Consider the following 72,089-nt stretch of genomic DNA (forward strand, 5'->3'; position numbering starts at 1 on the left):
AAATGCCTACAAGACTGAATTTTGAATAAATGCTTTCACATTATGTCCCCAAAGTTTCAGCACTATTTTACTATTATTGCTATCGAGTCCTGGGGATTATGAATACCCAAAAACTTAGCCGTTTACCTAGTTTCAGTGTCTTTAGAATAGTTTCAGACATATTATGAGCAATATCAGTTTAGTCAGTTATCATGATCAGTTAAACTTAAAATGGTTTAGTGTTTCGAGTCAGTTCAGTTGGGAGTAGAATTAAACACCGAGCGAGTGCCGAGATGACGACTTCCCTATTATTTTGGCAGAGTCGTTAGTAGCAGTCCCTATACTCCAGAACTATATAGCCAGTGTAGGATTTGAAGAGTCACCCAATAGTTTAGGCTTGACTACCTCCTAGGGGTCACCGTCAGTTTAGGCTTGATACCCTTAGTCCTTTGAGATAATATTTCAGTGGATCCATACAGTCAGTGTTATTACTCGTGGCACGGTACTGACACTCTTCCAACTAGGTTCATAGGTTGAACCCCAAATTTCTCATTGGGGCATGCGAGTTAGATGATAGCTCCCGCAGTCTCAGTTCAGTATTCATTATACTTCAGTTCAGGCTTGTATTGACCATAGCATACAAATATCAGTTATTCAATTATCAGATTTTAGTATTTCAGTTTACAGATTATATTCAAAACATATTTTATGCTTGGTCATGCATTCTCAGTACTTATAGATTTCATGCATTCCATTCAGTACTTCATGCTATTCATTCAGTCAGTTATTACTCCTATATATGAAATAATCCATATCAACCTACCTCATTTAGCATACCAATACATTCAAAGTACTGATCTCATACTCGTTTCTTACGTTATGATACATCATGTCATAGGTTCGGGCGCTCAATTCTCGGATCGTGCACAGACCCTTTAGATTTCTAGGCGTAGCAATGGTGAGTCCTCATAATTCGAGGACATGGTCTATTTATCTCAGTTTTTTCATTAACTCAGAATTTTCCATTCAGACAGAGTTAGTTGGGGGTTTGTCCCATCAACTCCCCAGTCAGTCAGTAGAGGCTTTTCATACTAGTACAAATAGTCAGTCAGTTTTGTTATTATTTTATTACTTTCAGACAGTTATTTCTAGTAGTTATTTTCCAGATTAATGATCCATTATTGATTTCAGTTGCTAAAACCTTATGGCTTGTCATTTGTTCTTCCTCATATGTTATTATCTTATTCAGTGCTCATAGTAGGTACCAGCTCATGGATTAGCTTGTCGTCTATCGATACTGTAAGCACCGTATGATGCCCAGGGTGTACTCTCGAGGTGTTACACCATTTTATCCCAGTATGTTTCCATCGTCGACAAATCAGTACGAATCTTTTAGTCTAAAAAACCACTTAATTCAAGGTAAGTAGGCAAAATTTTGGCCAATATTTGTATATCAGACGATGGCCCAGAACGTTTCTTTGATGACATCGAGTCATAAACTTAGATGCGCCTCTCTTTTAGAACAACAACACCCAATGGAATTCACCATCACAATTGATTGAGATTTACACTTCGTCCACTAAATGTCAAGGTAAGCCAAATGGAATACTAAAACCTTTGATGATGTTAAATAAATATTCCTCATTTCGGGATCTTTCACCTATTGTTGACAATACCTATCCTAGGCCTTATTGATGTAAACTTTGAACAAATAGTTGTTTGTCGTGTATTTGTATTATTTTTGTGTTTGCAACTTGGCCTTCTTTTGGAGGTAGTAAAAAATGCCATCGATGTGCTCCACATATTATCAAACATTCAGATTACGTAATAATAAAATTAATAAGTAGATAAAATTAAATAACCCGATTAAACCTCATTATTCCAGCAAGTTTAGGGCTGTGACATCAAATAGAATCAATTCTTTATTTTGGGTTGTGCAACAACAAAGTCAAACATATCAACAACAAGACTCGATTGGTTCACTTTGTAGTGCTTGTCGTTCTATTTTTTTGCATGATTTATATGTGTTAATGTCATATTTTTATAAGAAGAATTATATAATCAATATTTTTAAAAATGATTAATGTACCTGTTGGCATGAAACTTTAATAGCCCATCGACAACCTATTTTGAATAGGTGTTGATCAACTTTGTTAGTTTTGTTGGAGCCTCATCTAAGATATTAAACCCTTCAAACAGATAATTCTTCTGTTGTTTTGGAATTATCAATGTTAATCATAGAGATACAAAAAATAAAAAATATAACTCATCTATTGGAGGAAATCAAATAGGTTTTCCTATTATTTTAATTTGTCCCAACAGAAGACCTATCTTTTGCAACAGATAGGTCATCTGTTGGGACAAATTAAAATAAGAGGAAAACTTGTATGATAATTTCCAATAGATGGCCTATCTATTGTAATAGATGACTCATCTATTGGAATAAACTAAAACATTAGGAAGTCTTGATGTAATTTGTCCCAACAGATGACCCATCTGTTGCAACAGAACGGTCATCTGTTGGGACAAATTAAAATAGTAGGAATAATTATTTGATTTTCTCCAACAGATGAGACATATATTGCAACAGATAATGCATCTGATGCAATATGTTAGTCATCTATTGCAATAGATGTTTATATCTGTTTGATAATTTTCAGTAGATGTGTCATATGTTGAAACAAATATGTAGTATGTTTGTTTATTGGAACAGATGATAAATATTTACCTTATTCAACTTATGATGCTCTGTTGTGTCCCTTGTGCATTTCTCAAAAGTGCAAGACAAAGACAAAAGAGTTGCAATTTTTCTTTTTTGGATGCTTGATAATGCCTTGAAAATTTCTTTCCTTCTCCTCTTAGATTTAATTTCTAATGGAGTGTATTGATATGAAATCCTCTTTGGTGGAATGACACCCCTCTTAGATGTCAATTCCTTTATAGAAGAAGTTAATACATTAATAACATTAATCACCCCATCATGTTTCACCTTGCATTTTGACATTTGCATGCACAACATTCTCTAGGAAGGGCAAAATCTATAAGACCAGTATGATCATAATCATACTGGTTTGTTGTTTAAAAAATTATAAGAAGAGCATCATTAGTCCTAAGAACAACAACATCACTACTACCACCACCAACAGCTCCATCACCACTAACACCATCAACAACAACAAGCCCACCCTCCCAAAGTGTTTTTCTTATGATGATTATTGCTCCAAACAATTTCTTTTTTATTTTATTAATGATCATAAGGTTCGATAAAATTTGTACAGACCATAAAGAATAAAAAAATGACATCTTTAACTCTTCATTGGTCGAAACAAGCTACAGATGCACAATCTAAAATAAATCAGTACATATATTGAAACAGTGATTAAATCATTTTTAAAATATCATTAATTAAAATAAAAACTAAATTAGAATGAGACTTACTGCTTCTGCCGGGGGGGGGGGGGTGAAGAGATCAAGAAACTTTTCTTTTTTATCTATGTTGGTCGACAACCAACTCAAAATTCTTGGACATGAAACTTCTTCCTGATAGTTCACTTGTTGTTTGAAATAAGGAATAACTTCAAATTCCCGAACCTATAAAATTACACCAATATATAAAAAGCATTATTCAATAAAAATTAAATGAATCATAATAAAAGAAATATTTACCATGAAAACCCACGGAAAGCCATATAAGTTGATTGTCTTTGATGTTAACGGAGTCAACAAATATTTGACAGTTATTTTGAAGCTTTTATAACCCCAAGGATAGCTGTTAAATGCCTTAAGATCCTTAGAGAGCTTTATTAAACTAAGTGGTATGTTGTTGCTAATGTCTCTCGCCAAATAAAGTTATGTACAAACCAAACCAAGCACGATGATTGTTTGTGCTTCGTTGAAAGTCTTTTACCTTTCTACTCTTCTATAAAATTTGTGTTTTTGGAGCTTGGAACTATAATGGACAACAGTCATCACCATCACTTAACTTGTCTTTGGCTTTTGGTGCGCGGGGTGCTTTTGTTTGAATTAGAATAGGTATAGGATGAGAAGAAGGATCATATGTTAGTCCAGTAAATATGGCAAACTCCTTCCAAGAAAGACAAACAGACATGCCACAGTAATTTATCCACACTTCATCCATCTTATCTTTATTTTCATACATCAACCTACGCTTGAGAAGATCATACACTATGGTCATTGAACATGAGCATTATTGTCCTCCAACGAATTAAGATATTATCCAAAGCAACTGTCCCTGAAATACGCATCCAATTTTTGGTCTCGAAGTATTTTTTTCAAGGTATCAAAAGTTTTTCCCATGACTGACTTTACCACAAAATCACCAGTTAAATTTGTGGCACCATCGCACTGCATTCTTATAGGATAACTATCAATGCTGAGGGTTTTGACCAATCTTCAGTGGAAGGGCTATTAGCATTTGGATCTTTTCTTTTGAAACTTTCCTCTTTCTTATTTTCGTTTTCTTCTAATTCAGATTGATATATCACTTGTACAGCAAGCTCATAGAGTGGTGAATGTAGCTTAGTTGCTTTACTTATTCCTTTACTTGGACTTGATTCACTTTCTTTTCTTTTGGGAGCCATATTATCTAAAAATAAAAGAAAATAAAAAATATTATAATTGATTAATGCATTGCTAAAAAAGGTTAGCAGTAAATCTAACAAGTATAACACTGTAAAATTAATAGTTTTAACAGATTACTCATCTATTGCAATAGTTGAGTAATATGTTGGAAACAAGAAAATAGTTTCAAAAACTGTTGTGATTTCTTCCAACAGATCACTTATCTGTTGAAACAAATGACTAATATGTGTAATAAATCATTCATCTATTTCAACTGATGAGTGATATGCTGGAACTGTTATCAAATTGTTTAGATTTTTTCTAACAGATGGATCATCTGTTGTGACAGATGAATGATATGTTGGAAGAAATCAATGTCTTAGACATGTCATATATTGGAATAGCTGTTAGGATTTCATCTAACAGATGGTTCATCTATTGCAAAAGATGGTTCATCTGATGCAACAGATGGTTCATCTGATGCAACAAATAGTTCACCTGATGCAACAGATGATTCACATGTTACAACAGATAGTTCACTTGTTGCAATAGATGGTTTATCTGTTGCAAAAAAAATTGTAGAAAGATTTTGTTTAGTAGAACAACAACAATATCACCATTAAATATCAATACACTATTTTTACCAAGAACAAAAACAACCCACAAACAAAACATATCAACCCAGCAACACAACACACACAACACGCAACAAGAACATCAACATTGACCAACAACATCTACATTGTTGTTTTGTTTGAACAAACACCAAGAAGTTAGTCCAAACTTTAAAAAACACAACAAACACCAATAAATTGAATCAATAGTTCAACACCAACAACAACTATAATAACAACAAAAAATCATATTTCACTCTGAAAATAGAAAAGAAGAAATACCATAGATTAGGGTTTTCTTTAGTCCCCATTTCAAATTTAAGTAACAAATATTTAAATTGTTAACCAATACTAGAAGAGAAGTTCCTCTTTTTCTTAATAACTAAAAAGCCTTAATTTTTTACCAGTGAAAGTCGAAAAGGAATGATGAAGAACTCAAAGCTATTGTCGTTGAAAAATGTTATCACGTTAATTGATAGTTAAAAGATAAAAAGGAACTCAAAATTATTCGTCATCGAAGAAATTTGCAAAACTGTTGATTAAGAAAAGTTTGAGAGAAACTATCAGAGAAGTGACTTGAGATAATTGATTTGGAGAGGAGAGAGATATAGATGATTTTATATTTTTAAAAATATTAATTAAATCTATAATTAACTTAATTAAGTGTTAATACTGTTTCACCCTTTAATTTGGTGAATGTTATCAATACCTCATTCAAACTTAAAAACACCTTTTCTTAAATTTTCTCAACTGACCATCAAGAACTCAGCAAGATTGGAGTTATGTCTAGGTTATTTGAGCTGTTAGAAGTAGATCGAAGTCCCAAACAACTAACCATCAACCTTAAACTTCAATTCTTGGGAGTTAGCCATTATCCGCGACCTCAAGCTCTCACATAGGTGCTATGACATAACTGGCCCCATCACGGATTATCTCCATATTTGAGTTAAGGTTGACAATATAGCTAGCAAGGTAACTCCTTTCCAAACTTCAAACATGAATGCTCTAATTAGATCTTATTACATCATCATTTGAGCCTTCCGCCAAACCCTTCTTGCTGATTGATCCTCTAAGAAAACTAGTACGATCCATCAAAAAGGGTAAAATGGATGAAAGCTTCAAAGACCATGCCTTCAAAGGAATTTTTTAAAGGTAAGAAATTAGACCCTTCCATGCTTCATTACTCTGGTGCTTTCTCTCTGCTTGGTATCACTCAAGCGTTTGGTATATGTTGTTGCTCTAATGTTATGAGATTTTGTTTTTCATTTGGTGTTTGATGAATATTTGTAAAATTTATAGTTCCTGAAAAATTAAACCCTAGTTAGTAATAAAATCTATAAGTTTGTTCCCTTATCGCGTGAAATGAGTGATTTTGTGAATCTCCTTTGCTCTCCATGTATTGATTCTCCTTATTTCTATGCTCATACTCCTAGGTGTCTCCGATTTCTCTTCTAACACGTTTTCAATGCCAAAGAATCAGTCTCCATGTTAACAGGAGTGTTTTCGTATACAATATTCAAGTCCATCCCCAAATGCTACAGCTTCTGCAATCCAGTTAGAGTTCTCCTTAATTCTACTCAAACTAGCATAGATAAATTGACTGATGTCATCTCTAACACAAATCCAACTGCACTAGGACCAAAATTGGCCTTTTATGCACCATTTGAATTACATTTAAACTATCCATTTGGTGAAAACTCCTACCTCACCACTTAAAAGATGATTTGAGGTCTGTAACTCTCAAAATATTCCACCATTTGACCCCACTTCTTAGGAATATCATGTTGCCAGGAGTACCTAATTTTAGCTAACTTGTAGAAATTTTAATCAATTTCTTGGATAAATTTTTGTCTAGTCTTTCTACCCCCATACCCCAAATTGTTTATCCTCTTCCAAAGTTTCCAGAAAATAATCGAAAGTGTTGCTTGAATAATGGTTTAATCTTAGCTCCACAATCCGCATTCTACCATTCTGCTAATGCTTGATTTACTTTCATAAAAGGACCTAGTATACGAGCTGTTTTAGTACACCAACCCCATAACTTATTAGCAAACTGACTTATCAAAAACAAATGTGTAGTTATTCTTGTTGAGGTTGATCACGACATCTACACCTTGACACCACTGTTGTACCCCATGTAGCCATCGCATCATCTACTAGTAACTTCAACTTCCCCAATCTCTATAAGAAGAAGGAGATTTTAAATAGAAGAACTTTCGTCCATAACTTCCTCCAATACCAGAAAGATTCTTTCTTTGGCCTCAGTTCCTCCCAAGCACCCACCCTTTAGTTAATTTTCCAGTGCTTGTTGACATCCTTCATGATTTGTCGACCCCTTCTATCCCTTCATGTAATTTGATGTTGTCACTCACAAGAGTGGTGATATTTATGGAAAGATGTTGTTGCACGAGTGTCTGGTTCCACTCCCTTTGACATATGAAAAAGGCCAAATCTCTTATTGATTGGTCATAGACAAAGTCTGAGGATAAAATCTGCATTAAAAGACCCAACTTTGTTTAGATATTAGACCATACATCAACACTGCCACTCCTAGGTTCCCACTATATTAATTGTCAATCTTGTCTCTTGCTTCCAACATGAATTTCCATAATTGAGATCCTCTCCTCCATTGCACTACCCCAAAATTGTATTTCTTACAATATTTTATCCATATAAAGTTAGACCAAAGAGTGTTGGAAGTCCTAAACTTCTACCAAAGTTTTACAACTAAAGCTTTGGGGATGTCAAAAAGAGATCTGAAATAAAGTCTACCTTCTTTCTTAGGATAGCACATTTTCTCCCAAGATACCCAATGCTTGCTTCTTCCTTCCTCATTATTACTCAAAAAGAATCTTGCAAAGATCTTATGGATCTCATTAAGGGTGTATCTAGTAGGGGCCAAAGTAGAAAGGAGATATATTGGCATGCTTTGAAGGACATTCCTGATTAAAACAACCTTACCTCCATACAATAATTTTTCTTTCTAATTTTGTAGTACATTTTTGATCTTCTTGATGAGGTCATTGTAATAACTCTTCTTATTTCTAAAATGAAAGATAAGGCATCCCAGATACAAAAAAGGAAAGTACCTCTCTCCATGCTAGTATGTTTCCCTACTTCTTGAACTAATGCACCAGATGCCTTATGATACATATAAAAAGCACTCTTATTCAAGTTTACCATTTGACTTGATATTTCCTCATACTTCTTCAAAGTTTTCATGGCCAAGCTAATGGAATTGTTATTAGCAAAAGTAAATATAATTGTGTTATCTGCATAAGCCAGATGACTCAAATTTCTGCATTATCTTGACAAACCATATCCTCTGTATAAAGCATTATCATATATATCATTCAAAGCTCTTGATAGTACCTCAGCAACTAATACAAATAGTTTAGGGAAAGTGGTCCCCCTAGCTTCATTTTTTTTGTGAATGGAAAAAGCCAAAGGTTTGTCCATTAAACAGGATGGAGTACCAGTTATTAGTAAGCAATCTCCACACTTGATCAATGAACACCTCATTAAATCATCTTTCTTAAGACATTAGTGTGGTATTACTAAGACACTCCATCATAAGTCTTGGTCATATCTAATTGGATCACCATATTCTTAGGCTTTCCCGATTTTCTTATGTCAGTTGCCATCTTTTGTGTCAGCAATATATTTTTAATGATGCTTCTTATTTTTACAAAACCAGCTTGGTTTGGAGATATTAGTTTAGGTAGGATACCTTCAAATCTTCCATGAACAACCCTAGAAATGATTTTGTTCAAAAATTACTTAGACTGATAGGTCTAAGATTTGAAAAAGTCTGAACTATTTCCTTTTGGGTTACAACACCAAGTTTGTGTGAGTAATGGACTTTGGTAAAGTATCACCTTCAAATAAGGATTTCACCACATTAACCACATCAGTCCTAATCACACTCCAACAAACTTAAAAAGACATCACTGTTAGTCCATTTGGATCACTTGCGCTTGTACCATTAATTTTAAACACTATATGTTTCACCTCCTCATAAGCAGGGACAATTGTCAGTTTCTGAATATCTTCACTAGACACCATATTTTGAATATAATTTAACATAGCAAAATCAGAGCCTTCTCTACCTTGGGTGAATTGATTTTGATAGAAACTTCCAACCCCTCTTGCCATCTGCTCCTCACTTTCTAGCCAAACCCCTTCACTATTTTGAATCCTTTATATCTGCAACTTCTTCCCGCCCCAACCCCCCCCCCCCCCCCCCCCCCCCCCCACACACACAAGAGTATGGAAAAACCTTATATTTTTGTCACCTTCAGTAAACAGTGTGATGCCAGCCTTTTTCTCTAAACTTCTTCTTCAATATGAACATATTTTTTTCATTTCTACTTGTGCTTGCTATAAAATAATCCTATTGATTGCATTAGGTTGTTCTACAAAAAGTTGTTTTTGATTTTCACCAACTCTTCTCTTATCATCAGTTATTTGAATATATCTCCAAATGTGTCCTTTCTCAAGCTAGGTTAAGCCAACTTCACCTTCTTTACCTTTTGCTTGAAGATGATAAAAGGGTGTTCTTCACAGTCTGCCACCCAGTTTTGTTTCATAATACTTAGAAAATCAGCATGTTGTATCCAAAAGTTTAGGAACTTAAATGGTCTTTTAACAAATTGATTACTTTTTTTCCATAAAAATCAACATTGAAGCATGGTATGACCTTATTCTTTCTTAATGATCCTCCTCCAAGAAACTATAAGCAGTTTGTAGATGTCAATTAACCAACACCCTACCAAGCCTTTCAAAAATTCACTCTTTATCAATTCTAACATTTCACCGTGGAAAAGAATTTCCTTTAAAACCCCAAACAGCTCAACTGAGTTAATACACCATGCAAAGTCCTTGCAATCTTGAGATAAAACAGGTAATCCCTTAATTTTTTCCTTCTTATTAAGAACCATATTAATTTTTTCCTTCTTATTAAGAACCATATTAAAATACCCAAACCAATCAAGGAAGTGTTATTATTGATGATAACTGGCAAATGTTATCCCACAATTGCATCCTTGCTCCAACACTATATTTTGCATAAATTAAAGTAGCAAAAATATTCTCTCTAGTTCCTTGTATGCTGAGTTTTATTGTAATCTATTATTCTGTATCTTGCATCACTGCCACTCTTATATCTTTTCAGACAAAGAACCATATCTTTCCATTTGTGTTGGCTCCTGCTGTCTCTTTTTATATTTATTAATGTATCTTGCATGTTGAAATTATTCCATCAAAGCTATTAAGTAGAACTTATGATGTCTATTTAACATCTGGAGTCTATTAAAAGCCTGTTGTGTATTTACTGACCTGACATGCCAAATAAAAGCCTTTAACATCCTAAAATATTAAACTTTGTAGTTGCCCCTCTTGTTACATCCTAACAGGATGTTTGTTGTGATCTGCTTCTTTCTTATTTATTACTTTTTTACCTCTCCTTATTGATTTTGGAGATATATCTACATATTTATCCACTTTATCTCTGCATGCTTCCATATCTTCTTCTAAATTCTCTTTTTCTGTATTGTTTTCCAAGTTATGTTCAATGGAAAGGTGTGGACTGTGGATGCAGATGTCATGCAGTGCTTTTTTTTGGAGATATTCTATTGAGAGGCATGACCTTATGATCCTCCTTGGTAATTTCTAGCTTGTTATTGATATTTACCCCTACCACCGTCTTTTCATCCAGTGTGTTATGCACTACAATATCTTTTCCTTCATTTGCATGTTGTGGTGATAGTTGTATATCTCCCTCAGTAGGCAGAATTGTCCCTTAACATTGTTTTATGATGATAACTGTGTATTTCTATCAATAGGCATGATAGGTACTGCATTTGTCACCTCTGATTGCTTTGTAGACTTCTCAATGCTTCTTCCTTCTTTCTGTGGTTTCCTTATCTTGTTCTAGTTGATAGTGTTGTATTAATGTTACATTATTCTGCTGAAAATTTGTACTGAATATCTCTTCTTCTTGTTCATGTTTCACCCTATTAGCCCATTTGTGTTTATAGAAATCCTTTGTGATCCATTATTTTGTACTGAATGTTTGAAACTGATGATTGACTCTATTTTCTTCAGTCCTCCCCTCTCGTTGCCTATTTGTTTCACCTTTGTTGTTCTCACCTCTTTCTATCAAAATTCTGAACTTATTACTAGTATTAACATGTTTATTTCTTTTGTTTACATCTACAGTTCCATTCATGGTACCAACATTCTCTACCTTGTCTTTTGCCAAGGCCCATGCATCCGGATCACCTACCACTTTTCAACCACTCGATAACACTTTTGGAGGAAACTTATTGTTGACCTGGAGAGGCTTACAGATTGAGTCATGTGACTGTTGCATATCTTCTCCATCTTCTTGTGCTTTTTCCATTACCCTTGGCTGAAGTTTTCTACGTTCTTCCTCTTTATGGCCTTGTAACTTACACACCTTGTAATATTTTGGTAATGAATCATAATGAACTTTAATGTGTACTGTATGTTCTGCTACTGCAGTCTCATCGACCCTAATCATGCATATAGTTTTATGTAGTTGTGATGCCAAATTCAGTTGTACCATCACCCTCACCCAATTAGGTCAGCTTTTATTAATGGTGGCCAAATCTAATTGTAATGGCTTATCCACTGTCAAAGCCAGTGAAAAGAGGGATTCCTTCACAAAATATGTAGGCAACAAGTTAAGAAAAGAAATCTAACCATGAGCATTATTGTATCATTCATTTAGCCCCATTAGGAATTGACTCAACATCTAATTTTGAAGATGCTCACTATACTCATTACTCTCACAATTGCAGAAAGGTGGAGGCATAATTGAATCATATTCGTCCCAGAGGTCCTTTAACCTAGAGTACTATACTGATACAGGAAATGTACCATGTACGACCGTTGCAATTTCCTTGTGAAGATAAACTTGAGAAAAATTGACTTTATTAAACCTTTCTCGAAGTTCCTCCCATATCGAGCTAGCATTAGATTTGGACAGAATGCCAGAAAGCAAACCTTTAATGACATTGCTCATTATCCACGAAATCATCATTTCATTGATCTTTTTCCATTAATTCACCAAATCAACCCCAAATTTCTCATAAGTGACCAATTCGTTAATAAAACTAATATTATTTTTAGTCAAAAGAGTAAGTCGCATAGCTCTGCTCCATAGAGTATAATATTCTATGCCCGTGAGCATTCTCGAAGATCCTCTCATACCGAGCTAGAATTAGATTTGAACAGAATGTCACTAAGCAAACCCTTATTGACCTCATTATCTACGAAATCACCATTGCATTGCTCCTTTCCCACTGATTCACCAAATCAGCCCCAAATTTCTCATGAGTGACCGATCCATCAATAAAACCAATTTTCTTTTTAGCCAAAAGTGCAAGTCGCATAGATCTTCTCCAAAGAGTGTAATTTTTATGCCAGTGAGCTCAATTCCAACTTGTACAGCTCCAGTCTGATGCATGGGAGAGGAGAGGATGATTGTGGTCAAAATGTACATTCTCCATCATAGAGAGGTCGAAAAAACTGCAAAATGTAGAGAAAAATGCTGGAAAGTACAATTTGAGCAAACAAAAAATGAAGAATCTCTCGATTTCTTGCTGAATTGTTGAACAAAATCTCTTGATTCTACTGAATGCAATGCTCCGATACCATGTTAAGTTTCATGGAAGGAACTCTGCTTATGAAAAAAGTAGAAGAGAGAATAGAAGAAACTGTGTTATTGAATGAACTGAATGAGAAAATATGTTCGTACACAACTATATATATTCACGAGTAGCTTCCTAACTATAGTAGAACTGTAAACTAACTAATCTACTAACCAACTACAAGCTAACTCACTCTAACTAATTAAGTAATTAACTACGCGAAATGGTCAATTGGATCCTTGTACTTGTCTGAGTTTGTAACATTGACACCTCTACTTTGCCCTTTAATATTTGAACCCCTTAACCCATCAAAACACAAGATTCTAAACCCCTCCTACCATGTGTGTAGCTCAGTTGCTCTAAAATAAATGACATGTCAGATCCACGTCACATAAATTAATGTCATGTCAATATTAACTTCATTAATTATTTTTAAATTAAATAGTAAAATAATAAATTAAAATTTTATTTTTAAAATAAAATTCATAGTTCCACCTCCCACAACCCACATTTTTCTTTTCTTTTCTCTTCGCTTTCCCACAATTCAATGCATTCTTTTCAATGTTTTACCTATGTAGGCTTGCAAAGCATAGGCTAGACAAATGGTAGACTTCACACCAACTTAATCTTAATTAAAAAAAAAAAACCAAGTACATCCTTAACGACCTCTATTCTTTACTTGAACGATCACTATTTTAGTAAATAACCAATATGATACTCGCGCTAAGGGTCAAGTTAGTAATTTTACTTACATCTCCCCCTCCCGAAACCAAGGTATCATATATGCCGCCAAAAAAATTCCATCCATTAACAATAACAAAAACCACTCACCTCCAATTTCATCGTTCTTTTCCACATCAACACCACCGGTGACTGTCGTTCGGTGAACTAATGCCTCCCTCCCTCTCATCCTCCTCTTCTCCCTTCTTCTTCTTCCACTAATAACACCATGAACAATCTCCATTAAACCTCCAAATCACCAACTCAGTCACCTCCAGCATTGATGCCTTCCTCCATCGAAAAACCACCACCAACCTATGAACTAGCTTTGTCCAAACCAACAGAATGTTACATTAGCACCTTCCAAACCAACAGAATTACTAGCTCCATCCAAACTATACCTCCACCATCGACGCCTTCCTCCTTTGAGCCTTCTTAAAAAATATTTTAATTATTTTTTTTTGTGTATACACACCCTATATGCGTAAAATCACACATTTCTTCCAACTCACCCGTTAAGTTGTCATCTAAGTTTGGTCAACGATTAGAAGGATTTAAAATCTTGTGTTTTGATGGATTAAGGGGCTCAGATGACAAAGAACTAAGTAAAGGTATCCATTTTACAAATTCAAACAAATACAAGAGTTCAGTAGACCATTTTGCTAACTAACTATCCAACTGGCACTTGGTCTACTAAATCCGAAATTAAATTTTATCCAAAAACTGATTCATAGCAGTTTTTAGAACTCAAAAATTATTTGAAGATAAATTTTCAAAAACTGATCAAATTTGATGATTAAATAATAGATAAATGAATCTCTTCTTTTCTTTTTTGAAAGATCAAGAGCATGTTCTTTCTTTAGTGCATTATTACTAGTTAAATTACATCTACTACCAACATAAAAATCTTATCTTACCATCACTTTTATATATTTTTAGTTTACTTTGGCTAAGTTTGTTTTAAAAAAAACATAGAAGTAATTATGGATCAAAAGTGGGGGGAAATATAGGTAAGTGTTATAAATATATTACCATATATAGTGAATGTCTACTTTATCATATACAATAAATGTTTATTTTACCATATATAGTGAACGCCTATTTATGGAAAAGTTAAAAAACCCAAGTTAGTTTTCCCCTATAAATAAAGTGTTTTCCTTCGTTGTAAAACACACTCATCAAGAATCCCTCAAGACAAATAAGAAATATTCTCTCTGTTCTCTCTATTCTTTTTCTTTGATTTATATTTTATAACACGTTATCAGCACGATGTTATAACCAATAGAGCTATAACCAATTGATTTGAGGTATGATTTCATTTATTAAATAATTTCTTATCTTGATCTGATCCGACAACGAGCAATAGTCCACGTTTTGGACAAAAATTCTTTTAATTCCACAGCATTAATATCTCAAGCAAATATTAACACGGAAACTTCAAAGGTATGCACTTCCCCAAAATCATTAGATTTGTTTGAAGTTTCGCCCACTGCCTTAATATTTACACCACTGCAGCTTTTGTAAGAAAGTACTAATTAATACTCAATTGAATAATTTTGATTTGAAAAAGAATTAAATAAAAAATAATAAAAAGATTATCGTACAAAAGTCCATGCATATCTCGATTTGCATGAAACAGGAGATTGAAAAAAAAATTGATTGAGAAAATTTTCTTCTCTCTGTCTGTGTTTATAATTTACATAATCTTATATATTTCTATATTATATTATTATAAGGTATCTGTTAGACATTAACTCTTCTATGTAAATTAACAATTTTGGCTTTTAAATTACTTATATTGATGAATATAATCACTAAAAGTGATTATTATATTGTTAAAGTGCTCGAAGGTTAAATTTTAATGCAATGTCATTTATTGATGAAAAGATGGCAGATTTAAAGTCAATCTCATTATAAGCGCAAGACATAGTTTCCCATATATGATGATAAGATATTGAGTTCAAGTCCTATTGATTTATGTCTAAGACATTTTTATGTGGATAAGACGTTGAGTTTGAATCTCAATGCATCATACTAATGATATTATGATAGTTAAGGTAAAATAATGACTATTTGATTAAAAGTCATGAAATCGGACCCATTGAATATGCTCTATCTCATGAAGTGAATGTGGTAGCAATATATGATAAAGTGAATGTGGTAGCAATATATGATAAGTCTGAAATAGGACAATTTACTTCATTCTTGAAATGTTTGTGGTAGTTGTGCATAATATATCTGAAAGAAGACAAGTGATTGAATGCACGGATATAAGCGTGGAGGGATAATATGATAATAATAATTAAAAGTGATAATATTTTTACACACTTATTATGATTGTAAGATATGTTAGAGAAAATTTCTCTACAACCATATGTATGCCTCGATTTGCTCTTGAATTAGCAATATCTTAAAAGAGACTGTAAACTATCATAATTTGTTAGGTTTTGTCCCATTGGATTTTTCCTTGTAAGGTTTTAATGAGGCAGCCTATATGCATATTGTTAGAGACGTGTACTCTTTTTTCTTCACTAGATTTTTTTTCCTACTGGGTTTTTTCTAGTAAGATTTTAACGAGGCACATTATCTGTCAATTAGACATTCAAAGGGAAGTGTTATAAATTTATTATCATATATAGTGAATGTCTACTTTACCATATATAATGAATGTTTATTTCACCATATATAGTGAATGTCTATTTATGGAAAAGTTAGAAACCCAAAGTTAGTTTTCCCTATAAATAAAGAGATTTTCCTTCATTGTAAAATACACTCATCAAGAATCACTCAGGAGAAATAACAAATACTCTGTCTATTCTCTCTACTCTTCTTTTTTAATTCTTTATTAATTTATAACAGTAAGTAAATAGTATGGTCCACGTATCCTAGCACATAAAAAGATATAGAGTAAATGACTAATAGAAAAAGGTAAAATAACCAACTTTGGATAAGAAAATTTCATGATCGGACAGATAAGTTGAATCTAAAGGTAATAGTAATAGGCTAAAATAAGGATATTAGCCTTTCCTTTTCAACTTTTTCTTCTTATGATATAATTGGATTTTTTAGATATATGACTTCATTTTTTTATAAATTGGCTCTTTGTTGATTTTTAAGTCAATACAATTAGACGTAACAATCCATGGAAAGAACCTAAGAAGAAAAACCTAAGTTCCTTTATTTATATATTTACTTTCTTCCTCCATCTTTATTCGTACATATTTGACTTAACATACCTTTTAAAAAATAATTTTGTTATATTACTCTCTTCAGTTACATGTCATCTAGATGTCAAGAAATAAATATAGTACTTAATGACAAAGTAAAGTAGACACAAAATAGTACATTACCTCGTAATTTTTCAAACTAAACAAATAGAATTGAAGAACTATTTTTAATTTTCTGAACAACAAAATAATGACGCCACTCTTTCTAGAAGACTAATTTCAAAAATATTAATTTCTAGTAAAGAAGTTGGTTAGAATATGAAATAATATATAGATTCAAAATAGAACATAAAAGAACTTGTATTTTTTGAAACGACAAGTGTATCATTTTACAAATGTAGGATAAGGTTGCGTATAATAAATATTTAAGTTTTATTTTTCTTGAAAGAAAAATAAAAGTAATATCATAATTACTTTTACTTTTCCTAAAAAGAAAATATAAAACATTTCTATAGTTGACAAACTTCTTTCTTGGAACAAGGGCTTTGAACATTTATAAATAGAAGACTCTTTCTCATATCATAATATAATAGCATTCACAACGTAGTAATAAAAGATTCTTGTTTAGGAGAGATTTCTTCCAATAGATTTTAACTTTTTTTATTTACTTTTCAATATGTAGGATTCTTGACTAAATTATATAATAATTTTATGTTTTTTAGTATTAATTTTTGTACTCTTATTTGTCATTTCAAATAGTTTGCAACTATTAGCTTCCGCATGACGGCGTATTATTTCATTATTTCATTGTAGTTTCGTAATAAATTCAATGAATATTATATACTACTATCGGTTCAATCAACAACAGCGTAGCTCGGTAGTCCACCGGGTGGGTTTGTTTATCCTTCCAGTTTCGAGTGTCTTCTTGGATAGTTATAACGACCATAGGCTCGAGATGTACCTTGTGGGATGGGGGTGGAGGTGGGGGCGGTCCCCTGTACATAGTCCTTTCAGGCAGTGGTTGTTTTGTCCATAGTCCACTGGATGGTCGATGCAAGGCTAGAAATTGAAACACATTGAATCCACTCGTTTCCATTCTTCGTTTTAGGGTTTTTCCCTCGGTGTGGTCAATACTCCATACTGTCGAGCAGCAAAGCTTACACTTGTTCACTAATTATGATGGTTCACCCAAGGCCTCTTTCCTCCTCCCTTTTCTGCTCACTCGTAGGGGTCGGGACCCCCACAAAAGGGGAGAGAGTCGAAAGATCATTAGTTACCTGGATTTCTTCATCTGTAGTAAAGAAAAAAAGAGTAAAGATATTTGTGACAAATAAGAAAGAGGGCTAAAGAGTTGGTTTCGTTTTTGTGGGGTCTAATTTACATGGAAGAAAATTTTATGCGTCAAATTACTTGGTTAGAAAGTAAACTTACAGAGTAAAAAAAGTTGTGGAAGATAAATTTTGTATTAATTTTTGTTTTTTCTTATTTTGTGTTTGGAGCCCAAATTTGGTCATCTATAAAAGGATAACCATTCTTCATTGCTGAAACCATTCCAAAAGTCATAGTTAAATATATTGTAATCAGCAAAAAGTATCAGTTGTCATTTATTTTGATGACTTCTAATAAGAAAATGTTTACCATAAATATATTTAACTAATTTTCAACTCTTAAATTAGAAAAAAAATTATTGAAATTCTGATGAGTTCTAATATGGAAAGGTTTTACCATAAATATATTTAATTAAATTTTTAACTCTTGAATATTAGGAAATAATAGTGAAAAACGATTTTGTCTAAAGCAAGGACTTTTAATGAAGGGCAAAAAGTTCAAACAAAATTTTTAAGGCCCTTCACACTTTTAATATTATATATATATATATATATTATATATATATATAAATATTATTATTATTATTATTATTATTATTATTATTATAGATTAGTGTATTTGTTCATTCTTTGAGAGTTTATAAGAAATGACGAAAAATATTTCTGAATAATAAATATCATTATTTGATAAATATTTGAATAAGTAGTATAATATATGAGAGAATACAAATCAACTTACAATCTTGAGATTGCTTATTTAGTAAAACTGATAAAAGGGATATTCTCAAACTACAATTTCAACTTTAAACTGTAGATAAAAAAGAAAAGGAAAACATAAAAAGTTGATATGAAAATCACAATAAATTGACCATTTCATTATTGTAGTTTCGTACTAAATTCAATGAATATTATATACTACTATCGGTTCAATCAACAACAGCGTAACTTGGCAATCCATCGGATGGGTTTATTTATCCTTCCAATTTCGAGTGTCTTCATGGATAGTTATAGCGGTCCATAGGCTTGAGATGTACCTTGTGGGGTAGGGGTGGGGGTGGGGGCAGTCCCCTGGATATTATCCTTTCAAGCAGTGGCCGTTTAGTCCATGGTCCATTGGATGGCCGATGCAAGACCAGAAATTGGAACACATTGATTTCGCTCGTTCCCGTCCTTCACTTTAGGGCCTGTCCCTCGGTGTGGTCAGTACTCTATACTGTCGGGCAGCAAAGTTTACACTTATTCACTAATTACGACAGTTCACCAGGGCCTCTTTGCTCCCCTCTTTTCTGCTCACTCATAGGGGTTGGGACCCCTACAAAAGGGGAGGGAGTCGAAAGATCATTAGTTACCCGAGAAAATTAAAGGAAAGGTGTCTTTTAAGTCTTGAATGAAGGATTGGTGACATTGACCAACTTAAAGTGTTAAACATTATTAGGAAACTTGATTAAGTTAATTATGGACTTGATTAATATTTTTAAAACTTTCTAATCTTTTCAAAAATACAAATCAACCCACACCCCTCTTCAATCTAAATCAACCAGTCTCTCTCCTCTCTCTTTCTTGACAGTTTCTCTCAACTCTCTCCTAACCAATAGTTCTACAAAATTCTCCCTTCAATTCTTGGCGACTTTAACCTCCGGCGAAAATAATTGGGTGAGTTTCCTTTCGACTTTCAATCGTCAATCGACGTGAAAAATTCTTCGGCGACAACAACTTTGAGTTCTTCATCGTCCTATTTTCTTTTTCATAGGTAAAAAATTATGAAAAAATAGAGGAACTTGAGCCAACTACTCTTCAAGTATAGAAATGTGGACTAAATAAAGCTTTAATTTTTGGAATTTTTTTCTTATTGTTGTAGTATTGATTCGAATTTATTGGTGATTTTTGGTCACAATTGATGTTCTTAGTGTGTGTATGTGTGTGATGTGTTGGTGTTGCTGGGTTGATTTGTTGTTTGTCTTGGTAAAAATGGTGTTGCAACAGATGAAACATTTGATGCAACAGATAAAATATCTGATATGACAGATGAAGACATCTGATGCAACAAATAAAAACATCTGATGCAAGAAATTAAAATCTGATGCAACTATAAAAATCTGATGCAACAGATGAACAATCTAACAGATCATTCATCTATTGCGATAGATGACTCTTCTATTTGGAAAAAATCTAAACATTATTGATCCAACAGATAACTCATTTTGCAATAGATGAGTGATATGTTTCAATTGATCAGTGATCTATTTTTATTGTTTCCAACGATTTACTCATCGGTTGCAATAGGCCAATAATGTGTTGCAACAGATAACATATCTAGTGCAACAAATTAGTGATCTTTTTTTATGGTTTCCAATAAATTACTCACCCGTTGCAATAGGTTGGTTATTTGTTGCAACAGATAAACTACCTGGTGCAACAGATTAGTGATATATTTTTATGGTTTCTAACAGTTTACTCATCCGTTGGAATGGTTGGTTATATGTTGCATTAAATAAAATACCTGGTTCAACAGATTAGTGATCTATTTTTATTGTTTCCAACTATTTACTCATCTGTTGCAACAGGTCGATTATATGTTCCAACAGATAACATACCTGGTGCAACAAATTAGTGATATATTTTTATTGTTTCCAATGGTTTACTTACCTTCGCAATAGGTCGGTTATATATTGCAACAGATAACATAGCTGGTGCAATAGATGTATGATCTATTTTTATGGTTTTTAACGGATTACTTATCCGTTACAGCAGGTTGGTTATATGTTAGAACAGATAAACTACCTGATGCAACAGATTAGTGATCTATTTTTACTGTTTCCAACGGATTACTCATCCTTGCAATAGACTGGTTATATGTTGCAACAGATAAACTACCTGGTGCAATAGATTAGTGATCTATTTTTATGGTTTCCAATGGTTTACTTATCCGTTGCATCCGAGTTAGTTATATGTTGCATCAGATAAAACATCTGGGGCAATAGATTAGAGATCTATTTTTATTATTTCCAACGGTTTATTCATTGCATCTGGGTTGATTATATGTTGCATCAGATAAAATACCTGGTGCAATAGATTAAAGATCTGTTTTTATTTTTCCAATGGTTTACTCATCCATTGCAACAGTCGGTTATATGTTGCAACAGATAACATACCTGGTGCAACAGATATGTGGTCTGTTGGAACTATTATTTTACCATTGTGCATATTAGATTTACTGTTATCCCTTTTTAATGATGCATTAATCAATTATAATCTATTTTATATTCCTGTTAATTTAAGATAATATGACTCCCAAAAGAAAAGAAACCGAATCAAGTTCAAGTAAAGGAACAAGTGCAGCTGCTCGGCTGCATCCACCACTCTATGAGCTTTCTTTACAAGCGTTATCGCAATCAGGAATAGAATATAATGAACACGGGGAGTAGGAATATCTCAAAAGAGATGATCCAAATGTTAATAGCCTTTCTTCCGAAGAGTTGGTCAAAACCTTCAGTATTGATCGTTATCTAGTGAGAATGTATTGTGATAGTGCCACAGATTTAATGGGTGATTTTGTGGTTAAGTTAGCCATGGGAAAATCTTTTGACGCCTTCAGAAAAATACTTCGAGAATAAAAATTGGATGCTTATTTTAGGGAAAGCTGCTTTGGGCAATATCTTGATTTGTAGGAGGACAACAATGCTCGTTTTCAGATGAAAATGGTATACGATCTTCTCAAGCATAGGTTTATGTATGAAAACAAAGATAAGATGGATGAGGTGTGGATAAATTACTATGGCATGCCTGTTTGTTTTGGTTGGAAGGAGTTTGCCATAGTTATCAGACTAAAATGTTATCCTCTTTGCCATAGTTATCAGACTAAAATGTTATCCTCCTTATCCTTCTCAAGTTATACCTACTCTGACCTAAAAAAGCACCCCGCACACCTAAAAAAGGCAAAGGCAAGTCGAGTGATCTTGATGACCTAGTATCGATTGTTGGTCCAAGCTTCAAAAATAAAAATTTGATAGAAGCGTTGAAAGGTAAAGGACTCTCAAAGAAGCACAAGCAATCATTGTGCTTGGTTTGGTTTGTACATAATATTCTTTGGTCGAGAGACATTAACAACAACATAAGCGTTAGTTTAATAAATCTCTCCAAGGATCTTGAGGCATTTAACAGCTATCCTTGGGGTTATGAAAGCTTCAAAATGACTGTCCAATATTTGATAACACCGTTAACGCCAAAGACAGTCAACTTATATGGCTTTCTATGGGCCTTCTTGGTAAATATTTCTTTTATCATGATATGATTCATTATTTTTTTATTCAATAATGCTTTTGATTTATTGTTGTTACGTTATAGGCTTGGACATTTAAAGCCATTCCTTATTTAAGACAACAAGTGAACTACCAAGAAGAAGTTTCCTGTCTAAGAATCCAGAGATGGTTGTCGGCCAAAACTGATAAAAATGCAAAATTTCTTGATCTTTTAATCCCCCGAAGGAAGCATAAAGTCCAATTCTGATCAAGTTTTTATTTTAATTAATGATTATTTTAAATGATTTCATCATCATTCTAATATATGTATTGATTTATTTTAGATTGTCCATCTGTGGCTTGTTCCGACCAACTGATAGTTAAAGATGCCATTTTTTCTTACTTTACGATCTGTGCAAATTTTATCGGACCCTAAGGTCATTGATGGAATAAAAATGGAATTGTTTAGAGAAACAACCATCAGAAGAAAAATAATTTTAGAGGGTAGGCTTGTTGCTGTTGATGGTGGTAGTGGAAGTGGTGCTACTGTTGGAGCTAATGATGCTCCTCTTACAGTTTTTGAAACAATAAGCCATTATAATTATGATCATATTGGTTGTACAGATTTTTCTCTAGATTTTTCTCCAGATTTTGCCACATCTAGCGAATGTTATGCATGCAAATGTCAAGACTGCAAGGCAAAATACGATAGAGTGATTAATGTTATTAATGCACTAACTGCTTCTGTAAAAGAAATAGCATCTAAGAGGGGTGTCATCCCATCAAAGAGGATTTCATAGCCATACACTCCACTAGAGATCAAGGTGGCTAAGAGGAGAAGGAAAGATATTTCCAAGGCATCATCAAGCATCGAAAAAAGTAAAATTACAATGCCTCTGTCTTTGTCTTTCACCATTATTCAGTGTGCAAAGGGCCACAGGAGAATAGCATGAGCTGAAAAAGGTGAATGTACATCACCTATTCCAGCAAAAAAATAGGTATTTATCTGTTTCAATAGATGATACATCTGCTAAAAATTGTCAAACAGATATATACATCTATTGTAACTATTGTCTAACCTGTTGCATCAGATGCGTTATCTGTTGCAACATATGAGCCATCTGTTCGAAATTATCATTTTGCTCTGATTTACCTATTGCATTTTTTCCAACAGATGATCCATCTGTTGCAACATAAGACTCATCTGTTGCACCAGATGGACAATCTGTTATATATCTATAATTAACATTGAAAATTTTTGGCTTTTCAGGTGGATGTCATAGTAGAAGCTACTGCTGAAGAGCATAATATCACCGTTGATAATCCATTAACTACTTCCAAAGAAGAAGAAAAAGTAGAGCCTATCAGTTCAGGAGAATGGAAGAATTACCCATTTGAAGGGTTCAATATCTTGGATGAGGCTCCAAAAAAACTAACACAGTTGATCAACGACTATTCAAAATGGATTGTCGATGGTTTATACAATTCTTATTGTAAGAACGTGACATTAACACATATAAATCTTCATGTACAAAAAAATGATGAACACTACAAAGTGAACGAATTGAGTCTTGGTTTTGATATGTCCGACTTAGTTATTGCACATCCTGAAATGAAGATTGGTTCTATTTGATGTCACAGCCCTAAACTTGCTGGAATGATGAGGTTTAAATATCATACATATTACTATTTTTAAATACTTTATTTAATTGCATCTGCATATTAATTTTTTCATCACGTAATTCAAAATGTTTGATAATATATGCAGCACATCGATGTCATTTTTTACTACCTCTGAAAGAAGGCCAAGTTGCAAACATAAGAACAATATAGATACACGGCAGACAATTATTCGTACAAAGTTTACATCAATAATTCCTACGATAGTATTGTCAACAACAACCAAAAATTTCCCGAAATGAGGAATGCTTAATCAACATCATTAAAGTTTTTAGCATTCCAACTGGCTTAGCTTGGTATTTTTTGATAAAGTGTACATGCCAATCAATTGTGGAGATGAATTCCATTGGGTGTTTATTGTCGTCGTTCTAAAAGAGAGGCGCATTCGATTTTATGACTCAATGTCACGAAGGAGACGTTTTGGGCCGTCGTCTGAGATACAAAAGCTGGCCAGAATATTGCTTACTTACCTTGATATGAGTGGCTTTTTAGACCAAATAATTCGTACTGATTGGTTGACGATTGAAGCATACCGGGATAAAATATGTAATCCATTTGATGTATAATATATTGAAGGAATTGCTCAACAAACCATTAGTAGCCTATAATTTTAAGTGTCATGATTTAGTTTCATTTCACAAATTTCACCACGCTTACATGAGATGCAAGATATGAATTATCTATTTTTTTAATGCAGCGATTGCGGTCTTTTTGTTGTCGCGTATGCCAAGTATTTGAGAGATGGATTACAAGTACCGAATGATGGAATTGATGTCAAGTTACTCTAAAAAAGATATGCTGCTCTTTTATGGAAATATGGAGAAGCGAAAGCTCAGAATCCAAACACAAACAACATTAAAGATCCACGACGACTAAAACTGAATTCCGCAGCACCGGATGAAGAACAACTTGTCCATATTTAGTAGATCTTTCTAGCTTAAGTCCATCAATGTAATAACCTATCCTCCTTGGTTTAACTTGTAGATTTATTTGTAGAGTAGATCATTTGTACCCATAATAATTTTTTTACATTTTATTTATTTGTTGAGTTATTTCATATAATTTTTGAAGGCTTCAACTTATTTTATGTTGTCTATGAATATAATTTAATCCTTAGTTTTGAATATGTTAATTGAAATAGAATACTAAATTCAAATATCACAACAGATAATACATTTGTTGTAACAGACGACATATCTTATCAAATAGATTTAGACATATGTTGCAACATGAGATGGAACACGTAGGTCACCTATTGAAAATTATATAATAGGTCTTCCTACTTTCTTGATTTTTTCCAACAGATTACCTATCAGTTGCAATATATATATTATATGTTGCAACAGATTGAATATCTATTGCGACCGACAGACTGGAATACATCTATTAATGCAATAGATGACCAACCTATTCCAACAAATAATCAATCTGTCTTAACAATTACTATATTTATTACAACAGATATACTATCTGTTGCATTATAACCATTTAACTATCGGCAAACATAAAAATAATTACCACTATATGTAAAGTGAGATCGCTTGAAATAAAAAATTATTATTGTGTTCATCTCCGTCTTTGTACATATTCTTCTTTATACACGGGCTCTAACCATTTATTTAGGTCATCTACTTTCTTGATTTGTTCCAACTGACTACCTATCAGTTACAACAGATAGCTTATATATTATAACAGACTGTATATCTGTTGCGATAGACAAACTATGAAACATCTGGATATGCAACAGATGACCAACATATTTTAACAGATAATCAATCTATCACAACAAATATTATATTTGTTACAACATATATAAAATTTATTGCGTTATAAAAATTCAACTTGTCTAGACATAAAAATTATTGCCACTACATGTAAAGTGAAGTGGCTTGAAATGAAAAATTGTTATCGTGTTCGTTTCTGTCTTTGTACATATTCTTTTTTATACATGGACTCCAACCATTTAGTTAGTACCCCATAATCCAAGACCTATTTCTTCTTTCTCACAACGGTGTCGCACATACTGGTTATTTCTATGCTGGTCAGCAAACACTCGATCTATGCAAGTGAGTACGGCCCGTACGCTGCACCGGTTCTATTTCTTTGGAGCTGGATGTTCTTATTTTTACCTTCAAATACCCATGATTCCTTTCTCAAGACTTCCGCTGACAAATGATCCATCAGTTTACTCTGAGTCAATAACTTGGGCAACAACTTAAAGACTGGCTGCATGTGGGCTAAAAATGTGTCCTCACTGAAGACATGTAAGTTGAATCCATAAACCTTAATCTTTCCCTCATAGAGTAGTATCTCAATAGCAAGAAAATGTTTGACTTCCACGTTCATGATTGCAAGGATTCTCTTTACCTTGGTCCAGCTCTTGTCATGTAGATATGGCCTCTTCCCTCTAACATATTTAATCACTTCTTTATTCCATTGGAATGTAGAAACTAACTTATCAAATCTGGGGCCACGAAAATTAGCTAGCTTACGGAGATCATCGTACCTATCCTTAAAATTATTGTAGAAGTTGATGTCCATTATCCTATCGGCAGCATCATAAGTATCCGGGTATGCTAATTGCCTACCCCTCATGAGGCAGAGAATTTCATCAATATACTGTGGTATAAGAAGATAATTTTTAAATAGGTTAGTAATTGTAAAGAATAAAAACACAGTGGAAAAAATCTATTGCAGAGGGTTCTCTGAATCAATTCACAGATTACCCAGCCAACACAACTTATGCAACAAATATGTGTTATGTTGCAACAGAATACCAAGCTATTACAACAGATTACACATATGCTGCGTAGATTCTTCTTCATGGAGTAGATTGGAAGGCTAGGTTAGCAAAAGTAAACTTACATTGTCCTCTTACCACTCACACATATTTTTCATATTTGTGATGTCTTTGGCGGTAAATGAATGCATTGTGTATTCTTTTTGAACCTTCATCTTGTCATTCATGATTTCTTCTAGTTCCTTCTTCTTCTCCTTGCCAAGTGCCGCAAATATGTCCACTTTCTACTGCGGCCCCTAAACTTCAACAACTCTTGGAGCGGGAGGAGTTGTAATTTTTGCTGTTTTTAGAACGGAGAGAATGTCTAATTTTTCTTTTCTTCCTTCTAACTACCATTGTAGGAGTAAATGGCCCCCTCACCTTATTGGCTGGTATGATACCCCTCTTGGATTTTAACTCCTCAACAGCTTCATCAATAGCCTTAAGATTTTTAAGGAGTTTATCCTCTCTGTCCTTGTACACTTTGTATTTTTAATGAGAACATGAGGGTGAAGAGGGGTGAGAGGGACCACTGTAAGGGTGGGAGAGACCGGTGTAGGGGTGAAAGGGACCTGTGCAAGGGGTGTTTTCAAAAATATTTATTTTTTTCTAAGAACCAACATGCTCATGATCACGACTGGCAGTTGTAGCAGCATTAGGATGGCTGCCGCCATCATCTATAACTCCACCAGAAACACCCCCAGAAGAAGCACCCGGATCTGTTGCAGTTTGAGGTTGGTCGTGAAAAGCTTCAACATTAGGCTGACATTGCCTAACTATTCTTCTTATGGATATTTCTTCAGCCAATTCCTTCTTTATTAACTCCACCGTTGGGTCTTCTTTTGTATCAAGAAGACCAAGAGTAAGAAAAAAAGTCATCCTCAACTCATCAATGGTAGGCACAATCCAAGAATGCACAACCTATAAAAAAAGACGGGAGATATTTAAATCTTATAATAATAATTTGCAGTCAGTTGGGTTACATGGATGTTAACACAACTAACTTATGCAACAAATGATCTAGCTGTTGGAATAGTTGATCTGTATGTCACAATAGATTGACAATATATTGCATCAGATTACACATTTATTGTATAATTTGCAGTAGATGGGTAATCTCTTGTGTCGGGTTCAGAGAACTAGAGCAACAGATTGTTAATCTGTTGCAAAATATGGATCATCTGTCATAACAAATTACCTATCTATTGCACCAATTACAGTTGACGGGTAATTTGTTGCAACAGACAACCCCTCTATCGCAACAGATGGAACATCTGTTTCAATATCCTTCTTTAAGGCAAATTATTTTAGTTGAAAGAAGACGTACTGCATCATCCAGAGGGTTAAATAGATCAGCCTCCTGCTCCTTAATATTTTTTTTGCTGCCCTTTGCAGCCGTCACCCACCTAAGGATCCTTGGATGAAAAACCTTGAACTACTTTTGGAGGGGAGGAATGACTTCACATGCCCAAGCCTAAAAAATGTAAACTGGAAGAAAACAAAAACAGTTATAATAACTATATTCATTATAAATTAATGGATGAGTAAAAATAGTGATCAATTTTACCATGAAAGCCCAAGGAAAGCCGATAATGTTATCGTCTTTAGGGATAGCTTTCTCAGTAAATATTCGACAGTCAGGTAGTAGCTGTCATATCCCCAGGGCTAATTGTTAAATTTGTCAAAATCATCAACAAGCGCCAATAAATCATCTTCTATGACTTTCCTGACGTCTCTTGCCAATAAAATGGAATGGACAAATCAAACCAAGCACAATTTCTCCCTTCAGTTCTTTGGTATGTCTTTATCCTCGTGATCTGCCATCAAATCCTCCGCTTTATAGCTACTACGTACAATAATTCTCAACAACTCATCTTTTTCTCTTGCGTTTGTTGGACCCTTTGTGGGGTGTTTCCTTGATGAGAGGTTCTTCTGGATGATCACATCTCAAGCCCGTTACTATTGCAAACACTTTCAACCCAAAACAAATCGGCATGCCATAGTAGTTGATTCATATTTCCTCCATATTTTTTTCTCCCTCCTTCGAATCTTTATCATCCCCTGCATACTTGATCCTGCCTTGAGAAGACCATATACCATGCTAATTAGGAAACGGAGAGTGCATTCTTCAGGCAGCTCAAGAAAGTATGCAAAGCAGCTCTTGTTAAAAAGTCCGTCTATGTTTTCATTCTTCAAAATTCTTCTTAATTCACCAAAATGTTTTCCTAACTGAAATTTAAGTACAAGATCACCAGTTACTTTGTCAGGGCTATCCATCGACGTCACAACTCGAAACCTGTCGATACTAATGGTTTTGGCAGAATTATGCTGGGATTTCGATATTCTTTCATGCCCCATTGGTGATAAGGAGTTATCACTTTCCTCAACTTCATTTTACCCCGACTGAGTTTGTTCAGGAAGTTCCTTCGAATCTATTTGTACTCTAGCCATTTTTGTTGGGTGGTCAAAAGTTGATCCACTTTCAATTTCTTTTCTTTTGGGAGACATCTTTTAACTACAAACAATAGAAAAACAAAAATACATTTCATTTGATGTCTGCATAATTTTTTTAAAATAAAGGTAAGCCAAATTTCAATAAATTATTCTATGCCACATAATAAAAAAAATACTCTAATGGATAACCCATCAGTTGGAATAGATGGGGAATCTATTTGAAGACCTATTTAATATCTCCCAACAGATATCCTACCTATTGTAACAGATGGACCACCAATACCACAACCAATGCCACTAAGACCACCACCAATGCCATCAATACCAACACCAAGACCACCGACACCACCATCAAAAATACAAATACTGACACCAACAACATCGACCAATAACACCACAAACACCATCCTATAATATCACGACAGTCAAATAAATTGAGACAAAAACTAGAGTTTTCTCGGGTGCGTCCTACTTTTTTAGCATCAAAATACAAAATTGTTAACCTATTCTCGAAGATAATATAATTAAAAGTCTTTTTTTTTATCATTAACTAAAAAGCCCTAATTTTTAGAATAAAGAACAAATATAGAAATCTTCTCGAGCTGTATTACCTGTGAAGACAAAGAAAATGATGGAGACAAGTGAGAATAAAGTCAAAAATAACAACTATGTGGTCAGAAATAGGAAGAAAATCAATCAATTTTGAAGGGTTGAGCAATATGTTGATAGTTGTTGTCTGTATTATTGAGAGATAGAAAGAGATAGGGAGATAGAGAAGTGAGAACTTGAGATTTGAAATGAGTAAAATTTTTTCCCGCAAATGGATGATTTGTATAGGTCGATTTGTAATTTTGTAAAAGAATAACAAGTTTTAAAATTGTTAAGTTGGTCCAAATTTATCTTAATTAATTTTTATAATTTTAAAAGATATGATAGTTTTTAAAATACTAAGTTAATGAGAATTCATTTAAACTCAGAGTAATCAATTGATGACCCGGATAGGGATGAACACAATACCAATACCATGCAATTGCAATGACTCAATTGAAATTGTAGTTGACCCTATGAGCTCATTCATTCATCCCTAGTTCCACCTAAACCAATTTAGGTACTATTAATCTTAACATTAAGTTAATGAGAGCTTATTTTAACTCAGAGTGATCGATCGCTGACCCGGATCGGGATGAACTCAATACCAACACCATGCAATCGGAATGACTCAATTGAAGTTGTAGTTGACCCTTTGAGCTCATTCATTCATCCCTAGCTCCACCTAAATAAATTTAGGTACTATTAGTCTTAACATTAAGTTAATAAGAGCTCATTTCAACACAGAGTGATCGATCGACAACCCGAGTCAGGATGAACCCAATACCAACACCATGCAATTTCAATGACTCAATTGAAGTTATTGTTCATCCTATGAGCTCATTCATGCATCCTTAGTTCCACCTAAATAAATTTAGGTACTATTAATCTTAACATTAAGTTAATAAGAGCTCATCTCAACTCAGAGTGATCGATCGATGACTCAGGTCGGGATGAACGCAATATCAACAGCATGCAATTGCAACGACTCAATTGAAGTTGTAGTTGATCCTATGAGCTCATTAATTCATCACTAGTTCCACCTCTAGTTCCACCTAAATAAATTTAGGTAATATTAATCTTAAAATTAAGTTAATGAGAGGTTATTTCAACTCAGAGTGATCGATCGACGACTCAGGTCAGGATAAATGCAATACCAACACCATGCAATTGCAACAACTCGATTAAAGTTGTTGTTCACCCTATGATATCATTCATTCATCCCTAGTTCCACCTAAATTAATTTAGGTACAATTAATCTTAACTTTAAGTTAGTGAGAGCTCATTTCAACTCAGAGTGATCGATCTAAGACCCGAGTCGGGATGAATACAATACCAACACCATGTAATTACAATGACTCAATTAAAGTTGTATTTGACCCTATGAGCTCATTCATTCATCCCTAGTTACACCTAAATCAATTTAGGTACTATTAATCTTAACATTAAGTTAATAAGAGCTCATTTCAACTCAGAGTGATCATTCGACGACCCAGGTCGAGATAAATGCAATACCAACACCATGCAATTACAACAACTTAATTGAAGTTGTTGTTCACCCTATGAGATCATTCATTCATCCCTAGTTCCACCTAAATCAAATTAGGTACTATTAATCTTAACATTAAGTTAATGAAAGCTCATTTAAACTCAGAGTGATCGATCGACGATCCAGGTTCGGATAAATGCAATACCAACACCAATCGCAAAGAATCAATTAAAGTTGTAGTTGACCCTATGAACTCATTCATTCATTCATCCCTAGTTTCACCTAAATCAATTGCAATGAAATCCGTTGGAACAAACGACTGAGCTATTAGAAATTTCTAACAGATATTCATATTTGTTGCAACAAATGACATATCTGATTTAATTATCAAATAGACATTTGCATCTATTGTGAAAGATGATTGAGCTGTTGAAAATTTTCAAATAGATATTGATATCTGTTGTAATAGATGATATGTTTGATTTAATTATCAAATGGACATTTGCATCTGTCATCACGGATGATTAAGCTATTGGGATATTTAAACAGATATTTATATCTATTATAACATATGACATATCTGATTTAATTATCAAATGAAAATTCCAATTGTGAGCTGTTGAGATTTTTAAACAGATATTTGTATCTGTTGTAACAGATGACCGTGCTGTTGGGATTTTTAAACAGATATTGCTATCTATTGCAACAGATGATATATCTATTTGAAAATCTTTTTTTCTTTCAATTTTAAAGCTTTCTGTCCAAGTAGATAAAGTAGTACGTACCACAAAATGCGGTAAAAATTAAAAAGTTTTTTTTCTTGGATAACTCAAAAATGAGTTCATTGAGTAGTCTTATCTTGTCGTTTCAATGTCACTAGTCTTCCTCGTACCCCTCAAATTATTAATGAATATTAATTATAGTAATTAATGAATATTGAAAAACCCACGTCTACATACATAATATATTTAGAATTATTTCATCTCTCCTCAGCTTTAGCTTCATCCCTAAATTTATTTTATTCATCTCTCATCTTTTTCCTTCTCTCCTCTTTAGGTTAGGGTTATCACAACCTTTTATTTTCTCTTTTCTCTTCTCTTTTTCATAAAGATCCTTTCGGATCTAAACCAATCCATATCTTTCCTCGACTGAAATTGCTGTTTTGATCCCTTTTTGATATTAAGGTATGGTTCACTATTGCTCTTTCATTCTTGTATTTTTTTTTGCAAGTTATTTACATCTATTTTTTTATTTAATTACCATTTACCCATATCATATTTATTTAAAAAAATTAAAGGAACTTTTATGTGTTGAATAAACGAACTAAGAATTTTTATTACAATATGCAAAAAAAGTATTCTGTTGGGAGAAGTTTAAAAGCCTTGTTGGCAGTATTTTTTTTTTGGTATGTATTTTGTTTGTTTCTTTGTTGTTTATGCTGTTATTTATGTTACTGGTGGGGTTGGAGTTATTGGAACTTGTGGTGTAGTATTGTTGATGGTGTTGGAACAAAGGATGGAACAAAGGAACAAAGGATGAAACAAAGTCTGGTTTGATGTATTTCAACAGACTCCACATCTATTGCAACAGACACCACATCTGTTGCATCAAACTCTATATCTATTATAACAAACTCCACATATGATGCATTAAACTCTACATCTGATACAAAAAACTCCACATCTGATGTAACAAACTCCACATCTGATGTAGCAGACTCTACATCTGATACAACAGACTCTACATCTGATGCATAGACTCTACATGTGTTGAAAAAGATAGATGATGTTCTTTTCTATGACATTAATTTTTTTCCTCTTCTTTGTAGATATAGGAAACTAAAAGTTGATCAACTTTTGCTCGAACATCACAATAGGCTGCAGTAAAGATGGGTTCGGAGGAATAAGCTGCATGCAGATGGAACCACTTCATATGTTTTGAGGTATGTATTACTGATAATGTTATCGTGGAAACACACATAGAGTACACTAATTTTGTGAATATTGTTTTTACCGATTAGTCATAGATAATTCAACAAGATATCTATAATTTTACAGTTAAGTTTGGTAGGTCTAAACTGATAAGACTGAGGGACCATGAATATGGTTCTGATACCCTGTTAAGATTTAATATTGGTTGTTGCTCATGTTTATTTGTCAAGCATTGTGAAGGGATCTAGTTTTGGTGTCATTATAAAGAGATTCAATAGCGATTGGACTAACTTTTAGGGTGCATTGGACTCCAAGAAGGCCTTTGAAGCCTAGCACTGCATCTAACAAGAATGAAAAACCAATATAGTTATTGAATTATCCCAAATTTATATGGTTGAGTTGCTCGGGGTGATGATTATATGACAAAAGGTGCGGTAAGAGAATGCCTTCGAGGAAAAATAGGTGGTTGATAAAAGACTATATCATCTGAGAGCTAATTGAAGAAGAGACATAGGGTAGAAAGTAACTTCTAACGAATCTGGCCAATGAAACTATCTTAAAACATGAGAAATATGTATCAAGTGCAAATATTAAAGGGTATCCGATAATGAAAAATCCGTCTGTTATTTCTCTAAGAGAAAAATAATGTAGATGGTCACTTTTCTAGGGAGCTACGACTAGGTAGCATGGTTGGGATTATCACCTAGATAGAAAATAACAGAAGACCAAGAAAGCCGTCTTGAGGGAATCAAGGGTTGAAATGTTGTACAGTAAGTTTAGAAAAAATCTACCAAAAACAACTGTAGTTAAAGTAAGGAATTTAAGAAAAGGCGACAATTTTTGAATTTTAAATTGCATCCCATTCCTTCTTGTTTATGGTTTCGATTAGGTCCACTGCTATTCTCCTGATCGAAACCACAAACGAGATTGAAAGGCAAATTGAGTATCATTACTTTCTTAGCCATATGGTTATAATTGATTATGTTTTATTGCCTTAGCATGCTTTCAACATATCTTGGAGAAGATCAGAGGCTTGCTCTAGTATATAAATTTTGATAATTTTCAAGTTTGCCTCCAGCTTGATGATTCTGTATTCAAGCTGGTCATTACCGTCTTTGAATTTGGTATAGATTTCCTGATCTTTTGTGAGCTCGATCAGGAACTCCATCTTCAAAGTTATGGCATTCTAGAAGCCCTTCAGAACACTTTTTTCAGAAACCTTAAAGGATATATGTAGGGTCGCTGTGTATGTTTTTAGGTCATAATGTGTTGATGCACAGTCAAGCTACGGTCTCAACCATTGAACAACTCACTTTTATCAAGCATTGCTTAATACATTTTTCTCAACCAATCGTCTAGGAATTTGATAAATTAATAAGCAAGGAGTTATGTAACATTTGATCTAAACTAACTCCACCAAGCCTATCAAACATTACGTAACTCCAGGCTCATTACCCTATCACAACAATTTGCTCGAGTTAGTGCACAAATCAAATGAACTCAATCTCTCAGTCTTTCTGCTGATCGCTCTTCTCCAATATAGATAACAAGATATCCACCATACAAAAGTCTACACCGTCAGCAGAAATGCTTGTCATAGCGAAAGGTCTTCTAAAGGAATCAATAGTAATCTCTTAATATAAAGTGATATTGAGATATTCCTAGTCATTCCTTCCCATGACTTTCGCTATGGCAAGAATTTCTGCTGATGACAAGATATTTGCCAAGAAAAATTCTACACCGTCAACAGAAATTCTTGCCAGAGCCAAAGTCTTCAGAAGGAATTATTAGTAATCTTTCAACATCAAGGAAGTCTTGTATGAAAGTCTTCAGAAGAAATTCAAAAATAAGGAAGTTTTCAGCAATGACTACATATAATTACAATGAACAGCCTCACCAGATTCACTCCTAATTTAAAAGAAAAGGCAGAAATATTTTAATTTGCATTCGAACTAGGAATGCAAATGAAAATATTTCCACCTTTTCTTTTTAACTAGGAGTGAATCTGGTGAGGTTGTTGATACCGTAATTATGTATAGTCATTGCTGAGAACTTCCTTATTTTTGAATATCTTCTAAGACTTTCGTACAAGACTTCCTTGGTATTGAGAGATTACTAGTCATGACTTTTGAAGACTTTTGCTCTGGTAAGAATTTTTGTTGATGGTGTAGACTTTTGCATGGCAGATATCTTGTCATCAGCAAAAATTCTTTCCATAGCAAAAGTCTTGGGAAAACATAACTAGGAATATCTCAATATCACTTTATATTAAGAGATTATTGTTGATGCCTTCAGAAGACCTTTCGCTGTGGCAAACATTTCTACTGATGGTGTAGACTTTTGCATGACAGATATCTTTTTATCTATATTGGAGAAGAGCAATCAACAGAAAGGTTGAGAGATTGAGATCGTTTGATTTGTGCACTAACTTGGGAAAAGTTTTTTGATAGGGTAATAAGCCTGGAGTTACGTAACGTTTGATAGGCTTGGTAAAGTCGGTTTAGATCAAACGTAATGTAACTCCTTACTTATTAATTTATCAAATTCCTTGAAGGTTGGTTGAGCAAGATGCATTGAGAAATGCTCGATAAAAGTAAGTTGTTCAACGGTTGTGACCACATCTTAACTATGCATTAACATTTTTTGACCTAACAAACATAGCGGCCCTCTATGTATCCTTTAAGCTTTTTGAAGAAAGTGTTCTGAAGGCCTTCTTCAATGCCACAACTTTGAAGGTAGTGTTCCTGATCGAGCTTACATAAGACTAGGAACTCTATACCAACTTCAAAGACGACAATGGCTAGCTTGAATACAGAATCAGTAAGCTGGAGGCAAGCTTGAAAATTATTAGGATTCACATACTACAACAAGCCTCTGATCTTCTCCAAGAAATGTTGAAAGCATGCTAAGGCAAGAAAACATAATCAATTAATCTATATTGCTAAAGAAGTAATGATACTCAATCTATCTTTCAATCTAGTTTATGGTTCCGATCAGGACAATAATAGTGAACCTAATCAGAACTATAAACAAGAAGGCATGGGAAGCAATTTAAAATTCAAAAATTGCAGCCTTAGCTTAGATTCCTTACTTTAACTACAGTTATTGTTGGCGCAAGTTTTCTAGATATACTGTTCATCATTTTAACCCTCGATGCCCGTAAGATGGCTTTCTTAGTCTTCTGTTATTTTCTATCTAGGTAATAATCCTAACCACGCTACCTAGTCGTAGCTCCCTAGCAAAGTATCCATCTGCATTATTTTTCTTTCAAAGAGACAACAAACGAATTTACATTACCAGATACGCTTTCATATTTGAACTTGATTAAGATTTCTCATGTTTTAAGATAATTCCATCAGCCATATTCGCTAGAAGTTACTTTCTACCCTATGTCTCTTCTTCAATTAGCTCTCAGATGATATAGTCTTTCATCAACTCCTCTTTTCCTCGCAGGCATTCTCCTTCAGCTCCTTCTGGCATATAATCATCTTCTCGATCAACCCTTCCATATAAATTTAGGCCATAGGAATTTTTATTGTTTTTTTTGTTCTTGTTTGATGCAGTGTGATGCTTCAAAGGAGTTCTTAGAGTCCAATGCACACTTAAAGTTAAGTCCAACCGCTATTGGTTCTCTGCAATGACACCTAATTTTGATCCCTTCTCAAAACTCGAAACGCATAAACACAAGCAACAACCGTTAGTAATTCATAACAGAGTATCTGCACCATTTTTATGGGGCCCTCATACTTATCAATTTGAACCCATCAAATTTAACTGTAAAATACAGGATCTTGTTTGAATGATTAGTGCCTAATCGGTTAAAACTTACATTCATAAAAACATTATACTTTGTGTGTGTTATCTCGGTGACCTTATCAATAATACTTACTTAACTCCCACACATATGATAGTGGATCCATTTGTATGCACCTTATTCTTCCTAGCCCATCTATGACTTAAATTGAATAAACAGATGACTAGTAAGTTGCAACAGATGCCACATCTATTGGAAAAGAAAATAGATATATCCATCTGTTGCAACAGAATGTAAATATGTTTTAAGTTATCTAATAGATGGAATATATTTTGCAACAGATTACCCATTTGTTAGATTTATTTTAAAGTAATTTTCTTTTCTTTCCGAAATACAATAAAAGATAAAATGTTGTATTTAGATCTATTTTTTTTTTCAATTTACATATTCAAAAAGTCACCATTTTTATTTAATTAAAGTATATGAACAATCGTGGCTTTTTGTTTGACTAACCCCTTTCAGTTCAATCATTTATAAATAGGTCCCTCCGGCCTCCTTCCTTACTACTCACTCTCACTCACTCGTTCATTCTACTAAACTTATGATACAAATATAGCTGATCTAGATTAGTATAAGAAGATTCATATCGAATCCTTGTAGGAACTTCAAAGGCAGTTTGATGAACTCCGAGGGATTTGGCTGACTTCAGAGCAAGAAGGAGGGCCCTGCTGCTGTCGGATGAAAATTATCCGGTTGACAATAATAATAGTAGTAATAATAATAATAGTAATGATAATAATAATAGTAGTAATAATAATTAGGTTATGTTTTTTTCTTTTCTTTTAGTGTATGTATTTTTCTTTTTATATCAGATCTACCTAAGGGATTCAAAAATCTATGTTTGATTCAGGTTAATTTTGAATTTTTATTTCTTATTTAATATTTAATTATCAGTCTATTTATCCCTTATTCTCAACATGTCAATGGTTGGAGGTAGGGATTGAGCATTTTTGATGCGACAGATGGATCATACGTTGCAATAGGCGGTTATTAATAAAAATAGAGTTATTGTTGAGAGGGTGGTGAAAAGTCATGATTGCTATTATTTAATATGAAAAATGGATTGTAAATAAATAATAAGGAACTAAATGATATACACAATTTATAACCTTAAAATAAATATTATTTAATTAAAAAAAAAGTCACAACGTTGGATTAATTACAAGTTATATGATGATTGTTTGTTAAGAAAAAAGGTGAACAGTTGTGACCGTGACTTTTTGTCTAAACACATTAAACAAACAAAAAATGTTGTTGATTCATCAAATTCTCCATCTGTTGTGAATGATGAATCAACTGTTAGAAAAAATAAAAAAAACTCCTAAAATAGATAGTCGATTTGTTGCAATAGATGGTATACCTATTGCAACATATGTGTTATTTGATGCAATGGATATACAATCTGCTGCCATAACTTAATAAAAATGGTTATTATTTTATTAAAGAAATGGTTATTAAAAAGGTATCTTCGATTTTAAATTGAGAAAAAAGTTATTTAAATTTAAGAACTAATTATTAATAATAAGCTGACAAGTTATGACTTGTCACAATAATAAAAAACTCACCATCTTAATTTAATTAAGTCATTTCTTTTCAGAGAAAAAAATAAAGAAATAAATGATAAACACAATTTAAATCGTAAAAAAGTGGTTATTTAATTGAATAATTGACATTAATATTAAATAGGCACCATTTCTTTTCACAAAAAATATTTTTGTTTTTAAATCTATTTTATTAATTTATATAATAAAAAAGTCAGCAAATTTGGATTAATGATATGATGATAATTTAAAAAAAAAATAGATTATATGTTGTAATAGATAGATTAGCGTTGTAATATATAGATTAGCCGATGCAACAGGTTATCTATTTATTGCAACGGATGATATATCTATTGTCACAGATGAGTTATCTGATACAACAGATATAGAATCTGTTGTCACAACTCAATAAAAATAGTTCCTGGAAAGAACTAATTATTAATAATAATAAAGCTGAAAAGTCATGACTTACCACAATATTGCTTAATTTAATTAAGTTATAACTTTTTACAGTAATCAAGAATGCCATTAATAAATGGAGGTGAACAGTTGTCCTTTCAAATCTGTTTTATTAATTTATATAATAAAAAAGTCAGAAAATTTGGATTAATGACATGATATGATGATAATTTTTTGAAAAAAGATAGATTATATGTTACAACAGATAAATTATTTGATGCAATAGGTTATCTATTTATTGCAACAGATGATATATCTGATGTAACAGATATAGAATCTGTTGTCACAGTTCAATATAAAAATGGTTCCTGGAAAGAACTGATTATTATTATTAATAATAATAATAATAAGCTGAAAAGTCATGACTTATCACAATATTATTTGATTTAATTGAGTCATAACTTTTCACACTAAGCAAGAATGTCATTAATAAATGGAGGTGAACAGTTCTGAATTTTTGCCTAACACATTCTAGTTCAATCATCTATAAATAGGTCGCTCCTTACTCAATCGTATCATTCATTCTACTACACTCTATTTATTCCTTGCTCTTGTTACACCTTCAACTACTTTCTCTTCAAGAACTTGATATCTTTTCCCTGTGTCTGGTAAGTTTTTCCTTGCTTTTTGTGTAAATATACATTGTATTACATTCAAATTCTCTCTTTTCTTTACTTTTGTTTTTACTTGTTTGGTCAATTTATACGTGTTCTAGATATGGCTTATCCAGTGTAGGATGTCGCTATTTTATGAGATGTCATGCGGTATTTGCAGAAGGAGGTTGATGACCTGCAGTGGGAGTTGGCCGCCGTCAGAGTAAGGATGCTGCGGGAGATCCGCAGGCTGAGGAGGGCGCTGCTTCTGCCGGTTGAATATTGACCGGTTGGCCATACAAATAATAATGATAATGATGATAATCATAATTAATATTATTTTTTCTTTTACCTATGTATTTTTATTTTTTTTGTTTAATAAAAAATTTATGTTTGATCCACTTTGACATTTTAATTCTTATTTAATTTTCATGTTGTCTATTTCTTCTTCTCAACAAATGACATGTCTATAAATTAAGGAATAATTTAAATCCTGTATCAATAGCAAGCGATCAATATATGAGTTATCTGTTAAATTTATGACAGAAGTTGTATTGTGTTGTTCGAAACAGATTGTTCATCTGTTGCAATAGAATAATTATTCTGTTGCAACAGATAAATATTCTTTTGCAATAGATAAATATTCTTTTGCAATAGATTACTTATCTGTTGGAACAGATTACTAATCTGGTGCAACAGATTAATTATCTATTTGAATAGATTACTAATCTGTTGCAACATATTAATTATCTGTTTGAACAGATTACTAAACTGTTGGAACAAAATACCCATCTATTTGATTCATATTACGGGCACGTAGAACCATAAACATAAATCCAACATGAGTCTTCTGTTGCACCAGAATATTTATCTGGTGCCACAGATGATGGATCTGTTTAAACAGATTGCTCTTATGTTGCATTCATGTTCGCGTGCTAGCTATTGTTGAAAAAATAACACACTAGCAGCTACCCAAATGACAAATTCAACTAAAATGCATAATTTGACTTACCAAAGTTTCATCTCAAGTAAATGTTAAAGTTGAAAGTGATGTACGAAATAAAATTTGACCTAAGAAATTGGTCAAAGAGGAGCAATTGCGGTAACAACAACAACAACAATGGTCCACAAGAAGAATATGAAGATGATAATGAAGTATAAGATGATGATAATGAATCAAAAGATGATGAATAAATCAGTAGAAACAATGAACAACAAATATCGCGAAGAGAGAGAAAATAATAACGAATGAGAAGAGAGAAAAATGCACCTTTTTCTCGTTGTTTCCCGTTATATTAACTAACATTTAGATCAAAGTGTAAATTTAAAAAATTGTAGGTTATTTTAAAATTTTCTAAACTTTATTAATCCATAATTAAGTAATTGTCACCTCCACTCAATTATTAAGATTTGTGTCACCTACACCTCATTTTAAAATTTTCTTGTCACCTACAGCCCAAAGCCCCTAGTTACCTGGATTTCTTTAGCTGTAGTAAAGAAAAAAGAACAAGATATTTGTGACAAATAAGAAAGAGGGTTAAAGAGTTGGTTTCGTTTTTGTGGGGTCTAATTTATGTGGAAGAAAATTTTATGTGTCAAATTACTTGGTTAGAAAGTAAACTTAGAGAGCAAAAAATTTTGTGGAAGACAAATTTGTATTAATTTTTTTTATTGTGTTTGAGGCCCAAATTTGGCCATCTATAAAAGGATGACCATTCTTCATTGTAGAAACCATTCCAAAAGTCATAGTTAAATACATTGTAATAAGAAAAGAAATATCAGTTGTCATTTATTTTGATGACTATTAATAAGGAAAGGTTTTACCATAAATATATTTAATTAATTTTCAATTCTTAAATTAGAAAAAAATTATTGAAATTCTGATGAGTTCTAATAAGGAAAGGTTTTACCATAAATATATTTAATTAATTTTTAACTCTTAAATATTAGGAAAAATAGTGAAAAGATGATTTTGACTAAAGCAAAGACTTTTAATGAAGGGAAAAAAGTTCAAACAACATTTCTAAGGCCCTTCACACTTTTAATATATTATATATATTATATTATATCATATATTATTATTTTTATTATTATTATTGTTATTATTGTTATTATTATAGATTATAGATTAGTGTATTTGTTCATGCTTCAAGAGTTTATAAGAAACGACGAAAAATATTTCTGAATAATAAATATCATTATTTGATAAATATTTGAATAAGTAGTATAATATATGAGAGAATAAAATCAACTTACAATCTTGAGATTGCTTATTTAGTAAAACTGATAAAAGGGATATTCACAAACTACAATTTCAACTTAGAACTATAGATAAAAAAGAAAAGGAAAACATAAAAAGTTGATATGAAAATCGCAATAAATTAACCATTTCATTATTGTAGTTTCGTACTAAATTCAATGAATATTATATACTACTATTGGTTTAATCAACAACAGCGTAGCTCGACAGTCCATAGGGTGGGTTTATTTATCCTTCCAGGTTGCTAATAATTGGTATCATAGGTAAGTTTCTGTCTGATTATGCTTTGTGATCGCAACACAATCTAACTTTTCACATCAAAAAAGAATTACTTTGATTTTTGTATTTCCAAATATTGTTTGTAGTAAAAGAGGAAGAACAAGTAGTGATGAGTTCCATGAAGTTTGAAATTAATAGATTTAGTGGGTGCAACAACCTCAATATCTTGAAGATTCGGATAATGGGAATATTGTGGAGGGAAGTTCAATCCATATTATTGACAGAAAGTACCTTGATGGTACATCAGATTCTGATACGAAGAAAATTAAAGGCAATGCATTGAGTTTCATCCAATTGTCCTTTACACCTAACATGCTCTGTGAAGTGAATACACGTATTGATTGGACAGTCAAATAATTATCGCACAAGTTGTAAGGTATTTATTAGGACCAATCAATGGAAATAAGGATATTGTTACAACGACATCTTTACATATTCAACATAGAGTTAGGTACTTTGTTTCAAGATTATCTACATACGTTCAATAAAATTTTCATGAATTTACAAACTATCAAAATTAAAATGAATAAGGAAACTCTAGTCTATGGCTTTGCTATTTGACTTTAAAATATTGTGATATTGAGAATTCTATAATGTATAGCGAAAAAGCCTATCACTCTTGAGAAAGTGTGGCAAGCACTTAACTCATATAATGTGCGAAAGCATTTTGAATCAGATACATACGAAGAAGTGAGTGGGCTCTCTGTGAGAGGACGTCCTAGCCAATAAGGAAAGATAAAATCATAGCACAATCAAAGTCTCATGTGAATAAAAAAATCCAGAATGATGGGGCTACCACTAGAAGGGCACTTTGAATAAGATTGCTCGATGTCAAAGTCCAAAGAAAAGGCAAGTGCATTCATTATTGAACAGTTACATGATTCTGATAATGACTATGTACTTAAAATATCATGCAATGGTGGAGTCTATAGAAACAAATTGGTGATAGACTCTGGTTGTGCTCTTCATATGACATTTCTAAGAAATTGGTTCAATAACTATGAGAAAAGTAGAAGGAAATATAGTAATAAGCAATAATGTAATTTGTAAATAGTTGGCATTGGCTCAATTCGGGTTTAACACTATGAAGGAATCATAAGGACTATTATAGAAGTCCACTATACTTTTAATCTGAAGAAGAATTTGATTTCCCTGGATACTCTGAATAATTAAAGCTACATGTACATGAGCGAAGGAGGAATTATGAAGGTGATTAAAGGTTCTCCAGTCATGCTAAAGACCAAGCTAGAGGGTGAACTTTACACACTAATAGGAAGCTCCATTATTGACTCTATTAATGCATCTACCATGTAGTTATCTGATGATGACAAGGCAATATATGACACATTCGATCGACTCATATGAGTGCATGAGAACCGGAGAGGTTAAGCAACCATAACCTTTTGAATGGTGAAAACATCAGCATACTTGAACTTTATGAGCACTGTATCCTAAAAAGCAGAAAAGGTCAGCTTTAGTTGGCAAGCACAAGATAGAATGGGTGCTATACTACATACATTCAAATTTATGGGATTCCTCTAAGTTTCTATCCAAGGGTGGAAAGGGGTATGTATTCACATTCATTGTTGATTTTTTACTAAAGGTTTGGGTGTATTTATTGAAGAAAAAAGTGATGTTTTTGAAGCATTTAAAGAGTGAAAGATTTTGGTTGAAAATCAAATGAAGTGAAAAATCAAATATCTTCACATAGATAATATCTTGGAGATTTGCAGCAAAGAGTTTAATGATTTCTCAAGGTTTGTGGGATCTAAAGATATAATATGGTCAGGTACACATCAGAGCAGAATAAAGTTACTGAGAGGATGAACATAACTTATCTTGAAAAGGCTCACTGTATATTCCTACAAGCTAAAATATTCAAAGTGTTTTGGGCTGAAGCAATTTACACTGCTTCTCATATTATCAACCGATCTCCAACATTTGTGATTGACTTTAAGACTTTGAATTAGGTATGGTCAGGTGAATCCTTTAGTTATTCAAACTTATGAGTATTTGGTGTCCAACATGTTATCATGTTAATGAAGAAAAGCTTGAACCAAGGGCTATGAAGGTCATATTCATAGGTATATTGATAGAGTAAAAGGGTATAAGGTTTGGTATTGTCTTTACTTAAATTTGTAGTTAGTAGAGATGTTACCTTTGATAAGTCCTCTATACTTGATCCTAGAAAAATTTTTGCAGAGTTATCAAAAAATAAGAACAATGAGCAGGTAGAGCTATTGATGAAGCTTAGTAAGGAGAAAGATCAAGAGCTCAAGCTGGTGAGTCAAGAGATGTAGTTTTTACAGAAATTGTTATCAGTGAACTATACATAATTTTGAAGGGAAGAGAAAAGATAGAAATACAAAAATTGAAATGCCTTAGAGAGCAAGCAAATTTGATTGTGTATCCATTCGTAGCTGCAAAAGAAGAGATTAATAATCTTAAAGCCTCCTTATATGTTAAAGAAACTTCCTGCAATGATATTGTATGATGATGGTTATCCATGACAAAAGATATGGAGGAGTCCCTTCACAAAAATCAGACATGGATCTTTGTTGAAAGGCTAAAGAAGAAAAGAACAGTTAGATGCAAATAAGTCTACAAAAAGAAAGAGAAAGTTCCAGAAGTAAAAGATGCTAGATTCAAGGTGAGATTAAAAGTTAAGGGTTTCAGTCAGAAGGAGAGAACTGACTACAATGAGATTTTCTCTTTGGTCATGAAGCATAACTCAATTTCGCGTGCTATTAGCATTGTTTCCCATGTTAACTTAAAACATTAACATCTTAATGGAAAATTGATTTCTTACATGGAGATCTAGAAGAGACAATCTATACGAATCAACCTAAAGGTTTTCTAGATGGGGGAAAAGAAGATCATGTATGCCAATCGAAGAAATCTTTATACGGTTTGAAGCAATGACCTATATAGTGGTACAAAAGGTTTGATGCATTCATAACAACACATGTATTCTCAAGGAGTGCATTTGATAAATGCATGTATCACAAGAAGATGTCTGATAACTCAATGATTTATTTACTGGTGTATGTTGATGATATACTTATTATTGCTAACAACATCACAGAGATAAATTCTTTGAAGAAACTGTTGAACAAGGAGTTTGCCAAGAAGGATTTGGGAGCTACAAATAAAGTCCTTGGTATGGAGATTTCAAGAGGATACAGTGTTGTTCATATTTCTCATACGAGGTACATCAACAGGGTTCTTGAAAAAAAGGTTCGTGACAGATTTAGTACGAATTTGTGCAAACCTGTAATTATACCATTAGCTCCTCATTTTAAAATTTTAGAGTTACAAATACCTCAGTCTAAGGATGAGATGGAGCATACGTCAAAGGTTTTTTATTGTAACACAATTAGTAGAAATAAGTATACTATGATATGCTCATTTTCAAATATTGCCCAATCTTTAAGCATGGTAAGCAAGTACATGGCCAATCCATGAAAGAGATATTGGAATACTATAAAGTGGATTTTGAGATATCTCAAAGGAGCTTCCAATTTTAGCCTAAACTTTCAAAAAAGTGAAGGTATTTTAGTTTTTGATTATGTGGATTCAGACCATGCAGGGGGTATTAATAGAAGGAGGTTCATAATTGGATACATATTTACTCTCATTGGTAGTGTTGTTAGTTGAAATTTGACTTTATAGTTGACTGTTGCATTGTCTACAATAGCGGTAGAATATATGGCAGCATCGACAACAGTGAGGAAGGCCATCCAGTTAAAAGGTTTGGTGGAAAAATTGAGTTTGGTTCAGCTAAAATTAAATCAAAGATGTAATAGTCAAAGTACTATTTATTTGATTAAAAATCAAAGATTTTATGAGTTCCAAACAAATTGATGTCAGGTTCCATTTCATTCTAAATGTCATTGAAGAGAGAACTATACAGGTTGTGAAGCTTATAAAAGATGATAATATTGCAGACATGTTGATTAAAATAATCCCGCTCGTTAAGTTTGTACACTATAAGAACTTAGCAAGAGTGTGCATCAATTGATGCAACCCTAGGAGAACAACCGCTAGGTGGAGATAGTATGTTCAACAAAGTTTTGATTCTTCTGGTTTCTTATAATGAGGTTGCCTAGTAAGCGTAGAAGTTTTGGCCAGAGTTGCTGATACGCATGCTCGAAATGCAAACAAATATGGAGATTCATAAGATATGGTTTTATTTTTGTGGGGTCTAATCCGCGTGGAAGAAAATTCCATGTGTCAAATTACTTGGCTAGAAAGTTAACTTGGAGAGAAAGAAAAAATTTGTGGAAGATAAATTTTGTATTGATTTTTCTTTTTTTTTATTTTGTTCTTGGAGTCCAAATTTGGCTATCTATAAAATGATGGTCATTCTTCATTGTTGAAAACATTCAAAAATTCATAGTTAAATACATTGTAGGAGTAGAGAGCTGAGAAGCAATTCTCTTAGGTGTAATTGGAATATCTTCACTTTTTCTGTTGTTAATATAATGATGTATGTTCTCTGGATGATATAGAATTATTTGAATCAGAGCCACATTAAATCTTGTGTCTTTCTCTAGTTCTTCTTTTCACATTTTCGCTGACAGAGGAAAACATTTGAATTATATTCCAATATAGTTATCTATAAAATTCAAAATTTAGAGATATTGAGATCTTTTTTTCTCTCTCTAGTATTTTATGCACTTATTGAGGCCAATCTTATGTGTATTTTGTGTTGCCTAAGGTCCATTAATATTAGACTTCTCATATCTCAACTATCATTCTTATATAAGTAATTATTGCAAAAACATTGCAAGGAGAGGAAATTATGATAGTGAAACATTACCACAGAGGTCACATATACTTTTGCAATGAAAAAATATTAAAATATAGACACAAAATAAAAAATAAAAATTAAATTCATGATACAACTAACGTGGTGTTGTATTTACCTACTCCCGTAGTATAGAATATTAGAAAGTGGCAAGCATTCAATTTTTGAAAAGAATATGTGCATATAGTGTCGAAGATATTAAAAAGGTACCAAGAATTGAACCAATTTAATTCATGCATGTGTTTAATAAAAATGGTAATGGAAGAGTCTGACAACATCGATACAATGATTGTTACAATATTATTATAGTAACTAGTGAAATAGGTCGCACATCGTGTGGTGATAAGTATGTAATTAGTTTAATATTCAAGTGCAAGATGGAGTACTTGAGTCTAAAGTAATTCGATTGAGCAGGACCAAGATGGAGTACTTGGAGTGTAAGTTTAGTGATATGTCACAGTAGGCTGACGTGGCAGTGAAGCTGGATTCTCAAGCCATTCAGAAGAGGAAGAGCTTCAAGTATCTGGGTCTATGATTCAAGTGAATGGTGAGATTGACAAGGATATCACGCACTGTATTGGGGCAGGATGGTTGAAATGGAGGCTCGCTTTGGGATTTTTATGTGATAAGAAGGTGTCTCCAAAGCTTAAAAGTTAAGTTCTGCAGAGTGGCAGTCAGACCAGCTATGTTGTATGGATTAGAGTGTTGTCCAGTTAAGAACTCCCATATCCAAAAGTTGAAGGTGGTGGAGATGAGATTTTATGATGGATGTATGGCCATACCAGGAAAGATAGGGTGAGAAATGAGATTATTAGGGAAAATTTGGGAGTGGCTTTGGTAGAGAACAATATGAGAGAAGTAAGGTTACGTTGGTTCGCGTACGTGATGAGGAGGGGCTCTGATACTCCAGTATGGAGGTGTGAGACACTGACTATAGATGGTTGTAGGCGGGGTATAGATAGGCTGAAAAAACATTGGATAGAGGCGATTAGGCATGATATGGAGTAGTTACAACTTACGGAGGACATGACCCTTGATAGAAAGGTGTGGAGGACGTGGAATAGGGTAGAGCATTGATCTTGGGCGTATTTATACAATCCAATTACCAATATTTACCCATATGTGAACTTGTTCTATGAGCTAAAACTTGTTAATTGTATTGTGTTTGAGCTAAAATCGTATTTGTGAGCTAATGAACATGATTAGTATTACAAGGCTTGATCGTGATGAAATCGTATATACTTTGATGCAATAACATGGACCTATTGGATCATGGAAGCATTTGGAGATACATGTTGATCATGAAGACACTGGAAAAAGGTTCGAAAAGCATGGAACAAAATACGGAAGCAAGAAAATATACAAGGAGCTGAAAAGGAGAGAAAATGACAAGCCTCTGTACCATAGACTTTAGCCTCCGCATTAGGCTCCGTGGAATGCTGATGAGTTAAAATCAGATGGAAAATTCCAGTGAAGGTCCACGATATCCTTTGTGGCACGGAGGTTGAATTACTTATGATGGCACATTCTAGTACACATGCGTGATACTAACATGTTATGGACCTTAGTCTCCACGATAAGGTCTGTGACACGGTGAAGGTTAATTTTCGTGCATCAAGCCCTACTATAAAAGGGACACTTAATATAATTTGGAGACATCTTTGGCATACAAAAAAGCAAGGAAAAAATAATTACGAGAGTATTATTAGGGTTCTTTCATTTTTCATCTTTCAACGTTGATTTTTGCCGATTAATTATATTTCTTTGATGTTAATTTGTAACATGAATGGCTAAACACCCTTGTTATGGGGTTGAGGTCGAACACATGATTATATTTTTATATTCTTAGAATGGTTAACATTGATTTATCGCATGGTTTGTTCTTATTCTCTTGTTTTCCCTATTTTAATGAATAGACACCATTAAAATACATCCATAATCCTTTTGTGAACCCGAAAGGGGAATCATTAGGATAGATCAAAGAGTATAAGGCGCAAGTTCTAATTCCTTTACAAAACAAAGGATTTGAAGTAGTGGCTAGGATAATAATAAACCTAGATGCCTTGTTTGGTTCAAATGTAGGAAGATAACTTAATACATCTAAATGGATTATTGCATCCCCGCTCAATGATGTAGTTGTAATGTCCTTTTAGGTAGAATATTAGAGGCTCGAAAGACCATGATTGTCATCTAAACTCTGCGAATCAACAACTCGATAATCAACACAACCACGATAATGATAAAGATTTATAGTATTGTTAAGAGTTCAACTTAGAATCTTGTTTGTCCACGAACAATCTCAGGCAATCATGATAATACAACTAGGCTTCATACCACAATATGAACAGGAAACCTTTGTTGGACACACACAGGATGCACATGACTCATTAATTCTCACCTCAAACATGTCATATCACATATGAAAACATAGGATTACTATTTTCAAATACCCTAGTCTCAAAAGTAGACTCTAGAACGCTATCAATCTTATGCACATTATTCAATCAAGTAGTCCTAGAAGTCACCTAACTATCCCCCACATGCACCCTCACAACAAGATAATTACCCATATTCACTCACAATCTTGCAATCTATAATAAGCATAGGTACACAGAGAACAAAGTTTGCTCACTCTTACAAAGAATTCACACATGATATATGATGAATCGTAGGCTTAACCTTAGTGTATTACTCCACTAATAGTTGAATGTGAAGATTAAATATCAAATAGGTCTTTAAAGGTTAAAATGTAAGCTGAGGGACGACTAGGAACTATTTGGGTAAAAATAGTGGCTAATTTCCCTAAACACTTTAATACATCAAAAGATCACTAAACATACTCAATTAACAACCAATTCTTCACCTCATCTATCTTCCCATTTTATTGTTTGGCCCTATCTCATTAAGGTGATTAGCATACACTGTGGAAGGGAGTCTACTTATTCAACACATTATTCATTTTCCTTGAACATTTTTTATTCTTTTGATCACCTAACTCCCAACCTCATTGTACCTTAATTCTTACACCAATAGCTATATTTTGGGGCTTCACTGTCGTCTTTTTACTACTTTGTCTTTCAACTCCTTACTCGACTAATTTTTCACTAAAGTACCTAGGAGCTTTGGATTAAATTAAGGTCGAATAAAGAAGGGGTATAGTCTATATGTGAGGCTACCAAAGAAAATAGGCTATAGGCTCAACAGGGCTAACTAAGAATTATCGCAAGGGTAGGTAAAACAGGTCTAAAACAGGGCTATCAACAAAATGCCTACATCATCTCCTGAATTCAACACTCTTTATTTTACTTTCTAAACACATCGGGAAATTTCTAGACATCACTATACATGTGGAATAACTAGATAATCTCACTCTCACCTGATGCATACTAGATTCAAGTAAGATCCCTATAGACTTTTGACCTTGTAATTACACAAATTCAAAATTAAGCCAACAAACCAAGAGTTACATAATAGAGATTAGGTGTCTCAAATTAGCATCCCTCTTTTTTACTTTGCCATGCTTCTCTCTAAACAAGTGTTTCTCATGTAATGTAGACATATGGCCCCAACACAAAGTACCTCGCACTAAAGTAGTGGTCGGGTTTTCTCACTTATTTATTCCCTAAGACTAATTCCGAATTAAGATGATTGTCATCCATCTATCATATAAGAAGCCATCTAACTATGATGAGTTATTAAAATCACCCTAAGGGAAAAAAATTTACTCATATAATCTAATTAAACCTAGCTAAGCAATTAAAATTATGAAATAAAAATAATGAAATAAATAAACAACTACTAATTACTAATTCAAAAAGTAAATGGGTACTAACTATTACAGACCAAATGGTTAGAATGTCAATCACAGCACATCATCAACAGTAAAAATAATATCTAGAAATAACACAAATGACAAAAAGATAAAAATAGAAAATAAGAAGTGCAAATAATGAGGACCACCACCCCACACTTAAAATGTAGCATTGCCCCAGTGCTTGCAAATATAACCAAGTTACTGGGTGGTGTAACACACCCTGGTCAGGCCTCGTCCATGTCATCACTGACATCTAAACCATAGGCCTCCTCACCCATATTTGTTCTACAGCCTCCTCCGCTTCCTCAGACTTTATATCAGAATCTCTAATCTATCACTCCTTATCTGTGGGTACATCATCATCTATAAGCTTTACAAAATCTAGGCCTATCCACAATAAGGTTTGGGCATAGTGACCGAGTGGGTAATCCAGCTCTACAGAAAGAATCTTCTTCCTCGTATCTGGTCTCCCACCTACACTCAGTTGTAGTATCTGTAGCCCGTACATACTGGCAGCAATCTCATCATCTAGAGCATGACGCTCAAGCAAAGTAAACACCGGCCTATGAGCCACATCTAATCTTCAATACCGATCACATCTATGGGGTGCTTGTCCACCAGTGGCCTATAATCTAGCGCCTCTCCTCAACATCGTGACCTCTCATAAATTTGGTCAATAAACCACCGAACCCTTATCTGAGCCCCGATGGTGTACACTTTTTTTATTACAGACAGGATAACAACACCTATATTAATCGTAATATCATCCCTCATAAAAGAATAAACCAGGCAGACCCTATCACGAGTAACATCTATCATGTGCTTTCCTGGAATTAGGAAATAACAAATAATGTTCAACCACATGTGTGCCTCTCTGTTTATTTGAGCATATGGGAATGTCAGGTGAAGGGCACTTTTTTGTGACAAACCCACCAAGCTATAGATCTATGTCGCACAATAAATGTCTAATGTCTATATATGGTGGGGTGATATTCAATTGCCTCGGCTGAAGTGCATCTGCCTCTGGAGTCCCTAAAATTGCATTCAAATTATGTGCAAAGAATTTCAGTACCTGTTCACAGACCTTCATCTCAGAATCGGGATCCCTGAGGTCCCAGTTGGCATAAAACTCTCTGATGAGGTACAAGTTACTCTCGGTGGGCTACTCAAATAGGAATTTCATATGCAGCTGCTCTAATCTTTGTACCATGCTAGGGTACTCCCTCAATAAGCTTGCCTAATTGATTAACTCATCTAGGGCGTACTTGGTCTCATTGTGTTTCGAGTACTATTTCTTTCTAGTTTCCTCCACCCACCTTGTCCCATATCTGTGTGACTGACCACGTAGAATAATAGGAGCTCTCAGTACCTGTCCAATTGGCTATTACTCTTTTTGGAAGGCTCGGATGGCCTAGTAATATCTTTTCCCTTTTGTTGTCTACTGTCCATAGCACCTTTCATCACTGTATACAGTAAAAAAATTAGCAAGTTTATTCCATTAATCTATCAAACACTGAGTATGGAAGGGTATAAAGACCACCTCATACTTAGTTGCTAGCATAAGTGCATAGATTTATAAACTAGGGTATTCAGACTTTCCCTGTTTAACATTATAATCTTATTTTCACAACACCAGAATACACATATTGAACCACTTAGGTGTTGATTTACTCAGCCTTCAAACACATATCAACTTTACTTCCACAGGATTAATTCATATTAGCATAACAAGTTATTGTGGTTCTTTAACTTAGCATAGACAACATTGTGAGTTTAATTTAAGCATGGGTGCCCGCATTATTACTTGAGTTCAAATGTGTAGCGATGTTCAGTGAATACACATAGGAATACTTTGAGAACAATGACATCATGTAAAAATCAGAACATAACTAACTTAGTATATACATCACATCCCCTCAAGAAAAGCATCATATGCTTAGGACATTATCCAACACAAACTGTCAAACACTAATGGGAAGCATAGTGCATTACTCAAGAGTTCATCAAGTTTAGCCTGGGTCTACTACTCGTACACTTTTAATTACACACGATGTCACAAAGAGTTAAATCACTGAATAGTTCAAATCATATCCCAATCATAACTTACATCCGATGAAATATCTTACAAAGCATTACATGCTACTTAAGAAGGAACCACGTTATTTCACATGAAAACTCCATAGATACAACATGTACCTAATCCTAAACTTAACGGGTTCAACCAAGTTCATTTATAATTGCAAGCATCACTATATACCTATATACACACAAGTTGACTCTTTGAACATCATTCCAACTTATATTTGAAATAAGGCACTCACTGCTCTTGCTTAAGGTTACAACTTAACAACAATCAGAACACAAGCATGAACGAAACAAAGTATTTCCCATAAGTAATTTTAAATGCTCAAAATAAATGTACAATTCTTGCAACATACTACTCCCTCTTAATGATGCACAAATTCAACCCCACTCTCTATTCATCCTAAACTTAAACTCAAATTAACAAGTAAATAACCATATATGCATAAGAGTTCATAGAGTGGTTATGGGTGTATATGCAATTCATGTAATTTCAACCACACATTCAAATAAAGAGGAAATAGAAAAAAGTATATACCTATTCGAGTTGGGGATTTAAGGGTATTAAAATGGCAAATTTTGGGTTATGAGGGATTGGGTCAGGTCAAAACCCAACTTTTTAATGAACTAACCCAAAAATTTTTGCCTCTATGCCACGAAAGTTATCACGGATACTAAGGTCCATGGAACGGGGCTATCACAGTCTTATAGGAATTAAACTCCTCAAAATTACCCTTCAGCATGACATGGACCTTATCATAGAGGATAAGGTCCGTGGCACGAGGATATCAAAGGGATACTATTTTGTGTCTCTCGGGGAACTTTTGTCCCCTTTTTCTTGCCTTTATGTTTCATCAATGCGATACATATCTTACATACTTGATAGACTCCCAAAACACAAAATTACTAACTTTTAGTTCTTCCCCATGTAATGTAATTTCTCATTCCTGTAATCTTAACAAAAATAACAAAAACATATACGAAAAATTAGGTTGCCTTTCACCTAGAGCCTTAGTTTTGGTCGTGGATCGACATATCTTTTTATATTTTTGATTTTTTTACTCTTTTTTTCAAATAAAAAAGTAAATAACCTACTCTATTATATAACATTCATGGGTTGCCTCCCACGCAGCGCCTTATTTAATATCATGGCATGCCCAAGCTCAGCTTTATTATTTTTCAAATGTCATAGACGTCTAGTGCGTGTCCACCTAATCCGCCCAATAATTCTTAACTCTCTATCTATTTACAAGAAACGTTGCACTTTTTTCCTCATAGCAAAGTCAAAAGCCCGATGAGGAGTCATTCTTACAACTTTAAAGAGTCGAGACCACTGGGATCTTAATTTACCCAAAAATAACATCAAGCTAGAATTAAATTACAACACTTGTTGTCCAGGCTCAAAAATTTGAGTCATAATTTGCTTATCATGCCATATTTTAGTTTTCTCTTTGTACAACTTTGCATTTTCATATGAATGTAAGCAGACTTTATTGAGCTCGCACAACTGAAGCAACCTCTTACTTTCTGGCGCCTCCAAATCAAGATTTAATTCCTTCATTGTGCAATAAGTATGATGCTCAAGATCCACAAGCAAGTGACACACTTTCCCATATACTATGAGATAAGAAGAGGTCCCAATATGCATTTTATAGGTTGTCCTATATGCCCATAGTGCATCATCCAACTTAACGAACCAATCCTTACACTTGCCATTTACTATCTTCTGCAGAATCTGCTTGATTCCTTTGTTTGATACCTCTACTTGGCCACTCATTTGCGGGTGATGCACAGTGACCACCTTGTGTCTAACTTTCATGACCCGAGCTGGGGCCCTGGCCATGACTATTATCATGAACCGTGGAGGCTCGATCACCCTTCTACATCTGGTAATCATGCATAATATTCGAATAATAAATAAAATATGTGGAATTATAATAAACAAAATCATAGTCATAAATCTAAAATCTGTTCGACAATACAAAAAATAAGTTTTTCAACATCTGAACAACATCTTTCTCAGTCTGTGAAATCTCTACTACATAAGACATCGATAACTGTCTGAATCTAAGACAAGGCCCCTAGTGGACCTAAACCAAATTAAATCACAACTGACTGAAAATAAATAGGCCTTCTGGAATAAAGAAGGTTCACCAACTGCACACACTTCTCTTCTGTCGGAACAAGTCTACGATTTAGCAGGACCTCTAGACTGAGCCTCAGACCCTGAAAGGTAGGGGGTCAATACAATTGTATTGGTACGCAGAGAAGTCCAAAATAACGCATTTATATATATAAAATAGATGAGAGCAAGTCATGAAAACATCATGCATGATATAGTTTAAAATACATGGGCATTTTGTGATAATCATAAAACCTTCTTGTCAATGCAGTCTTATACTTTGTGTTTATTTCTGAGCTATGTGGCACACCCTACATATCTGATACCCCACGGACTATATGGGATCCGCCCTTAACTCGGTAGCCAAGCCCTCAACCCAAGTTTTTCGCAAGGGTTGGAGTATCTGAATCAACTACGCCACAGGGCCGTCACTAGTGTACAATAATAATATACCCGTATCGGCAAAACACGATTTTGGGCAATGAGTTTTATGACTCAAGCCTTCTTCAGGTAAACACCTAACATCTCTTAAGCCCATTTTTTTTAATATATTCTAACCATGCATCTTTCTGAAATCAAATTCTGAAATTTGAAGTGAAAATCTGTATCTTTAATCTGTTCTAAATCTTTTATGGCATTATCTGAATTTGTTATTGTCACACCAAGACTTGCAAGTCATAATTCTGAGCCAAAAATCATATCACAGTTTTCTATTTCAAAACATAAAGTTAAGACCACTATACTTCCAATAATTCAAGAAGATTTATTCTTCAATACATTTATCAAACTATGCAAAAATAATTATTTTCAATTATTTCACAAACATGTGGTGGTCATATATTCTTGGAAAAACATGCAATTTTTTCATTATATATATATATACTCAACATCTATCAACATGCAAAATCTCCTTCTCATCAATTTGAAAATCAACCTTAAGCCATTCAACACTAGTTAAGAACATTGATACCATGCTTCTAAATAACATTCTTCAACTCATAACATTCTAAAATCAAGAAGTGTTGTAACATGAGAGGGAGCATAAATAGTCATACTCTCAATTGAATATTCACATCAATTTCATACATACATATATAAGATTACTAATCAATTTGGGGGAAAAGTCTCAAGACCGAAACAATAATTCCATTTAAGAGTCCATAATGCACAATCGAAATGTAAATTCCAAAACCCCTTTGTAAATTCATGAATTCTAAACTTTAAATCATATTCGAAGTGTTTAAACCAGCCCATGTAGTTTTAGGAAAATTACAATACCTTATTTTGTCTAGTAGAGGGAGAGGAACCCGAAACATACCTTAGTTCTTAAAATTCTTGGCTTTAATGGTGAGTTCTTGATCTTTGGGGAGGGAGTTAGGGTTTTGAGAGAAAAAGTAGTTTTCTAATGTTATGAGCCCTTAATACTCATAAATTCTATGTTATGCAGAATTATGACTAATTTACCCTCCCTAAAGCCAATTTATTTAAAATAAATTCACGAACTGCGCACCGACGCATTACCCAACACAACGCGACGTAATGAGATTGCGTCGGTCCACTATTTTGTCGACGCTATCATCGACGTGGTGCATCGACTTCGCATCAAGCCACTATTTTCAAAATCCCAACACCACTCTAACGATGTCCAAAAATTTCAAAACTTCTCCGAGACATCTCCTTCACTCCCCGAACATGAATCAACACAAAAATTCATACCTCTAGGTTGGGAAAATCATATTAAACATCACACAAGATTAGGAACTTAAAATGTTACTAAGTCCTTCTTCACACTTAGAAAAATTTCAAGTTCCTAGCCTCTCAAACATATTTCTAGGTGACATCAAGTCAAGAAAAATTAGGGGCGTTACATTATCCCCCTCTTGGGATCATTCATCCCTGAATGATAATGGAGGACACAGGTAAGTACAATTTATCTCAGTGAATAGAAGGTAAAAAGAATAAGTCAAAGATTGTACCTTTTATTTTGTCATTCACCGGATCAAAAAGATTTGGGTATATTGCACGTACAACGCTCTCCGACTCCCAAGTTGATTTCCCAACATTCTTATTCTTCTACAGTACCTTAACCAAAACTATTTCTATGTTTCTCAACTTCCAGACGGATGATCCAGAATAGCAACGGGTTCTTCTTCATATGATAAGGAGTCTTCCACATGGATTTCCTTTATGGGCAAAACTAGGGGATGATCTTCAATGCACTTTTCAATATGGACACATGAAATACTAGATGAATAGAACCCAGACTTGCAGGCAATTCTAACTCATAAGCTACTCCACCTATCCTTCTCACAATCTGATGTGGTCCTATATGGCGAGGACTTAACTTTTCTTTCTTTCCGAAATATATGACTCCTTTCATAGGGAAGACTTTTAGAAACACCCAATCACAAACCTCAAATTACAAATCCCTCCTTCTAATATCGACGTAGGACTTCTGACGAATCTGAGCTATATTGAGTCGTTGAAAATAATTTTCACCTTCTCCATTGCTTGGTGAACAAGATCAGGCCCAAACAACTGCATTTAACCCACTTCATACCACCCAATTGGTGATCTACATCTTCTCCCATAAAGTGCCTCAAAAGGTGCCATCTTAATGTTGGCATAGTAGCTGTTATTATATGCGAACTCTATCAATGACAAGTGATCTACCCAACTACCTTTGAAGTCAATTACACAAACCTTCAACATATCATCAAGGGTCTTAATGGTGCGTTCAGCCTGCCCATCCGTCTGAGGGTGGAATGCAGTACTTAGGTTCACTTGGGTACCTAAACCCCTCTGAAAAGATCTCTAAAACTGCGAAGAAAATTACATACCTCGATCGGATATCATGGATACAGGTGATCCATGCAAACGGACTATCTCCTCAATGTATAGCTTGGCATAATGATCTCCCGAATAGTTAATCCTCACAGGCAAAAAGTGGATTTACTTGATTAGCCAATCTATATTACCCAAATGGAATCATATTGGTTTCGGGACCTTGGAAGCCCCGTGATGAAATCCATGTTGACCATCTCCCACTCTCAAATGTTCCACTTTAACTTGTTGGCAATTCAAACACTTGGAAACAAAGTCAGTCACATCACGCTTCATATTATTCCACCAATATATAGTTTTAAGATCATGGTACATATTAGTAGAGCCTGGATGAACAACGTACTTTAAAGTGTGAGCCTTATCAAGAATAATTTTTCGCAATTCATCCACATCTGGCACACATAGCCTACCCTGATATCTCAAAATCACATCACCTCCAATTTCAAATGACATCACCTTCTGTCGACCCACATATTTCTTAATCTGTATCAAGATGGGATCCTCAGCCTGCTTCTCCTTAACTTCTGCACATAGGGAAGATTTAGATATTCCATGCACAACTACCCCTCCATCTTCGGAATCCAAAAGTCACACCCCTAGATTTGCAAGACAGTGAATATCCTTCTCCATCTCTTTTTTTCCTTCCTCAATATGAGAAAGACTGCCTATAGATAATCTGCTGAGGGCGTCGGCCACCTCATTCTCCTTGCCCAGATGATAGTGCAGGTTCATGTCATAATCCTTCAACAGTTCCAACCAACGCCTCTGCTTGAGATTTAATTCTTTCTATGAGAAAACATACTGTAAACTTTTATGGTCAGTGAAAATATCAACATACACTCCGTATAGATAATGCCGCCAGATTTTAAGTGAAAACACCATAGCCGATAGCTCTAAGTCATGGGTGGGGTAGCTTCGCTCGTGCATCTTCAACTGTATATACGCATAAGCTACCACCTTACCATACTACATAAGTACATATACAAGTCCCACTCGGGATGCATCACAGTACACAAAAAATCCTCTGTGCCCTCAGGAAGGTTCAAAACAGGTGCAGTAGTCAACTTGCCCTTCAATTTTTCAAATTTATTCTCACAAGAGTCTGACCACATAAATTTAACTTTTTTTTGAGTCATCCTGGTACGTGGAGCAGCTATGGAAGAAAAACTCTCTACGAACCTTCTGTAATACCCCGCCAAACCCAAGAAGCTCCGAATGTCGGTTGGAGTCATGGGTCTGGGCTATTTCCTTACTGCCTCAATCTTTTGGGGATCAACCTTAATTCCATTACTAGACATAATATGACCCAAGTAAGCAATAACATTAAGCCAAAATTCACACTTGGAAAATTTTGCATACAACTTATGATCTTTGAGGGTTTAAAGGATAATTCGGAGGTGATTGGCATGATCCTCCTTATTCTTAGAATAAATCAGAATGTTATCAATGAAAACTATGACAACAGATCTAGAAACTGATGGAACACCCTATTCATTAGATCCATGAAAGCTGCAGGGGAGTTAGTCAATCCGAACGACATAACTAAGAACTCATAGTGGCCATATTGGGTTTAGGAAGCTGTTTTAGGAATGTCAGCCTCCCTAACCTTCAACTGATGATATCCCGAATAAAGGTCTATTTTTGAAAAATACCTAGCACCCCGAAGCTAGTCAAAGAGATCATTAATTCTAGGAAGAGGGTACTTATTTTTTACAGTGACCTTATTTAACTGATGGTAGTCTATACACATGTGGAGGGAACCATCTTTTTTACACTCAAAGAGTACAGGTGCACCCAGGGAGAAACACTAGGATGGATAAAGCCTTTATCAAGAAGATCTGCTAGTTTTTCTTATAACTCTTTCAACTCAGCAAGAGCCATTCTATAAGGCAAAATAAAAATAGGATGGGTATCTGGTAACAAATTGATATCAAAATCTATCTCCCTATCAGGCGGTATCTTGGAAGATCATCAGGAAAGACTTCTGGGAACTCATTAACACAGGTACAGACTGAAGAGAAGGACTCTCAGTATTAGAATCTTTTACCTGAATAAGATGATACAAATAGCCGTTAGATATAAGTTTGCGGGATCTAAGGTAAGAGACAAATTTCCCTCTAGGTTCTAAAGAATGACCCTCCCATTTTATCACTGGTTTATTTGGAAAAGAGAAAGTAACCTTTTGGGTTCTACAATATAGCATGGCATAACATGAATAGAGCCAGTCCATTCCTAAGATAGCATCAAAATCAACCACATCAAGCTCTATGAGGTCAATCACAGTACCCCGACTACAAACAGATACAATATAATTTTTATATACCCTCCTAGCCATAATAGAATCACCTACAGGAGTAGAAAAAGAGAAAAGTTCTGCAATAATTTTGGGTTCAAACCCAAAATCGACTGCCACATATAGGGTGATATAAGACAAGGTAGACCCGGTATCAAGTAACACATATACATCATGGGAGAAGATTTGTAACATACCCGTGACTATATTTGCTGAGGCCTCTACCTCCTAGAGATCGAACAAAGCATACAATAGGTTATGACTGCTCCTGATAACTGAAGCAGTGCCTTTTGGAGGTGGTGCCGGCATGGAGAAATTTTCTTGAGACTTCGTACCCGCAATATTTTCTCTCTCTATTGGGCAATCCCTTTTTATATGGCCTGGCTGGTCACAGGAGTAGCAAACAAGATTACCAAGCTGACATTGCCCCAGATGATTCCTCCCACGCATCCTACAGCATGGGTATAATCGAGAAGTATGAGTTGCACCCCCTGAGACTGAGTACCCTACACTCTAGGCCCATGGCTAGACTGGATATTGTAAAACCATCGATCTACTGGAGGTCTGGGTGCAGAAGCGCTGGTTGCGGGCTGAGCATTATTTCTTAACTTTTTCTTTATCCACCTCTTACCCCAATTACCGTCTTGGTGATGACTAAAGTTTTGGTCTACTGATCTGGCTGTCTTGGCCTACCTATCTTTCTCCCTTGCTTCAATAACCCTCTTTTTTGTTCCTCAACCTGTTGCATGTATAAGCTGGAGAAATCTATATCTCAGTTCAACATTACCTCTTTGCATTCTAACACTAAGTCATCCAAAATGCCGGATGTAAACTTTCTCATACGGGCCCTCATATTTCCTGCCAACTCTGGAGCATAACGAGATAGTTGATTGAATTTCAGGATGTACTCTTTGACGCTCATCTTTCCATATTTCAAGTTTATGAACTCTTCAGCCTTGGACTCCCTCAACTCCTGAGGAAATAATCATTGCAGAAAGGCTTCCACAAATTTGCCCCACACAGAGGGCTCAACATTCTCACCCCTCAATTCCTTCCACTCATTATACCACTGATTTGCTACCTCCTTCAATTGATAAGCCGATTGTTCAACCCCTTCCACTTCATCTACATACATCACTCTAAAATCTTCTCTATCTCATCTATGAACTCTTGTGGATCCTCCTCTACCTTTGTACAAATAAAATTAGGTGGGTTCATCCTCATAAACTGATCCACCCATGTAGCCTCAAATGTGACAGATGCAGACCCAACATCTTCCGACTGTCGATTCTGTGAAGCTACCAACTATGCAATCATATGTATTAACTGTCTAAACTCAGCATTTGTCATCTCTCTTTGGAGAGGTTGGGTGTGATCAATCCCAGACCAGGGAACCCTAGGTGTCCAGGGTAGGCTGGTCTAGATAGGAGGGACTCTCGGAGCAGCAACAAAATCAAGAGTGTGATCCCTATTATGTGTCCTCATCCCACGGGTAGGACGAACATCTTCAATTTTGGCATTCTGGTCATTGGAGCAACGTGGAGAAATGATGACTTTCTAAAATATAAGAGACCATTGATTAGAGGGCATTCAGACTCAATGGCACAAACTAAACCACAAAGAAGGGAAACATTCCTAAATACCTAGTAGCTTCCTATCTATAAGTGTGGTGCGCTACATACCAATAAACAAGACTCAACCCGACGCAATTTCGCAGACACCCTGGAACCATGAACCATGCTCTAATACCAAGTTTATCACATCCCGAACTGGGGCCCTGGCCATGATGAGCATCCCGAATGATGGAGGCCCGAGTGCCCTTCTACATCTGTTAATTATGCATAATACTCGAATAATAAATAAAAAATGTGGTATTATAATAAATGGAATCATGTTCATAAATCTAGAATCTGTTCGACAGTACAAAAAATAAGTTTTTTAATAGCTAAACAACATCTTTCTCAGTCTGCGAAATCTCTGCTACATAAGACATCGATAACTTGTTTGAATCTGGGACAAGGCCCCTAGTGGACCTACCCAAATTAAATCACAAATGACTGAAAAAAAATAGGCCTTCCAAAATAAAGAAGGTTCACCAACTGCACATACTTCTCTTCTATCGAAATAAGTCTACGGCTTAGCAGGACCTCTAGACTGAGCCTCGGACCTTGAAAGGTAGGGGGTCAATACAATTATACTGGTACTCAGATAAATCTAAAATAATACATTTATATATATAAAATAAATGAGAGCAATTCATGAAAACATCATGCATGATATAGTTTAAAACACATGGGCATTCTTTGATAATCATAAGACCTTCTTATCGATGTATTCCTATACTTTGTGTTACTTCTGAGCTGGGTAGTACACCCTACATATCTGCTACCCCACGGGCTATATGGAATTCGCCCTTAACTCGGTGGCTAGGCCCCCAACCCAAGTTCACCGTAAGGGTTAGAGTATCTGAATCTGCTACGCCACAGGGCCATCGCCAGTGTACAATAATAATATACCCATCTTGGCAAAACACAATTTCGGGAAATGAGTTTTATGGCTCATGCCTTATTCCGGTAATCACCTAATATCTCTTAATACTATTTTTTAACATGTTCTAACCATACGTCTTTCTGAAATCAAATTCTGAAATTTGAAGCAAAAATCTGTATCTTTAATCTGTTCTAAATCTGCTATAGCATTATCTAAATTTGGTATTGTTATACCAAGACTTGCAAGTCATGATTCTAAGCCAAAAGTCATATTATAGTTTTATCTTTCAAAACATATAGTTCAGACCACCATACTTCCAATAATTCAAGAAGATTCATTCTTCAATATATTTATCAAACTATGCAAAAATCATTCTTTTCAATCATTTTACAAACATATGGTGGTCATATATTCTTGGAAAACCATGCAATTTTTTAATTATATATATATATTCAACATTTATCAATATGCAAAACCTCCCTCTCATCAATTTGAAAATCAACCTAAAATCATTCAACATTAGTTAAGAACATTGATGTCATGCTTCTAAATAACATTTTTCAACTCATAACATTCTAAAATCAAGTTGTAATATGAGAGGGAGGGTAAATAGTCATGCTCTCAATTAAATATTCACATCAATTTCATACATACATATATAAGATTACAAATCAATTTGGGGGAAAGGCCTCAATACCAAAACAATAATTCCATTTAAGAGTTCATAATTCATGAATTCTAAACTTTAAATTATATTCAAAGTGTTTAAACCAGCCCATGTAGTTTTAGGAAAACCCCACATATCTTATTTTGTCTAGTAGAGGGAGAGGAACCCGAAACACACCTTAGTTCTTGAAATTATTGGCTTTAATGGTGAGTTCTTGGTCTTTGGGGAAGGAGCTAGGGTTTCGAGAGGAAAAGTAGTTTTTTGATATTATGAGCCCTCAATACGCATAAATTTCTTGCTATGTAGAGTTATGAAAAGGAAAAAAGACTAAGTTACCCTCCCTAAGGCCGATTTATTTAAAAAAAGATTGTGAACTGGGTACCAACACGTTACCCAATGTGACGCATCGAGATTGCATCGGTCCACTATTTCATTGACGCTATCATCAATGTGGCGTATCAACTTTGCATCAAGCCACTATTTTCAAAATCCCAATACCACTCTAACAATGTCTGAAAATTCCAAAACTTCTCTGAGACATCCCCTTCACTCTTCGAACATGAATCAACTCAAAAATTGATACCTCTAGGTTGGGAAAATCAAATTAAACATCACACAAGATTAGGAGCTTAAAATATGACTAAGTCCTTCTTCACACTTAGAAAAATTTCAAGTTGCTGGCCTCTCAAACCTATTTCTAGGTGACATCAAGTCGAGAAAAACTAGGGGTGTTACACTGACTCCATATTTTTCCAATAAGTTCTTGAACCAATAATTCACAAAATACGTTCCGACATCACTAATGATTGATCTGGATGTGCCAAAATAAGAGAATATATTTTTCTTGACAAATTTTATCACCACTCTAGCATCATTAGTGGGAAGTGCTATAGCCTCTACCCACTTGGACACATAATCTACAACCACCAAAATGTATAGATTACCATTCGATGGTGGAAACGGTCCCATAAAATCTATACCCCACACATCAAAAATTTCCACTTCAAGGATATTATTCAGGGGCATTTCATGGTGCCTTGAGATAGTTCCGATTCTCTGGCATTGATCACATGCTCTCACATAAGCAATAGTATCTCTGAACAATGTTGCCTAAAAGAAACTAGACAGTAATGCCTTTTGTGTTATCCATTCACCTTCATGACAACCTCCATAAGGTGATGAATGACAACTTTCTAGCATCTGTTTGAATTCAGCTTCTGAAATATATCTTCTCATTATTCTATCAGCACCTTATTTGAAAAGAGAAGGCTCATCCCACATGTATAAGCGAGAATCACGGAACATCTTCTTTTGTTGACTTGTGGCATCTGGAGGATAAATACTACTAAATAGCAATTTAACTATATCAACATACCATGGGACCTCTACTACATCCAGTGCCATAAAATGTTGATCCAGAAAATACTCCCAAATACATAAGGTATCATCAGTAATATGAGCATGACTCTCAACCCTCGATAAGTGGTCAACCACTTGATTTTTGCTTACTTTCTATCACGAACCTTCAAATTAAATTCTTGGATTAGAATAATCCCTCTGATTAACCTCAAATTTGCATCTTTTTTGTTGAACAAATACCAGATGATAGCATAATTTGTATGAACAATTACCTTCATACCCACCAAATACGCTCCAAACCTGTCAAATACATATATAAGTGTCAGCATCTCTTTCTCTATGACAGTGTAATTAATCTGGGTTGTATCTAAGGTTTTACTAGCATAATAAATGGAGTGAAACACCTTATCTTTGTGCTACCCTAGTACTGATCCAACAGCTACATTACTTGTGTCATATATCAGCTCGAATGGTAGTTCCCAATGAGGAGCGAGTAGGATGGGTGCTTTTGTCAATTTTTTATTCAAATTCTCAAATATTTTCTAACACTCGACCCCTAATTAGAACATTACCTATTTCTCTAGAAGCCTACATATGGGACTTGCTATCTTCGAGAAGTCTTTGATAAAACATCTGTAAAACCCCACATGTCCAAAAAAGCTTCTCACACCTTTCACTGACATTGAATATGGTAGCTTTTCAATGACCATCATTTTTGCTCTATCCACTTTTAGTAATCTTTGTGACCCTTTATGACCAAGGACGATACCCTCTTTGACCAAAAAGTGGAATTTTTCCGAATTCAAGACTAAGTTCGTCTCCTTACATCGAGCCAAGACCCTATTTAAGTTTTGCAAACGCACATCAAATGAATTACCAAAAATAGAAAAATCATCCATAAATACCTTGACAAAATCCTCCACTATATCATAGAAGATAACCATCTTGCATCTCTAGAAAGTCGCTAGTGTGTTCAATAGACCAAAGGGCATACGTATGAATATATAGGTGCCATAGGGAAAGGTGAAGATTATCTTCTCTTGATCTTCTATCTCTATGGCTATCTAATTATAGCCTAAATACCCATCCAGAAAGTAATAATATTCATGTCCATCCATCTTGTCCAATATTTGATCAATAAAAGAAATAGAATAGTGATCCTTTTGAGTGGCATCATTTAACTCCCTGTAATCTATATAGATCCTTCACCCAGTCAATGTACGAGTTAGAATCAACTCATTATTCTCATTAGGCAGAATAGTCATCCCTTTTTTCTTTGGAACACATTGCACAGGACTAGCCCATTTACTAGCTGAGATAGGATAAATTATCCCAGCATCAAACCACATAATGACTTTTTTTCAAACTACTTCTTTCATAATAAGATTTAGTCTTCTCTGATATTGCATACTTTTTTTGTATCCCTCCTCCATAAATATTTTGTTCATACAGAAGGTAGGATTAATTCCTTGAATATACGGCATTTGCTATCAATTGCCTTCTTCCTTCTCTTCAACACTATCAATGCGTCTCTCACCTGCACATTAGATAAACCTACAGATAGAATAACAGGTAAAGTATCATCCTCACTAAGAAAAAAATATTTAAGATAAGATGGTAGAGCCTTAAGCTCTAGCTTTGGTTCTTCTTCAGTAGATACCTTGGGAGAGGGACTAAGAGGTCTATTTAAAGGCTCAAATTTAGTCTTTTTTGTAATAATTCTTGCCACAGCCAGAATCTAAACCATTTCAACTACTTCAATATCAGTAAAAAGATCATATCCCTCTAATGCTTGTTCCAAGGGATCCTGGGATATAATAAGGTAAAAGTCAGACTCAAGATCCAAGACTGAGATAACAGAGAGTTCTTCGTACACTACAGACAGCTTTATTTCCTTATATACATCAAATACGTCAACCTTGAGTAGCCATAATCTGCTTCAGTATCTCTTTAATGTTGCTTGTTTGAGTTGTGGCTTGATTTTCTAGAACATGTTGCTGCTAATTTTGATTGAATGGCCCACAGTATTAATTTGCATCTGTGGCTGATTTCTACCTCATGAGAAATTAGAAAGATTCTACCAGTTAGGATTATAAGTATTTCCAAAGTTCTAATGTCCTTGCCGATAAGAATTTCCCATATAATTAACAGACTCTAGATTAGTCGTACATGCATCTGTTGTATGATCACTGTTTCCATATACCTCACACCATGTTTAAGCCTGATAAACTATATTTATTATTGGTATGGACTGTGTGGTCCCTAGATTCATATTGTTGAACTGCATAGTTATCTGATTCTGTAGTGCAACAATCTATGTTGATACAGCCATAAACTGATCAACCTCCAGCCTCTCTACAACCTTCTTTGGAGCACTCCTTCTTGTATCAACATACTACTCAGGATTCTCTTATGAAATCTAATTCAGCAGTGTGTACAATTTGTCATACGTCTTCTCTAGTATTTGTCCACCTACTACTAAATCTAGGAGAATCTTGGTGTTTGACTCAAAACCCTCAATGAAAGTATGTACTAACACATCATTAGTTTGATGATAGTGAGGGCAATTTCTGAGCATAGACTTGAGTCTTTCCAAGCTTGTTAGAGATTCTCTCCATCTTTCTACCTAAAATTTATAATATCACTTCTTAAATATGTTGTATTCCCAGATGGAAAGAATTGAATAAGGAATTTTTTAGCTAGATCATCCCAGGAAGTGATGGAATTTGATGGTTCAATATTTAACCACATCTTTACTTCCCCTAATGGAGAAAATGGGAAAAGAGTCAGTCTGACGTAATTAGTAGATTCCTCAGTAGGAATATAGGTTTCACTAATATTAAGGAAGTTCTGTATATGCTATTATGGGTACTCATGGGATAAACTTGTAAACTGCTTACTCGTGTGCAAGAGGTTCACCATATTTTTCTTTAATTCAAATCCACTACCCATAGATGGCTTGCAAATATTATTAGTAGCATTGTTCATAAGTGGGATTGCCACTTCACAAATAGGTCTAGCTTCTACTCTATTTACAAGAGCAATTGGAACCACCGAAGTTGGAGCGACAGGAGCAACAGGAATATGATTCACCTAATCTACCATTTAAATATGTTGAATTGGGTATTGAAGTGTTGTTGCCCTTCGCCTTTAATGAAATATCCATTCCAATTCTGAATAAGGCTCAACCAATTCTCTTTCTCTTGGTAGTAAATACGTCACTTTTCCTACAAAAGTCAGGCACTAATATCAAGTTGTTAACACTTACATTTATTATCAAAAGCAAAGATTTAGAAAATTACTAATAATTTGAGTCTCCGACAATGGCACCAAAAACCTGTTGCGGTCCATCGCACATGCAAGTGCACGTGATCGTACAAGTAATATAGTGACTAACAAGAATCGGATATCGTACCTACAAGTACTACTTGATTAGTAATTTACTTAACTTTAGTTCTGACAATATTATATTCAAGTGTTTCAGAGTATCAAAATGATTGTAATAATTTAATGAATAATTTAATAAATAAATAAACAAATAAATAACAAGGTGTGTCAATCACAAAGTAAGCTAGGTTGTAAACAATAGGAGAGAGAATTTTGGGGTTGAGTCACTCTTAACAATCCTATAAATCTCCATTCTTATCGTGGTTGTGTTGATTATCGGATTATTGATTTGTAGGGTTTAGATTACGATAAAGGTCTTTCAAGCCTCTAAACTTCTACCTAAAAGGACATTGTTGATCGGGGAGGCAATAATACATTTAGATGTATTAAGTTATTTTCCTGCATTTGAACCAAACAAGGCTTCTAGGTATATTCCTATCCTAGCTGCTACTTCAAATCCTTTGTTCTATAAAGGAATAAGAACTTTCTCCTTATATTCTTCGATTTATCGTAATAATTCCACTTTCGGGTTCACAAAAGGATTATGGATGTATTTTAATGGTGGCCATTCATTAAAATATTAAGAACAAGATAATAAGAACAACCCATGCAAAAAATCAACATTAACCACTCGAAGAGTATCAAAATATAATCATGTGTTTGGTTTAACCCCAGAAAAAGGGTGTTTAGCCACTAATGTTCTAAATTAACATCAAAGAAATATAATTAATCCTACCAAAATCAATGTTGAAAGATGAAAAATGAAAGAGCCCTAATAAGACTCTCGTAATTGTTTTTGCCTAGCTTACGTTGACACACGTTGTTATTTATTTATTTTTTTGTTTGTTAAATTATTCATTAAACTGTTACAATTATTTTGATACTCTGAAACACTAGTAAATTACTAATCAAGTAGTCCTTATGGGTATGATATCCAATTCTTTTGAGTCCTTATATTACTTGTATGATCACTTGCACTTGCATGTGCAATTGACCGCAACAATGGTTAGGGGATGGGAGTGCATTGGTAATAGTAGGGGAGCATTCTTTATTTGTGTCTAAAGTTTCTTATTCATGGAGTTGAATGTTATGTATGATTTTGGATGGATAGTTTTTAGTATTATCTTTTGGCTGTGGTATTATCTTGTGGCCAGCGATTTTAGTTTATTTTGCATATTGAACTAGTTTATATGAATTTATGTTTTGTGTTTGTTATACTGTTATCGTTCCTAAGTCGGGGGTCTATGGAAACAGTTTCTCTACTTCACCTGAGGTAGTGGTATGGTCTGCATACACTCTATCCTTCCCGAACCACACTATGTAGGAATACTATCACGACCCGAACCAGGGCCTGGCCGAGACGTGTATCTCAAGTCCAACGTGGACCAGAGATTACCCCCTTCACCTAATAGAACCAACACAACATCCCCAAATGTTAGATGAATTTCAAACATATAACAAGATAGTGTATAATAGAACTTATGATAACTCATGATATGTCTATACCAACAACCGGTAAACGAACAACCGTCTGTCACCAAAATAATCGACCTAGCCACCCAAGTCCACAGTAATCTGACAAATCCTCTATAAAACTGAAAGTCAATAAAATATCGGGAAATGCCCCCAATAATAGCTAAAACCAATATCGAAAGAGTTAGTCAACTCATAAAAAAGAACCACAACATAAAATAGGGTCTTCCAAAATAATGTTAAAACGACAATCGTTATTAAGTGGTTAAAGTATTCTATTGGTGTGGGAGCTCACCGCTTCAACCTGAATCGCTAACTAATTCCGAATCCAACTCACTGAGTAGGAGATATAAAAGTGGGGTCGGTTCCTGTATCGTGTAGGGATACAGAGCCCCAATATGGTTAGGATTTGGAGCGCTAGCATATAGCTCGGTGATAGAGGAATAAAATAATGCCATGGTAATAGTTCAAAACTAATATAAATTTTAGTGCAGAATATCATATACATATACATATATAATAACACATGCTGGGGTAGGGAGCAAGGCTTAGCATCAACTTCAAAAACGTTAACCTGGGCTCTGTAGAATCATTATTATATAACAAGGCACCCACAGGCTAAATTGGCCCTAAATCTCCTCTAGCTGAAAGTGCCCCAGTGCGTGTAGCCACAAGAATTAGAGAATATCCAAGTTTGTATATGCCTTTATGGGGGACTCAAACCTCCCTGCATAATTCAAGGTAACTTAAGCACAAATGTATACAACATAGGAGCTCCAGCCACAAGAATTAGAGAATATCCAAGTTTGTATATGCCTTTATGGGGGACTCAAACCTCCCTGCATAATTCAAGGTAACTTAAGCACAAATGTATACAACATAGGGGACTCGAACCTTCCATTCGTATATTCAATACGGGAGACTCAAGCCTCTCGTTCATTTAGACACCCGTACTGATAGAGTGGTTTCCAGTGTTAGTCCTTTAGGACCTCCAATTCAATTTAAATCATGAACATTCATAAATACACAAATCTTGGATTTTGAAAAGAGATTCTTGAGCTTCATGGGTGAAAGAGACCCATTAATCAACACATGACATACCTGGGTTGTGAGTTTCTTAAAGTTCTTGGACTTAAAGAACTTAAAATTCTTAGTTTCTTGAAGAAGGATTTGGATCTTGTTCTTGGGGATTATCTTTGAGAGAAAACCCTAATTTGATGTTTTAGATGGATAATGAACTTATGAGCCCTGATCTGATATAATTAGAGGTTAAAACGAGTAGAAAAAGACCCAAATACCCTTTGAAAAATGACTTTAAATTAACTGAATGATCTATACGACAGTGGGTGTGATGGTCCATCATGGGTCGACGGTCCGTCGGTCCTGACCTTCGCATATGGGCAGAATAGGTGTTCACTGTCTCTGCTGCGATGGCTTGGGCGACAGTCCATTACTAGCTTGATAGTCCATCGGCCTGAGCCATCGCCCTTAGGCAAAAAGTTATCTTACTGCCTTTACTGCGATAGTTTGGGCGACGGTCCATCACTAGCTCAATAGTTCTTTGGCCCTCATCATCGTACCTAGGTAGTTTTGACTTCTTTCTGTAAAACGGCCATAACTTTCTACCCCGATATCGGATTTGGATGAAATTGGTATCATTGGAAATCTAATTCAATTTTCCATATGACAAAAAGTAAAAATCTTAAAAATTCTACATATATAATATTAGATTCATATTTCAAAGTAAGTTTCTAACAACTAGGCTTCTGATGCTCTATCTTAACCTGCTGACATATAGAGTACTTAGTCACAAAATCTGAAACATCTCTCTTCATTCCTCTACACCAATAGATTTCCTGTAAGTCACAGTACATCTTTGTGGCCCCTAGATGAATAGAGTAGCACGCACCATGCGCTTCTGCAAGAATTTGCTCCCTTAAGTCATCTACACCTGGAACATACAGATGACCCAAAAAATGCAATACAACATCTCCCCCTTAGGAGAAAACCTCTACCTTCTGATCCTTGACTGACTCTTTTAACTTGATAAGGCTGGGATTTATATCTTGCTTTTCTTTAACCTCAGAAACTAGAGATGATTTTGAACTACTCTTAACCCATATGTCACCCTCTTCTAAATCGACTAAGCGAACGCCTAGTCTGGCAAGCTAATGTATTTCCTGAGCTAACTTCTTCTTACTGTCCTCACCATAAGAAATACTACCCATAGACAGTCTAATGAGAGCATCGCCCTCAACACTGGCCTTGTCCGAATAATAAAGGACACTCATGTCATAATCTTTCAAGAGCTCTAACCACCTTCTCTGATGAAGAATGAGATCTTTCTGAGAAAAGACATACTGAAGGCTCTTACGATCTGTGAACACATCTATATGAACCCTGTATAGATAATGCCTCCAAATCTTCAAGGAAAATACTATGACTGTTGACTTAAGATCATGAGTAGGATAATTCTTCTCATGGGGTTTAAGTTATCTAGATGCGTAGGCTATAACCTTACCATGTTGAATGAGGACACAACCTAAACCTACTCTTGATGCATCATAATACACTACGA

General features: G+C 34.4%; 1 long non-coding RNA gene across 1 annotated transcript; it reads left to right on the plus strand.

Moving 5' to 3' along the window:
- The first annotated feature begins 5,886 nt into the window (after positions 1 to 5,886).
- Positions 5,887 to 11,683, plus strand: LOC107848104. Its single transcript, XR_001667798.2, has 3 exons — positions 5,887 to 6,326; positions 10,738 to 10,837; positions 11,394 to 11,683. It is a non-coding gene; the product is annotated as an uncharacterized LOC107848104 (long non-coding RNA).
- Positions 11,684 to 72,089: the final 60,406 nt, after the last annotated feature.

This window comes from Capsicum annuum, chromosome 11 (assembly GCF_002878395.1).
Source record: "Capsicum annuum cultivar UCD-10X-F1 chromosome 11, UCD10Xv1.1, whole genome shotgun sequence".
NCBI classification, from domain to species: domain Eukaryota; kingdom Viridiplantae; phylum Streptophyta; class Magnoliopsida; order Solanales; family Solanaceae; genus Capsicum; species Capsicum annuum.